The sequence below is a fragment of the Myodes glareolus genome, chromosome 8 (genome assembly GCF_982192425.1).
Source record: "Myodes glareolus chromosome 8, mMyoGla1.1, whole genome shotgun sequence".
NCBI lineage: Eukaryota > Metazoa > Chordata > Mammalia > Rodentia > Cricetidae > Myodes > Myodes glareolus.
In genome coordinates, this window is record NC_142033.1 from 109,180,686 (window position 1) to 109,233,645 (window position 52,960).

At 55.3% G+C, this 52,960-nt stretch overlaps 3 protein-coding genes across 7 annotated transcripts; 1 reads left to right on the top strand and 2 right to left on the bottom strand.

The window, feature by feature from the left end:
• Positions 1-6,092: 6,092 nt before the first annotated feature.
• Positions 6,093-16,633, top strand: Polrmt (RNA polymerase mitochondrial). Of its 4 annotated transcripts, none has more exons than XM_085692541.2 (21): positions 6,093-6,200; positions 6,740-6,838; positions 8,495-9,030; positions 10,495-10,625; positions 10,719-10,905; positions 11,466-11,618; positions 11,729-11,893; positions 12,307-12,477; positions 12,638-12,862; positions 13,081-13,869; positions 14,129-14,251; positions 14,465-14,611; positions 14,712-14,891; positions 15,031-15,117; positions 15,219-15,332; positions 15,420-15,472; positions 15,571-15,669; positions 16,038-16,110; positions 16,183-16,274; positions 16,363-16,433; positions 16,523-16,633. In XM_085692541.2, exons 1-21 carry the CDS (start codon positions 6,113-6,115, stop codon positions 16,570-16,572), a joined length of 3,633 nt encoding a protein of 1,210 aa, XP_085548667.2. In that variant the 5' UTR covers positions 6,093-6,112; the 3' UTR covers positions 16,573-16,633. The 4 variants fall into 4 exon arrangements, with proteins under 4 accessions (XP_085548667.2, XP_085548669.2, XP_085548668.2 ...); XM_085692543.2 differs by having other exon boundaries at positions 14,489-14,611; XM_085692542.2 differs by having other exon boundaries at positions 11,469-11,618.
• A 57-nt stretch (positions 16,634-16,690) lies between these two features.
• Positions 16,691-34,576, bottom strand: Hcn2 (hyperpolarization activated cyclic nucleotide gated potassium and sodium channel 2). Its single transcript, XM_087909432.1, has 8 exons — positions 33,989-34,576; positions 26,017-26,440; positions 24,613-24,774; positions 22,459-22,677; positions 20,985-21,131; positions 18,742-18,982; positions 18,452-18,616; positions 16,691-17,956 (listed from the first exon to the last, which is right to left on the bottom strand). The coding sequence occupies exons 1-8, from the start codon at positions 34,537-34,539 to the stop codon at positions 17,268-17,270; spliced, it is 2,598 nt and encodes an 865-aa protein (XP_087765558.1). The 5' UTR covers positions 34,540-34,576; the 3' UTR covers positions 16,691-17,267.
• A 4,487-nt stretch (positions 34,577-39,063) lies between these two features.
• On the bottom strand, positions 39,064-45,747 carry Bsg (basigin (Ok blood group)). Of its 2 annotated transcripts, XM_085692546.1 has the most exons (8): positions 45,591-45,672; positions 41,489-41,836; positions 40,867-41,026; positions 40,634-40,716; positions 40,409-40,548; positions 40,024-40,300; positions 39,699-39,723; positions 39,064-39,563 (listed from the first exon to the last, which is right to left on the bottom strand). In XM_085692546.1, exons 1-8 carry the CDS (start codon positions 45,655-45,657, stop codon positions 39,500-39,502), a joined length of 1,164 nt encoding a protein of 387 aa, XP_085548672.1. In that variant the 5' UTR covers positions 45,658-45,672; the 3' UTR covers positions 39,064-39,499. The 2 variants fall into 2 exon arrangements, with proteins under 2 accessions (XP_085548672.1, XP_048315442.2); XM_048459485.2 differs by lacking the exon at positions 41,489-41,836 and having other exon boundaries at positions 45,591-45,747.
• Between the last annotated feature and the right edge of the window lie 7,213 nt (positions 45,748-52,960).

A 52,960-nucleotide genomic window follows, 5' to 3' on the forward strand; every position in this document is an offset into this window, starting at 1 on the left:
ATTTCCAGGAGACACCCTTGGCATCCACGGTCACTCACCCACCTTCTGCCCAGTAGCCAGTGTCTCTGACAGTGGGTGCAGTGACCTTCAGATGCAGCCTAGAGTCACTGGTGTTGGGGAACCTTGAACCTCAATGCCAGTTCCCTCCCCCTGGCCCCAGGCAGCACCTTTAAATAGCACCAGGGTGAGGTTCACTGACAAGTTTGCCTTTTGGGGAGTCCTCTGGAAAGACAACCAGTCCTTCAGGATGCCAGGATTCCTTCTTGGTGGCTCAGTAGATCCCGTCTCTTCCTGAACCTGGGCAGGTCACACTGTGGGGTGGTGCCCAGGATAAGATGGACCAGCGTGTCCCATGTCTGGGCTCATCAGAGGCTCTCATATAGCACAAGGCCCCGTGACCTCTTCCTCATCACCCAAGCCTGTGTGCTTTCTCTGTGAGGCAGGCTGGCGAGGGGTGTCTGTCTGGGAGGTACACTGCGAAAGTCTAGACGATGCTGGGCAAGCAATGGCGCACACAGCACCAAATGCCACGTGTGACTTTTGTTCTGTGACTGAAATTCTAAGCTCCCCTTCTGAGATGAACACCTCGCAGCTCCTGGACGACACGCCCCTGGACATTTTTAGGTTCCCTGTGTGAGAGACTGAGACACACGCCTGGGAGGTGTCTGACTTGGTTTAATTTAAGAATAGCTCATTGAGATGTAATTTGCATACCACATAAATCACTCATTTAAAGTATAAACTGAGTTATTAGTGCATGAGTGTGGGGCAGCTCTCACCTGTCAAACTCTGGAATGTTCTGCCATCCCCACAAGAGTCACCTGACTTTACTGGCTTCCAGTACTCACAAGTCTATTTCCTGTCTCTGGGTTCTCCTGTTCTGGCCATTTCCTGTCATGGAGACCCACACTGTGTGGCCTTTTGGGTCTGGTTCTCTCACTGAATACCTTCCAGGCTGTGTCATGTGTGGGAACCTCACTCCTGTTCATGGGTGAGTAACATTCCAAGACAGTGATGGCCCATACTGTGTGTCGCCTGCCTGTTGAGACTGGATTATCTCTGCATTCCAGGTACTGTGAGTATTTTAAGTTTTGGTGTGGATGTTGGTCTTTATTTCTTTTGGTCACATACTTAGGAGGGGGAATCTCTGGATCATATGGTAACTGTATTTAATTAATTTTGTTTGTTGTCTCAGTCTGGCTTTTTAAAAAGATTTATTAATTTATTATGCATAATACATACTAAATTAATCAATCATTAATTTTAATGATCAATTAATTTAATAATGGTTGATAATTCATAACTTTATTAATTACTAATTAATGATTGATCAATCAAATTATTATTAATAATTTATTATGTATACAGTGTTCTGCCTGTATGTATGCCTGCTGTGAGCCACCATGTGGTTGCTGGGAATTGAACTCAGGACCTTTGGAAGAGCAAGCAGTGAGCCATCTTTCCAGCCCTCTTCAGTCTGGCTTTTAACTCAAAATGCTTCTCCTTCAGCCTCAGTGCTGGGATGGTGGAACACACCCCTCGCAGTCTGTCCTTCTTTCTTCTCTTTTCTTTTTCCCAAAACAGAGAGTCTCTGTGGCGCTGGCCGCCCTGGAGCTCACTCCAAACCAGGCTGGCCTGGAACTCACAAATCCGCCTGTCTCCGCCTCGCGAGTGCTGGGGCTTAAAGTCTGTGCCACCATCGCCCGGCTCTTTCTTGGTTTTTCGATGGATTACCTTTCATCTGCCCCAGAGGGGATGGTGCACGTGCCACGACTCAAACACAGAGGCTGTGGGGCCAGAGGGTCAGGGCGGAATCTCACTCTAGAGGTTCACTCGGGTTAGCCTTGAGCCCTGCTTGCTGAGTTCTCTGAGTACTAGGCAGGAGCCGATACTCTTGGCAGAAAACTAGTAGGACTCTTTTCTTGGCGGGTACTAGGGATTGAACCCAGGTCTTTTCCACATGCTAGGCTCTATCCCTAAGACCACGCCCCCAGCCCCTGACCACGCCCAGACCCCTGACCACGCCCCCAGCCCCTCACTGGAGAATTCTAGGCAGAGGCTCTAGCTATGAGTCACAGCCCCAAACATGTCTTTAGTTTCTTTATTAACATAAGATCTCAATAAGCCGCGAGGCTATCCTCAAACTCTCCATCTTCTTGAATGTCTGAGATCAGGCCACACTTCAAAATTCTTAGGTTTCATAAGAAAACTTGACCTCAAGTTCAGAATAATAACTCTCCTCCCCATTAACACGTTGACGGTTGACTATAGTGGAAAGAGACAGGACAACCTATATCACTGACCATAAATCACAGTGGGGGGGGTGAGGTGAACATGGGATGGCGGTGGGGTGGGGACTAAGGCTGTGACTCAGAGCCCTTGCCCAGAATTCCTCAGTGAGGGTCGTGGTCAGGGTGGAGCCCCGCCTAGAATCCCCAGTGAGGGGCTGGGGGCGTGGTCAGGGTGGAGCCCCGCCTAGAATCTCCCCGGTGAGGGACTTGGGTGTGGCTCAGCTGGAGCATCCTTCTCTAGAATCTGCTGACTAAGAACAAACTGTGAAAACTCTGATGTGGACAGTCTGGTGCTTCAGCAAATCAGAGAGGAACCTGAATAATAAGGGACGGGGAAGGGCTGCTCTTCCAGAGGTCCTGAGTTCAATTCCCAGCAACCACATGGTGGCTTACAACCATCTGTAATGATATCTGGCACCCTCTTCTGGCGTGCAGGTATACATGGAGGCAGAATGTTGTATTCATAATAAACAAATAAATTTAAAAAAAAAAATAAGGGACGGGGAAGAATCTGAGTCCCTGAGTCTTCCAGCCCACAAAGATGTGAGTAGCTGTGGGCGTCTTGGGGTTACAGGTCCTGCTGCTTCATCCCTGGGGACCAGGAAGGTGACCCCAGAAAGAAGTCAGGGTTGAGGTAACCATGCTCTGGGTACCATGGAGAATGAGCTGAGCTACAATCAGGAGGGCAATACTCAGTGCTAAAATTATTGTTAACTTGTGGTATTAGCAAGGCCAGGCATGCTTGGGTACCCTGGAACATGTAGAAGGGGAGGGGCCATGGGTTTCATTCTCAACTTGAGCGCAGGTGGCAACTTCAGTTTAAGCAGAGGAAATCTGTTGAGTCCCTACCCTGGAGGCCTCTCCAGGGGCTCAGACATTCTGCCCATGCCTTAGGGCCTTCGCATTGGCTGGCATTCCTCCCTTTCGTCCCTCTTGTCACATGAAATCTGGTCCTAGCTCAGGATGATCCTCTGTGGGCTTTAAGTGGGCATGCTTCTAGATTTGACTGCATGCCTACACCTAAGCGGGTTGATTACCTGGTGGCTACAACCAAATGGATGGAGAAGCTGGGATTGTCACTTCTGTGTCTAGCTCACTCATTTCCCTTTGAGATAGGGTTTCTCTGTCTAGCCACTGTGGCTGCCCTTGAGCTCATAGATCTGCCTCTTCTGCCTCCCAAGTACGGGTTTAGCTCACTCCTCTTGCTCTGTTCCTGTCTGTGGAGGTAAACCGAGGCTAGGATAAGGGGAAATATGAGACCTGGGCTTTCTCACATATCTGTCTGAGATCCGTTCTCTGCACATTTGAGTCCCATGATGAATGTCTCTGAACCTTCACAACTGAGGCGTAGAGGCTGAGAAGAAGAATCATTCCCTGTTCCTCTCCCTTTCTCTGAATAATTAATTAATTTATTTTTTATGTGCATTGGTTTTTACCTGTATTTATCTCTGTAACATGATGGAGGCTTACTTGTTTGTGTTTCTGTCCTGCCCGGCCCCTCAGCTGTTTAGTTCCAGATAAAAATCACACTGAGACCTCTATAAGTTATAAAGCTGATTGGCCCATTAGGTCTAGCCTCTTACTGGCTAACTCTCACATCTTTTTTTTTTTCTTTTTTTAAAGCTATAGCCAAGTTGTTAGCTCATTCTTTTTTTTTTTTTAGGTTTATTTATTTATTATATATACAACATTCTGCCTCCATGTATGCCCACATGCCAGAGGAGGGCGCCAGATCTCATTACAGATGGTTGTGAGCCACCATGTGGTTGCTGGGAATTGAACTCAGGACCTCTGGAAGAGCAGCCAGTGCTCTTAACCGCTGAGCCATCTCTCCAGCCCTAACTCTCACATCTTGATTAACCCTTTTTTCTGATCTATTTTAGCCATGTGGCTCAGTACCTTTTTCAGTGGGGCAGATCACATCCTGCTGCTTCGGTGATCTGGGCAGGAGTGGGAGAAATCAACTTCCTCCTCCCCAGAATTCTCCTGCTCTCTTTGCATCATTTCCACTTCCTGACTGGTTTCCCCGCCTACACCTCCTACCTGGCCAATCAGCGTTTACTTAAAACATGATTGACAGAATACAGACAATTCTCCCGCACCAATCTCTGTGCAATGATGTCAGGTTCCCTGAAAGTGGAGTTACAGTCAGTTGTGAGCTACCATGTGGGTGCTGGGAAATGAAGGTGAGTCCCCTGGAAGAGCAGTCAGTGTTCCAGCCATTGATCCGTCTCTCCAGCACCAAAGAGACTTTTTTCTTTCTTTTGTCATTTCAAGACAAGATTTTTCTGTGTAGCCCTGGCTGCCCTGGAATTTGCTCTGTAGTCTAGGATGACTCAAACTCAAGAAGTCTGCCTGCTTCTGCCCCCCAAGTGCTATGTATAACCACCCCCCTCTTTCTCTTCCTTTCCCTCTCTTGGTGTGTGTGTGTGTGTGTGTGTGTGTGTGTCTGTCTGTCTGTCTGTCTGTCTGTCTGTCTCATTGAGACAGAGTTTTATGTGCCCCAGGCTATTGCTTTGAATTTTAATCCTCCTGCCTCCACCTCCAGAGGGCTGGGATTAAAACCTCCTCACTATGTCTTTCTCTCCCTGCTGAGCTCTGAACAAGTAGTAGAGAGTGAGAAGGGGGAATTAGCTGTTCTCGGCAGCCCAGGACTCCTGTCATCTCAGGAGGATATTGTGCTTTAGAATTACTTCCAGACCAGCCTGGAAAATTTAGCAAGACCTTATCTATAAAATGCTGGGACGTGATGGTGCATACCTGTCACCCCAACACTCCTAAATCCTAAATTAGAGGCAGGAGGACCAGATATTCAAGGTCATCTTTGATTACCTAGGATGTTTGAAGCAAACCCGTGGTGCATCAGAAAATATATCCGGGGGGGGGGGGGTCAAGGGAATGGGGTCAGCTGTGGTTCAGAGGGCAGAGGGCTCGCCTCGTGTGCAGAGAGCAGCGCCAACACCAGATAAATCACCCAGAGTCAGGAGTTCAAGGTCAGCCTCTAGTCAGAGCTCCACAGGACTGAGTGAATGAATGAACCAATGAGTGAACAGGGAGGTGCTACTATTTACCCTTCTTTTTCATCTTTAAGGCTGTGGATTTCATTTGCATACACACACTCATACACGGAAACAAAGAAAAAAATAGGAGATTGTGCATGGTTGTGTATGCTATAATTCCATCACTGGGGATCTCTTTGAGTTCAAGACCCAAATATAACGAATTCCAGGAAGTCATGATTTTATATATATATATATATATATATATATATATATATACACACACACACATATATATACATACATACTATATATATTCTGTAATATGTAGATACACACATATATAAAACAGAAACAAGAACAGATAAAGCAGAAACCAAACAATCAAATAATACGGAAGTAAAAAGATAAACGGTGGCGGCGCACTGTGGAGGCAGAGGTAGGTGGATCTCCGACTTTGAGGTCAGCCAGGTCTACAGAGTGAGTTCCAGGACAGCCAGATCTACACAGAGAAACCCTGTTTCGAAAAACCAAAATAAAAATATAAATAGATAATTTTTTTTTAAAAAAAAAAGAGGAAGAAAAAACCAAATCAAAGAGGAAACTTGGATTATGAAAAAAAGATCCAATTATGAAAAGATCCAATCAGAAGAGTATTTCTGCGCGTGCTCTCTTGCCACCACACGGCGCGCTTACTCTTGGGAGTTGTAGTTCTACTTCGGCACCTCAGGAGGGGCCCACGCTGAGCCGCTTTCGGCACTCGCGGAACTACAACTCCCGGCTGGCTTTGCGCGCGCGTGCGTACTGCGGGCAGCGGGCGGCATGTCTGCGCTACGCTGGACCCGGGGCGCCGCTGGGCTCGGCAGGGCGTTGAGCTCCTCTGGGCGCCGCCGCCCGACCTCGGACGAAGGTAAAGCAGTGTCGGACCCAAAGCTATGATTTTTCGCCTCCTTGAAGTCCGGTCACCTCCAGCCTTTGCCCTTTGACCTATGGAGGAGTCTCTGGGAACACTCTTGAAGAGAATCCGCAGGATTGCCTTTTGACTCTTGCTCGCTTTTTGTAGCCCTCTAACCCATCGTTGGGGACTTACGGGTTGTGACTTTGACCTTTATCGCTACTTTTAGTTATGGGTCCTTGCTGGATCCTGCACCTCGACTCTCGTAGCTTTGGCCTGCTCTGCCCTTGAGCTTACATTTTCCTGGGTCTTGATTTATTTTGAGTGGTGTGGGGTTACTTTTTGAGACATGGTTCTTCCACGTGGCTCATGCTGGATGTTGGACTCGAATTCATGACCTACTGCTTCAGTCTCCTGAGTGTTGAGATCGCAAACCTGTACCTCCATGCCTGACTGCCGTTGTGGCTTAGGCTGGACTGCAGCTGGAGACCCTCCTACCTCAGCCTCCGGAGTGCTGGGGTGGTTAATGTGCGGTCTCACCCTCTGTGTTTCAGGGACCCTCAGTGGCCTCTGCAGCGCAAGAAGGAGCTCTGCTGCCAGTCCCCGTGAGCGAGATGCCCAGAAGGAGTGGGGTCATGCCGAGCTGCTGGAGGGTGAGTCGCATCCCAAGCCCTTGCATACCCCTGTACCCCTGTGCAGGGTTCACACGCTCGGCTCCTTACTTACAGTGGAGGCCTTGAGGGAATGGCTCCTCACCGTATCTGAGCACACCAAGACAGTATGTCAAATGTGGCCCAGAGTCCACAGCAAGTGGTGTGGTCCGAATGTCCTATACGTGGCCTGTTGAGTCCTCTTGTGTGCTGGGCTGATTCTGGGAGCTGTTGTTATTTTATTTCCTGGGTCCTAGATTTCTGCCTGGGACTTGGAAGACAGTTGAGGGCCCAAATTAAACCTGAATAAATGCCCGCGGTCCATTTGTTGGAATGGTCTTCTGCTAAGGTAGAGTCTCCAGTTTGTGTCCTGTACAGTCAAGGTGAAGTGGGAATCCAATTTGTTTGTTTGTTTTTCGAGACAAGGTTTCTCTGTGTAGCTCTGGCTGTCCTGGAACTTGCTCTGTAGACCAGGCTGATCCTGAACTCACAGAGATCCTCTTGCCTCTGTCTCCCGAGTGCTGGGATTAAAGGTGAGCAACACCACTCAGCTTTGGAACCCGGTTTTAAGGGTTAGGCAACCAAGTCTAGTGGACAGGATGTCCCAGGCCAGGCCAGGTTTCCCACCTGATCCGATGTCATGTCTGCATGGTAGCCACAGAAGGTAGAGGTTGAAGGACGGACACACACACATGTTAAGCTAGTGCACAGCCATGGTCCTGTTCCTTCGTCAGCAACTGTTGATTCCCGTCTCAACGCTCCCAGCAAACTTAAGATGGGATCTGTCATCTGACCAGAGGAGGGTATCAAAGACTTAGTGCATACTGTGTGTCTTTTCCCATGAGGTCTCTTTCTGTCGTGAACACAAGCACTCCCTGGGATCAGTCCCGCTGACGTCTCTCCTCCTGCCCCAGGGTCTTAGTACCATCTTGTCTCTGGGGTCCCTGCAGGTGCAGTCCATACCCCTTCATTTGTCAGGAGGCCTCACATAGGTGCACCCTCTGCCTTGTCAAGTATACTGAGGGCCAAGAGCATGTGGGTTGAGACGGGAGCTCACCCAGAACTTGGGTCCTCTCCTATCCACTCCCAGCCAGGCCCCTGACTCATGCTGACCTTGGGCTGTGAACCAGGGACTGGAGTTCTGGAAATGGCAGTCAGCTAGTCCTAGGAACACTTGTATTGAGGGCCTGGGGATGAGCCTGCTCTGTTTCTGCACTCACCACTAACTATGGCTTCCCCTGTGTGGTGTGTTCCTGGCCAGGCTTTGACCTTTTGGTCACCTCTGAAAGCTGTGTGTCAGGGACCCCTGTATGGTGCCATTAATTGCCTTTTGGAGAGAATGTGAACATTTGGTCAACTTACTTGGGGCACAGAGCTAGGGCTATTTGCTATGTCGCTCCCCAAGTGTATCAAGTATGTGCCTGAATCAGAAAAAGCACGTTCCAGCATGTGCGAAGGCCCTGAGGTGGAAACCCTCAAGACTGGGAGGAGTGGAGGAGGGAAAGCAGCAGGCTGTGGGGAGCAGGAGGTGACGAGAGGTTTGGAGGCAGAGGCGAGGCATAATTATCACCACGAGGAAGTTTGGGGTGACCCTGGGGCTAGACTCAGAGCATCCTGCGGTGCAGAAGATGGTCCCAAAACTTCCTCTGCTCTTTGCAGTGCTGGAGGCTCGGGTGCGGCAGCTGCAGGCGGAGAGCACGTCCCAGGTGATGGTGAAGAAGGTGCCAATGGACCGGCCCCTGAAGGGCCGCAGCAGCCGCTGGGCCCAGAAGCTGGAGGCTGAGAAGCGGGTGAAGCAGAAGAGCCAGGAGGGATTCCTTGACCAGCAGAAGCAGAGCCACACACTGCACACAGAGCCCCGGGTCTGGAGCAAGAAGCTGGCCAGCTACCTGCAGCAGAGCAAGAAGGGGGCACCCAAGAGCTCAGAGGAGGAGGAACAGCGGCTGACCTGGGCCCTGCAGTCCGCCCTGCTGAAGCTGAGTTCCTGCACCCCGGCCAGGACGAAGGCCACGGTGGTGGAGACAAACTTCTTGCTCCTCCAGCAGAAGTTTCTGGCTTTCTTTGAGTGCTGTGCCTGCACTGACAACATGCCCCTTGCCCACCACGTGCTGGTCACTCAGCACAGCAAGTGTGAGAGGCAGCAGCTGCTTACCTTGGACATGTATAACACCGTGATGCTCGGCTGGGCGCGAAAGGTGAGCCTGGTTCAAGTTCTTGGGCTTTTCAGGTAGAAAACTCTTCCCTTAAAAACCAACAACAACAAAAAGAAACAGAGGAGCACTCAGAGGCAGAGGCAGGCAGATCTCTGAGTTCAAGGCCAGCCTGGTCTGCAAAGTAAAAACCCTGTTCTCCTTCCCCACTGAAAATAAGAAACTGAGAAGGCCTGAAGTGTAATTCTGTGTGGGGCTTCTGAGCCTCCTGTCCCAGTGGCCCTGAACCTTGGGACATTCGGAGCTCCAGGGTCGGGAACTTGCTCTTTTTCATAAATTCCTGAGGTGGAAACTTGTGCTCTGAGTTCTGTTTCTTCCCCAGCACCTTGGCAGGGTCTAGGAGTTCAAAATGAGCCTGAGAAACACAGCGAGACCTTTTTTTCTTTCTTTCTTTCTTTCTCTCTCTCTCTCTCTCTCTCTCTCTCTCTCTCTCTTTCTCTCTCTCTCTTTCTTTCTTTTTTCCCAAGACAGGGTTTTTCTGTGTAGTTCTGACTGTCCTGGAACTCCCTGTATGGACCAGGCTGGCCTTGAACTCATAGAGATCCACCGCCTCTCTCTCCCTAGTGCTGAGATTAAAGGCGTGTGCCAGTACACCCGACCCTTTGTGTGTGTGTGTGTGGTTTATTTTTATTTTATGTACATCCATGTTTGGCCTGCATGTATATCTGTGTGAGGGTGTTAGAAGCCCTGCAACTTGAGTTACAGACAGATATGAGCTGCCATGTGGGTGCTGGGGATTGAACCCGGGTCCTCTGCAAGAGCAGCCAGTGCTCCTGACTCCTGAGCCTTCTCTCCAGCCCAGAGCACTGTTCTTAACCGCTGAGCCGTCTCTCCTGCTCTGAAAGAACTTATTTCAAAGAGAAAAACAAAACAAAATGAAAATGAGAAAAGGAACATAAGGCAGATGGGAGGCAGAGGCTCTGAATTTGGCCAGCCTGATCTGCATAGTTCCAGGCCAGCCAGCCAGCAAACAAACAAACAACAGCAAAAAGTAAGCCAGCATCGGGCTGGAGAGATGGCTCAGTGGTAAGAGCACTGGCTGCTCTTGCAGAGGACCTGGGTTTAATTCCCAGCAGCCACATGGCAGCTCACAGGTGTCTGTAACTCAGCTCCAGGGATCTGACCCCCTCACACAGATGTACATGCAAGCAAAACACCAATGTACATAAAACAAGAATAAATAAATCATTAATTTTTTTTAAAAAAGCCAGCAATAAAACACAGATTGGTAGGTCCTGGAGCTGGAGCTCAATGCTAGAGCACACACCTGGCCTGCAAGAGCCCTAAGTTCAATCTCCAATAATGCAGTGTTCCTCAGAAGGACACCCTGTGGTCTACCTATTGCTAGGTCCCCTCCTAAATCACTGATGTAGAGCAGGTTTCTAGGGATCTTAGAGAAGGAGGTCCAGGTGCCGTTGTTGGTCCTCACTGCCTCACTCCTTCCCCCAGGGCTCCTTCAAGGAGATGGTGTATGTGTTCATCATGCTGAAGGATGCTGGCCTTTCCCCCGACCTGTGGTCCTATGCTGCCGCACTCCTGTGCATGGGACGCAGGGACCAGGATGTCCACATCATCCAGAAGTGAGTCAGGAATGTGCTGGGTGGCCCTGTCCTCGGGCACGAGCTAGCCCCTTGAGCGCTCAGCCGACACCATCCCTTCCCCCGTTGCCTCAGGTGTCTGAAGCAGATGATGGAAGACGGCTTTCAGCCTCAGCAGCTCTTCACTGACCTGGCCCTGACAGGAGAGGAGCGGGCCGCGCTGCTGAGAGCAGTAGTCAAGGCTGAGCCTGCCTTCAGTCCACCGCCACAGGCGCCAAGTCCAGCCAACACGTCCACACTGCTCAGGGAGATCTATGCCAAGGTGAGCCCCAGGCATGAAGCTGCCGTGACCGTCTCATTTCCGTTCCTCTGCCTCGGGAAGACTTGCCTGCGGGCACAGGCTAGTTTGGTCCCTTCACAGATGAGCTTTCTCTGGGTTCTGTCCTGGACATTTTCTGTCATGGAGCCTCATACTGTGCGGCCTTTTGTGCCTGGCTCACTGATGACTATCCTCAAGGTCCCTCTATACTGTGGTGTCTGTTGGAGCCTTGTTCCTCTTCATGGCTAAGTAGTAGTCTAGTGTGTTGTAGGGTATCCTGTGTGTTCATCTGTCCATGGACGCTAGGCTGTTCTGAGTACACGTGTCAGTACATGTGTCAGGTGTCCGTGTTCCAGCTGTTGAGTACACGTGTCAGGTGTCTGTGTTCCAGCTGTTGAGTACACGTGTCAGGTGTCCAGCTGTTGAGTACACGTGTGTTCAGTTCCTAGTCCTCCAGATTATTTGAGTGGGCATGCTTTGGCAGAGGCAGTGAGGGGGCTTCTTGTCTGCGCAGGGTGGTCTGTCTCCCTGTGCCCCTGCCTCACTTGCCTGTCTGTGCCCAGCAGAATGGTCCCAAGTCCTACCCGAAACTGCACCTGCCCCTGGAGACCCTGCAGGACCTTTTCTCCCAGCAGCTCCATGTGGAGCTGAGTGCCAACGTCAGTGTCCAGTCGGTGGAGAAGGCCCCAGTAATGACCAAGGAGGTCATTGAGGCGGTAAGGGCTTCACCCTGAGGCCATCACACCCCGAGCTGTGACCCCAGTCCAGGTCCTGGGAGATCTTGGCAGGGAGCTCTAGCTCAGGTTGTGACGCTGCTCTCCCGTAGCGGAAGACCCTGAAGACGCTGCAGGGGCAGTGGGAAGTGGAGCTGCTGCGGGTCCTGCGGCAGACCAAGGCCACCATGGCCTGCCAGGCGCGGGAAGGCCAGCCCACCCTCTACCCGTTCCTGTGCCTGCTCAGTGAAGAAGAGTTTGTCAGCATGCTGCTGCAGGTGGGCCAGGGCTGGACGCCCGGGCCGGGGACAGGCGGCCGTGTCCAGGCAGCCAGGGCTGGACGCCTGCGCCGAGGACAGGCGGCCGTGTCCAGGCAGCCAGGGCTGGACGCCCGGGCAGGGGACAGGCGGCCGTGTCCAGGCAGCCAGGGCTGGACGCCCGGGCAGGGGACAGGCGGCCGTGTCCAGGCAGCCAGGGCTGGGGCGCCTGCGCCGAGGACAGGCGGCCGTGTCCAGGCAGCCAGGGCTGGGGCGCCTGCGCCGAGGACAGGCGGCCGTGTCCAGGCAGCCAGGGCTGGGGCGCCTGCGCCGAGGACAGGCGGCCGTGTCCAGGCAGCCAGGGCTGGGGCGCCTGCGCCGAGGACAGGCGGCCGTGTCCAGGCAGCCACAGCTTCGACTCTTGTTGCACCCAGGTTCTGCGGGTTCTGCCGGCACAGGGCGAGCCCCTCCTCCACCTGGCTCATGACCTGGGCCTTCGGGCCATTAATCGGCATTTGGTGAAGCAGAAGCAGGTCACTAACTACGTGGAGAAGCTGGGGCAGCGGTACTCGCAGTACCTCCGGCTGCTGGCTTCTGACACGCAGGTGAAGGGGGCAGACTTCCTGCTCATCCCACTCACTACATGCTCGGGGCACGGCCTCCTTCACCACACTCCTCAGGCAGCCTCCCCAACTACGTCAGTCCATCCGAGCCTCTGCTCCCTGTTTAGAAAACATGGGCAGCCCTGACCAGCTCTTCCTGCAGGTGGAGGCGCCCTTCCTTCCTCGGGAGTACTGGGAGATGCTGGGCCCACCGGAGACCCCGCCGCCGCAGCCCTGGTCCCTGTCAGTGCTGCTGCAGCTGGGAAAGCAGCTGGCCGAGTTGCTGGTGCAGGCCGTGCAGATGCCACGCAGCCTGGCTGCCCCGCAGGGCTCTTGCCGCCTCATCCCGGTGCTCTACCACGTGTATTCCTTCCGAAGCTACCGCCAGGTGAGTGGGCCGCCGCCGGGTCCGAATGAGGACTTGTGAGGGGCCTAAGGACACAGGGCAACATGGCTGTGCCATTCCGTGGGGCTCTGACAATCCTGGGCAATGCTGCTCTCTCATCCCTATCAGTGCTGAGATGTGTGTGGAGAGCTGGGTGGGGGTGGGGGGCTGTGGTGGCAGAGTGCTCGTGCTCAGCCCCTTGTGTCGGCTGTCTTCCCCAGGTTGGCATCCTCAAGCCTCACCCTGCCTTCACTCAGCTGCTAGAGACGGCAGCAGAACCCACACTAACCTTCGAGACCACAGAAGTGCCTATGCTGTGCCCACCGTTGCCCTGGACGTCACCGCATGCCGGGCCCTACCTTCTGAGCTCTACCAAACTGATGCGTGCCACGGAGGGCACCACGCAGCACCAGCATCTCCTGGAGCGCTGCGCTCCTGCCCAACTGCATGGTGCCCTGGACGCGCTCACGCAGCTGGGGAACTGCGCCTGGCGTGTCAATGGGCGCCTGCTAGACTTGGTGCTGCAGATCTTTAGGGACAAGGGCTGTGCGCGCCTGGGTGTTCCTCCTCCACGCTCAGAGGCACCACAGCCAGCTCGGCAGCACCTGCCACCCGGCTCCTCGCCTGTGCACAAGGCGGAGCTGCGGAAGGAGCTGTCACGCTGCCTCAAAGCTGCTCGGGAGATGCACAGCCTGCGCAGCGAAGCCCTGTATCGGCTGTCGCTGGCACAGCACCTGCGCGATCGTGTCTTCTGGCTGCCACACAACATGGACTTCCGCGGCCGCACCTACCCCTGCCCACCGCACTTCAACCACCTGGGCAGCGATTTGGCACGTGCGCTGTTAGAGTTTGCCGAAGGCCGGCCGCTGGGGCTGCGTGGCCTCGACTGGCTCAAAATCCACCTGGTCAACCTGACTGGCCTCAAGAAGCGTGACTCGCTGAGCATGCGCCTGGCTTTCGCGGACCAGGTTATGGAGGAGATCTTGGATTCTGCAGACAACCCCATGACGGTGGGGAATTGCGTGCTCTTCTCCCTACCTGCCTCCTCCCTTTCTCTGTTCCTCCCTGCCTGTTGTGCACTCCGATCTCTCAACCCCTGCTGCCCACTGTGTCCCTGTCAGCGTGCCCAGTAGCAGCTGACGGCTGTCCCATGAGTGGCCCTCCTCATTCCCCCAACACACACATACACACACACTTGCCTGGTGTCACCTGAGCTGCCCTGGCCAGCTTTTGCTGACCCTTGAGTCCCATGGGTCTTATGCTCCACAGGGCCGGAAATGGTGGATGGAAGCTGATGAGCCCTGGCAGACCCTGGCCTGCTGCATGGAGATAGCACAAGCAGTCAGGTCCCCAGACCCCACTGCCTACATCTCCCACCTACCAGTTCACCAGGTGAGCATGTGAGTGGCTGCCCACTGGGACCTGGCCCAAGGTGCCCTAGGACCTGGTACTTGCAGTGGGGTCTCATCTTTAACTGGGATTGCCCTGTGGAACTAGCCTCGTGATGCAGTGGCTTTACTTTGTAAGGGAGGCGGGTCCCCAGTCTCCCTAAGACCTCTTTTTTTGCACCGGATGCGGGATAATACCTGTATTACTTGGGCTCAGCTCATGGGCACCCCTTGTGGCCAGGATGGCTCCTGCAATGGTTTGCAGCATTACGCGGCTCTGGGTCGGGACAGCGCAGGTGCAGCCTCCGTCAACCTAACGCCCTCGGACCTGCCCCAAGATGTGTACAGGGAAGTGGCAACGCAGGTGGGTGCCAGGGCCCCTGTCCTTTCTTGCTGATGTCTGAATGGAATCCCTAGTGGGGAGGTGGTGTGACGGGGCTTCCTTGCTTCCTGACCCCATCCAGGTGGAGGAGTTCCGCCAGCAGGATGCCAAGGAGGGCCTACGGGTGGCCCAGGTGCTGAAGGGCTTCATCACCCGCAAGGTGGTGAAGCAGACTGTGATGACCGTGGTGTATGGGGTCACACGCTATGGTGGGCGCCTACAGATAGAGAAGCGTCTGCGCGAACTCAGCGACTTCCCCCAGGTGTGCAGCCTGCCGGGTCCCCACCCCAGTGCTCCCTTCAGCACTGGGTCCTGGGTTCTGGCTCTGGGCCAAGGAGAGAGGCAGCCTGCTAGCCCCACCCACCCACCTGCCATTCACATCCACCCTCCCGCCCCCACAGGAGTTTGTCTGGGAAGCGTCACACTACCTCGTGCGCTTGGTCTTCAAAAGCCTACAAGAGATGTTCTCCAGCACCCGGGCCATACAGGTGAGTTGCCGCACAACTCTCCCTGGGGTGCGGGGTGGGGGTGGGACCGACCCCCACCCTGTGGCTTGCCCATCTGACCAGGTGTTCTGTCTCACCCTCAGCACTGGCTGACTGAGAGCGCCAACCTCATCTCTCACGCGGGCTGGCCTGTGGAGTGGGTCACACCCCTGGGTATCCCCATCATACAGCCCTATCACCGCGAGGCCAAGGTCCAGGTACTCGGAAAGGCCCCTCCCCTCCCCTCCTCTCCTCTCCCCTCTTCCTGCCCAGGACTGGACTTAACCCCCAACCCTGGCCTGCAGGTAAAAGGTGGCATCCAGACCATCACCGTTACCAGCTCGATGAACATCAGTCAGTGAGTCCCAGATGCAGGGAGGGGAGAGGAGGGAAGGGGAGGAACAGGGAGAGAGACAGGCCAGGAGGGTGCCAGGCCTAGCACTTCTGGGTTCACAGGAAGCCCAACACTCTGAAGCAGAAGAATGGCTTCCCACCCAACTTCATCCACTCCCTGGACTCCTCCCACATGATGCTGACTGCTCTGCACTGCTACAGGTGTGTCCAGGGTACGCATGGGCACTCCACCTGTGACGTTTAGCTGTCTTTCTGGGGCTATGGTGACAGGACAGGACAGTGATGATGAGGTCGCGTGTGGTGGGTAGACACTGCCTGTGAAGGGCAGGAGGGGGTGGCGGTCTGCTGTGGAGTCCCTGCCTTGTGCCCAGGACCTGCCACTGGGCTGAGCTGGGATTCGGACGGGCAGGTGCTGGGGGTGGGGTGGTTCAGTTGACTACCCTGTTGGAGGGTGTGTGAGGTTAGTGTCTTCCTGAACATCTACTGCTTAGCGCGTGTGCTGGGGACCCAGTATGAGGCTGGGGTAGTGGGCAGGCAGCAGCCGCCTCACTCGGACTCTCCCTGGCCAGGAAGGGCCTGACCTTCGTCTCCGTGCACGACTGCTTCTGGACACATGCCGCTGACATCCCGGTGATGAACGAGGTATTTCCAGCCCCTACTCTCAGGGACCCCACAAGTCTGTACCATGGGTGACTCAGAGCTGTCACCCCTCAGGTGTGTCGCGAGCAGTTTGTGCGCCTACATAGCCAGCCAATCCTGGAGGACCTGGCTAAGTTCCTGGAGAAGCGTTTCTGCTCTGCCTCCAGGTAAGCGACCCCTCTTCCTGCGGCCTGGTCCCTCCCTGCCTGCCGCCTGCTCCCCTACTCATGTCTACAACCCTGTTTGCACCACCAGGTCCCTGAAACCATCGGAACTTGCCCTGGTCACCAAGCTGCAGGAGACACTACGGTCCTTGCCAGAGACAGGTAAGGGTTTTAAAAGGGGCTTGCGCACTGGCCCTTCGAGGCATGTCCAATTGACCTAGCCTCCACTCTTTGCTCTTTTGGCTCCGCAGGTAACTTCGATCTGGGGCAGGTGATGAGATCCACTTACTTCTTCAGCTGACCCACCCCGTACCATCCCTAGACTTGTGCATAGTGTAAATAAATGAGTCTGTGTCCGCTCATGACAGCCGCCACTTTCTGGCGTCGCACAAACCCACCAAAGCAAGCAGACGCGGCGCTGGGCGCCAATGCTGTCGTTTATTGCGCGGAATGGGGTGTGGGTTAATGGGGCGTGGGGGCCGCTGCTGCCTCGGCTCGTCAGTACATTCATGGCGACGGCGGGGACACAGCCTTGCCCCCACACCGGCTTGGCCGTGAAGCCCGCCCCTGGGTGCCTGAGGGAGGTCACTCGGACGCGTGGGCAGGGGCCAGGCTGGTTATTGCATGAGCTTGCCGGGCTGGGGCAGCGGGAAGCCGGCGGGCCGAGTATTGCACTTGATCCATATCCTTCCTAGGCAGCCACCGCAAATGCGGGGCATAGCCAGGTCCTTGGCCAGAGCCGCCCCGTCCCCGTCCCAGATTGGGGCTGAGGCACCAAGGTGATCGCGCCCCTCCCTCTCCCGTGCGCGGCCGCCGCTGGGGCAGGGGCAATGGGGTGGGCGCAGGGCGATGTGGGGGGGTGGGCAGCCGGGCGCAAGGCCGCCCGCCGCCTAAGCTACCTAAGTCCCTCTATGGCTTCTGCACGGGCGGGCGGCGCGAGGCATGGCTTTGGTGTGGATGATGGCCCCGCCCAGCCCGCGGGGCGGCGCGCAAGGGTCACAAGTTGGAAGAGAGGCGCGAGCGCGCAGAGTCCAGCGGGTCCAGGCCACCGGCAGCGCCGGGTGAGGCTGAGTCCCTGCGGTCCGGGCTGGGTGCGGCGGTCCGGGCGGTGGGCGCGGGCGCGGGTCCTAGGCGTGGCGTGGAGCTGCTGGCCGGGCGCGTGGAGGCCGCGGGACTGGGCGCGGGTGCACCGTGAGGCAGCGAGGGCTGCGAGGCGGACAGCGGGCGCGAGGCTCGGCTCAGACGGCGCGCGGGCAGTGCAGGCCCCACGCGGGTGGCTGGGGAACCGGGTGCACCGTAGGGCGAGGTCCGCGGTGCCCGGGGACTGGAGGGCGCGGCCGGGGGACTGGCCGTAGGCGGCCCTGGTGAGGCTGCAGGAGGCGGAGGCCCTGGGGGTGCGCGGCGCATGAGGCGTGGGGAGCCGAGTGCCAGGGGCCCCACGAGCGGGCGCGCCACCTGCGGGCAGAAGCTCATGGCCACGGCCTGCTGCAGCGTGGCAATGGCTGAGGTGACCTGCGGCGGTGGTGGTGGTGGGAAGAGCCCCACACGCTGACCCAGCTCTGCCTGCTGCACCATCTCACGGTCATACTTGACAATCTCCTGGATGATGGCATTCTCCTGGTTGTTGAACACGCCCGAGCTGAGGTCGTGCTGAACCTTGTGCAGCAAAATGGAGTTCTTCTTGCCTGCGGGCAAGGCAGAGGTCAGCCACTAGCCTGGCCACCTGCCTCTGCAGGCATGTTCTCAGTACCCACTCTATTACTTGTGTAGATTCCACGTATTGCGTGCCTCTCCTGTGGCAAGTGCATGCTAATTGCCTGTGGCATACAGCAAGTGTATCCATCACACTCTAGAGTCCCCGTCGTGTGCGGGTGTGTCTGAGCCCTTGCTGTGTGCCCTCTGATTCGGGCCACTGTCCTAACACCTGGTTCTTCCTGTCAGCAAGAGCTCCCACCTCTCCCTGCCTTCCATGCCTGACACAGATGTTGCCAGCGAACCTAGAACTTTGCTAATGTGCCTGGTTTATTGAGCCAGAGCTGTTTCCACCAGGCCTCTGTTTCTGGCTCTTCTCGCCTTTTCACCCCAGGGCCTTTGCCTTCTATGTTCGCTCAGCACCCTGTCCCTTCTGTAAGCCATGCCTTTACCTCCCGGGATCCCTCTCTGGCAGTCTAGTAGCTCACCGATACGGTCCAGGCGGTCAATGGCCACAGTCTCAAAGGCACGCCGCATCATGGGGTACTCCTCCAGCACCTCGTTGAAATTATCTACACTTAGTGAGTAGAGGCGGCAGTAGGTGTCAGCCCGCACACTGGCTGTGCGCCGGCCCCTTGTGAGCAAGCAGATTTCTGCAGAGACAAGAGTGAGAGCCTCATGGGCTGCACTGTGTACAGCTGCCCACCCAGTCCATACTCCCTGGGCTGGAGCTGTCCGCCGTCCTGTCCCATCCAGATCTCTGCCTTGCCTTACTCACCCCCGAAATAGGAGCCATCGGACAACTTCATTTCCTTGTTGCCCTTGGTGAGCACGCTCACCACCCCGTGCTGAATGAAGTACATCTTCTTGCCGATGGTGCCCTCTCGGATGATGTAGTCACCGGGCTGGAAGACCTCGAACTTGAGCTTCGTCAGCATGGCGGTGACAAAGTTGGGGTCTGCGTTGGCAAACAGCGGCATGGAAGCCACCAGCTTCCGGCAGTTGAAGTTCACAATCTCCTGTGGGCAGGAGGGAGGGCAGCTAAGTGATGGACTGGCTTGGTAACTCAGACCCTCAGTCTCCTCTGTGCTAGACAGTGGCCCCTCGGCTCCTATCCAACTTCCTAGGCAGGGTCAGGAGACAGGCTCAAGACACACAATAAAGTCCCAAGTCCCCACACCACCATGGGATGGGTGACAGACCCTGGACTGGGAAAGTCCAACTTTGCAGGTCTCTTTGTAGATAACAGGACCACAAAAATACCCAAAAGGATCAAAGGAGGGACAGAGTTCAGTGGGCAGAGCTCTTCCGGGCCATGGCATGAACCAGGTCATGCAGGCCTGTCATCCCAGCATGCTGGAGTGGACGCAGGAGGGTCAGGAGTTCAAGGTTAGCATCACCTACATAAGAAGCTACGTGAGACCCTGTCTCTCAGAAACAGTAAAAGACTTCTGAAGGAAAAGGAGGCCACACCGTATGTGTCCTCGGGCCCTTGGTTATATACAAAATGTCATTCCAGCCAGGACGCTTCAGGTCTGTGCTTTTTATACAGCTGGATGTAGTCAAGGGCATTGCCAAGAACCCAGCAAGCAACTCATGGAGACTAGCCTTCATGATTCACTACAGGGCCAGGACTGTGAGCTGAGGCCCTGCCAAGGAGGGAGTCAGCGGGACATATGAAAAAGGGACCACAGCACTCGGGAGGCTGAGGCAGGAGGATTGCCATGAATTTGAGGTCACCTTGTGCTGAAGAGCGAAACCTGGTCTCAGAAATGGAAAAGAGGGCCGTACTGTGGCGGCGCTCTCCTTTAATCCCAGAATTTGGGAGGCAACAGCAGGTGGCCAGAGTTTGAGGCCAGTCTGGTCTACAGAGCGAGTTCCAGGACAGCCAGAGTTACACAGAGAAACCCTGTCTTGGGGGAGGAGAGAGGTTTCCTGTGGGCTGCTGCTCTAGGGTTGGGAGTGAATGTGGGTGCCCTACAAAGCCACGGACTTCGTGCACTCCGTGGCCTGTGAGCTAGGCTCTCTACAAAGGACAGGTGAGCAGGCTGCCTCCTGATGTGGGCCCTCCGGGGGCCTCTGCCCTGGCTGTACCCTCCCCTTGGGACCTTCAGACACGTGTAAAAAGCTGAGGCTGCTGTGTGCCCAGGCCTGCGGAGACAGAGACAGGATCCTTGGGGCAAGCCTGCCTAGCTGAGTCGCTCAACTCCAGGCCAGTGAGAGACCCTGTCTGATGGTCCCACGGGCATCATTCAAGTTGTCTTCTGGCTTCCATGTACATATGTGTGCACTGCGTACACATGGACATATGCATGTATGCATTTAAAAAGGAGATAGGGGGGCTGGAGAGATGTCTCAGCGGTTAAGAGCATCCATTGACTGTTCTTCCAAAGGTTCTGAGTTCAATTCCCAGCAACCACATGGTGGCTCACAACCATCTGTAATGAGATCTGGTGCCCTCTTTTGGCCTGCAGACACACAGACAGAATATTGTATACATAATAATATAATTGTATACATAATAAATAAATATTTTTTTTTAAAGAAGGAGATAGGGCTCAAGAGGTTTCTTAGTGGTTAGGAGCGTTTGCTGCTGAGGACTGCAAGATGGCTCAGTGGTCAGGAACACTGGCTGCTCTTCCAGAGGACCTGGATTCAATTCCCAGCAAACACATGGTAGCTCACAACTGTCTGTAACTCCAGTTCCGGGGGATTCAATGTTCTCTTCTGGTCTCCACAGGTACCACGTGCAAGCAAAGCATCCACATGCATGAAATAAGTAAGGGCCCAGGTGACAGGAGAGGCAAGACCTTCTCCAGGGTCTGGGATGGAACATGGCTGCACAGATGTGTATGTTTTATGTTCTGCACCTAGTAGACTGTAGCTTGGTGTTTGAAGCTGGCAGGACTGCGGGTGTTGGCCAGGGGCACCCACAACATATGTCAGACCTGATCCCACATACCCTGTCAGTGTCCATGGGACCCTGGGTACAGGTGCGTGTGTGGGCTGCTGCCACCTCACCTCACGCAGTGGCCCGTTGAGCTCCCCGAGGATGCTCTCCTCATCAAACATCTTCCCCTGGTACCGGTGTTCATAGTAATCGTGGATTTTTTGGCGGAAATCAGCAGGCAGCTTGTGGAAGGACATGTATTGTTCTACTTGCTTGTACTGAAGGGAGGAGAGCAGGATCAGTGTTTGCCCCAGAGACAGGCCCAGCCCGGTGCCACCCAGCTCGGGGACCCATCACCCTGTCTAGCCCAACCCAGGGAGATGACAAGCCCAGCAACACCAAAGACAAATGATGTGTTTTGTTTGGAGATGGGGTTTCATGTAGCCCAGGCTAGCCTCAAGTGCCGGGGTGACAGATGTCGCCGCCACCACAGGCCGACAATGCTGGGGTGGAACTCGGGTCTTCACAGACACTAGCGCAGCGCTGTGGTCACAGAGCCCCTGCCCAGGCCGCGTGTTTTGTTATGTGAGGAAGGTCGGCCTCCTGACTGGTGAGATGACAACCTGAGACACCCCTGCACCGCTGCGCCACCCCGGCCGTCTTTACTCTCTACTGAGCCAGTCTCGCTCCTTTGCCCTCGCTGTCCTCCTACATCTGCCTCCGTCTAGACTGGTATTTAACCTTTAACCCCCATCACTAGCAGGAGGGTCAGGAGTTCAAGGTCATCCTCTGTTTTAGACCTGAGTTTGAGACCACCATGAGCTATGTGATACCATAGCTCTCAAAATGTCTGTTGTGTGGGCGCCTTAGGGTGTCTGGCTCCTATTTCTGAGTCGCGGTTATCTACAGTGTCAACATCAGTATTCATGTTGACTTCCATCCCAAGTCCTGCCACCAGGACCTGGGGGACAACACAGAGTCAGTTCCTCCCTAGCAGGGCTGGGGTGTGGGTGCCAGGCTGTCCCCAGCACAGTACCCCCAGGGCTGCTCCAGCCCCATTTCTAAGCCACAGCTGTCCTTATCTCAGCAGACCCCGTGACGGCGGGTGGGTGGCAGCACCAGCTCATGTTTGGGTGCGAGACGGAGGCTTCCGGACACAGGCACCTGGCACAGAGCCCGGGTGACCCGGCTGGCACTGTCGGGGGTGGGGAATTAAGCCCCATTGCAGAGTGTGAAGCTGCAGGTGGTTGAAGGCAGGGCTCCTGCCCTTTTGGCTGTCATATGCTCCAAAGCAGCTGCCCCTAGGACCAACCTGGAGGATACACTCTTTGTTCAGAGGACAGACAGAAATGGCTGGTAACTACTACTCTCTCCAAAGGTTCACCCTGCTGACCAGCCACCCCCAGTCACTGACACCCCAAAACACTCAGAAATGGGCCCCAGGGACTGGGCTCCTGTCCCTTCCGCTCACCTACCCAACCTGGCACCTTTAACTCTGAGCACTTACAGAAGCTCTTAGAATCAGGCACTGCTCCTACCCTTCCCTCCTCCCCGCCCAGACTCAGGGCAAGCATCCCCCTCTATCCATGGCCTCCCCGCTCTGACCTTCTCCTGGTACTGGCGCCGGGATGAGTCCAGAGACTGGATGAGGGCAGTGGCGTGCCCGATGAACATGGCATAGCAGGTGGCCCCCACGATCATGCTGAGCATGGTCAGCCAGATGTCGGTCATGCTCTCAGGCGCCTGCCGCCCATACCCGATGCACAGCATGTGGCTCATGGCCTTGAAGAGCGCGAAGGAGTAGAGCTCGCTCCACGAGTGGTTCTGCAGCAAAGGCAGTGCAGACGGTCGGGGGAGGCCCTGAACCCACCTGCCCACCCTCCTGTGGGCGCCCCCGATCAGAAATAACCAAGGCAGTCGCAGGCAAAGGACACGGCAGCGACATGTTGGGGTCTCAGTGAGGCACTAGCAGGGACAGGCCTGACAGCACCTCCCACTTCACTCTGGAGAAACTAAGCGACAAAAGGGCCGCAGTCCGGCAAAGGCAGCTTCAAGTGCCCATTTCAGAGTCCTGGAATAACACCCGAGGGGCAAGGAGGGGAGAAGTCCACCCCTGGATGTCCCCAGTTGACCCGGCCGGAGAAGGGGGGGCACTGGGCCCGTCCAGGAAATGGAACCGCTTGTGCAGGCAGCAGTGGGACAATGGGTTCCTCAGCCGGGGCAGCTGTGCCAGGCTCTTAGGAGGGGCGTTTGTGGGTTCTCCCGACCCGGCTTCTGACTCCATTGATGCCTGCCTGCTGTGTCCTGACTGACACACACCAACCTTCAGTGTGTCCCTGCCCTGGGGTGCGACACTTGCTGCAGGTTCCAGGGATACAACCTAAGGCCGCTGGGACCGGATGCAAGTGTTCATCACTGAGCCAAGTCCTCTCACCTCACTGGGGATTCTATGGAGACTCCACCCTGACCAGGACCACAGCCCCTCACTGGGGGGTTCTAGGCGGGGCTGCATCCTGACCACGCCCACAGCCCCCCTCGCTGGGGGTTATGGGCGGGGCTCCACCGTGACCACGCCCACAGCCCCTCACTGGGGGATTCTAGTGGGGGCTCTACTGCTGAGCCACCCCCAGCCCTCTTTTTACTTTTATTTTGAGAAAGTCTTGCTAACCTTGAACTTGCTATCATCCTACATCTGCCTCTCTTAGGAACTGGGCTGTACAGTCTCTTTTTAAATGTGATACAAACGTGGGGACAATGGGTATCTGGAGTTGTTACTTCTTAGGGCTGATGGTAACTTTCCCCTTGGTTTCACTTTAAACATATTGACATGAAGACATAAGGAGAAGTGACTGGCACACTGCCATCCCAGCGTGCTGGAGGTGATCCGCAGCTACCTAACCAGCCTGGTTACAGAATGTAAGAGGTCGGACTGGAGAGGCGGCTCCGCAGTTAAGAGCACCGGCTGCTCTTCCAGAGGACCTGAGTCCAATCCTCAGAACTCACAAGGCAGCTCACAACCCTTTGTAACTCCAGCTCCAGGAGATCCGATGCCCTCTTCTGGCCTCTGAGGGCACTGCGCTTATGTGCATATACCCACACACATACACATGATTTTAAAAATAACAAATAAACCTAATGGGAATTCCAGCAGGAGAGGCTGGAGAGAAGACTCGGCTGTTTAGAACACTTGTTGCTCTTCAAGAGGACCCCAGTCCAGTTCTCAGCACCCAAATCCATACCCCGGGGATCTGACACCCTCTTCTGACCTCCACAGGCACACATACATACATGCAGGCAAGCACACACATAAAATGAAATAAGTATAAAATAAAAACTTAAAAAAAACTTTTTTGGGGGGGGGGTGTGAGGGAATTTCGAGACAGGGTTTCTCTGTGTTGCTCGGACTGTCTCTGTAGACCAGGCCTGCCTCTGCCTCCCGAGTGCTGGGATTAAAGGCGTGTACCGCCATTGCCAACTAAGCAAAACATTTTTAAAAGTAAGATCACTGAGCAGTGTGTCCGTGTGGCATTGAAGAATGGCATCAGACGCCAGGGCAGGTGGGCTGAGGGATCCCGGGGACACTGGCAGGTATCAGGCACAGGGGCAAGTGTGCATAAGGCCTTCTATATCAAGGGGCACTAGAGGTCATCAGGTGGGAGCTGCTTTGCCCGTAGAGGACCCTAGATGGTGGGCACAAGGGTAGGGTGGAGCGGCGCTGTCCCTGGAGGCGTGGAGGGGGCTCCACCAGGAAGCACTCACCACCATCTTGTTGATGGACACCCAGCAGTCGCTGGGGAAGTCCTGCAGCATGGGCACCAGGAACTGCAGGCAGCCATCCCAGTGGCAGAGCAGGAGCATCATGCTGATCAGGTTACAGATGCGCATCACCGCGCTGGCCAGGTCGTAGGTCATGTGGAAAATCTGAGAGGGCACACGACCATGAGAATCCTGCACCCCTTTTTCAGGGCCAGGGAAATTCTCTGTACCCTTCCCCAACCACTTTTTTTTTTTCTGAATTCCACCCAGAGTACCTTACCCATGACCTCTCTGGAACATCCTACCCCATCCTGTCCAAGTTCTGTCCCCACCTGCCAGCCCCGCTAAATTTCTCCCAGTGGTCACAGGGGCAGGAATGGGTCAGAGTGAGGGATCTTGAATTTGGGAGTTGGGTAACTGAAGACGTCTGAGCCTCTTTCCCCCACGTCTTACAGAGTACAGGGAGGGGCATGGAACAACGTGTCCTGAAGGTCCTGGCCCTGCAACTCCATGAGGAGTCCATGGTGGTCCCCAAGACTGTCTGTCCTCCAGCCCTGCTCCTGAGCCTACAGCCACAATGTGAGACGCTGCCTGTCCCCCACCCTCCATCTAACAATGTGTACCCGGACCCCACCCCTCTGCAAACCTTGCTCATCTTCCCAGGACCCAACCCTGGGCCTTCCATCACAGGCAAACCTCGCTTCCCTTATGGCTCCAACAGTAAGGGTCCTGCCCAGTGCCCTTGGCAGCTCCTGGTGAGGTTCCTGGTGAGACTCAGGGCCCAACGCTACACCTTTGACTCTGCCATAAGATGCCCACTTTCATTCCCTATAGAAACCTTAGCCCTGGTTCTTCTAATGGTCCTCAGCCTTGGCCACATCCACAGCCCCAGACCCTACACTCCCAGGATTGGCATCCATGTGGGCCCCACACGCACAGCTCTGGCCCTGCCCAAGCATGGGTTCTCTCCCTGCAGCTTTGACTCAGCTATACCCCAAAGTCCCAGCCCTGCAGCCCTAGTCTGTTTCTTGTGAGTTCCCCCACCCTTCCCTGTCTCTCAAGTCAAAGCTGCACCCCAAGTCAAAGCTCTGGCCCGAAAGTCATGACCACACCCACACCAAGGTCCCAACCTCAGATGATTGGCTCGACTCACAGAATCGACCCACCCAAGCCCGAGGTCCCACCCCCACTCCCAAGACCCCACACCTAAGGACCATCTCTAACCCCTAGACTTAGTTTCCAAGGCCCTGCACCCTTTGCGGGGTCCACAGTTGACGCCCACCCACCCCCCAAGGCCCGCATCCCTGGCTCCACAGCTCTGATGGCTCTGACTTCAGTTGTAGCCCCAGTCCTGCCCGAGACACGTCTCTGGGGTCCCACCCATCCTTGGTCCTCTCCGCCCCTCACCTCCTCCCACTGGTGGATGTAGCGGATCAGCCTGGACAGCCGCAGCAGCCGGAGCAGGCTGAGGATCTTGGTGAAGCGAACGATGCGTAGTGCCCGGGCCGTCTTATAGACCTCGGAGTCGATGCCTTTCTCCACGATGAGGAAGATGTAGTCCACCGGGATGGACGACACGAAGTCTACCACGAACCACGTGCGCAGGTACTTTTTCTTTATCTTCTCGGGGTCCAGGATGATCTCCGTGTTGTCCTCAATCACAATGCCAGTACGGAAGTTCAGCACCAGGTCCATGAGGAAGAAAGTGTCCGAGACCACGTTGAAGACAATCCACGGCGCAGTGGTCTCATCCTTGAAGAACGTGATGCCCACTGGGATGATGATGAGGTTTCCCACCATGAACAACAGCATGGTGAAGTCCCAGTAGAACCTGGGGACAGGCAGGATGCTCACGACGCCCGGCCTTGGCAGGCGTGCCCTCTTCCCCAGCCCAGCTGCTTTCCGGGACCCCAACCCTGAGGTAGGCAATGAGCCCCAACCTTGAGGTGGTCTCTGGGACCCCAACCCTGAGGTGGGCTCTGGGACCCCAACCCTGAGGTGGGCCTCCTGAACTCCAATCTTAATGTGGTCTTTGGAACCCCAGTCCTAATGTGATCTCTGGGACCCCAACCCTGAGGTAGACTCTGGGACCCCAACCCTGAGGTAGGCAATGGGCCCCAACCTTGAGGTAGACTCTGGGACCCCAACCCTGAGGTTGACTCTGGGACCCCAACCTTGAGGTGGGCTCTGGGACCCCAACCCTGAGGTAGACTCTGGGACCCCAGCCCTAATGTGGTCTCTGGGACCCCAACCCTTAGGTAGTCTCTGGGACCCCAACCCTAAAGTGGGTCCCCACCAAAACTAAGGTAGTCTCTGGGATCCCAATCTAAGGAGGTCTCTTTCTCTCTGGGACCCCCAACTCTAAGGTGAGTCTCCAACACCGCAATCCTAAAGTTGTCTCCGGGACCCCAGATTATAACACAGCCTCCAGGACTCCAGGTCTTGCTGTGTGGCAAGGACTGGGCTTCCTCAAAGAAGCCTCCTAACCCCAGGCAGCAGGGTCCCTCTCTCTGGCCCACTCTGACCTTGCCTTGGACGCACCTCCAGTCTGCAGAGAAGGCTCAAAATAGACTAAACACTTCACATGACCAAAGAGGGACAATGAGCCTGGCGCAAATCTGGTCTTCAGAAAGGATGGGAGCCGGTAGGTGGCACACTGCTGGGCATGGGTGGGAGGCTAAGAGCTAGGTAGGGACACAGGGTAGTGACCAGCCACTCTCTTCTCCGGCTGGTGCTGCAGGGCTCACACCATGGTGGGGTCACAGCTCCTGGAGGGTGCAGCTGGTCACCTTGGAGAGCTAGGCGTGTGGGCACAGCTGTTGTCTCAGCACTCCAGAGGAGGCGGGAGGATCAAGAGCTCTAGAAATAGGCCGGGTATGGGGGTGCACACCTACAATCTCAACACCAGGAGGAAGATGCAGGAGGATCTCTGGGAGTTCCAGGCCAGCAGGGCTGCAGTCTCAGGGGTCTCCTCACACCTAGATTGTGTGAGCCCCCTTGGATCCCTAGAGGTCTGTCACTACCTCTTGGAATTTGGGCTTCCCATAGGCACGGTGCCCACTGTTTCTAGAGCACACAGGCTGGGTCAATTCGCCCAAGTCAGCTCAGAGGAGAGGCGTGCATCTGGGGTGCGGTATCTGGAGCCGCTGGCTCAGAGCTGGCCTGAGAGCTGGCTCCTTCTGCCGGTTATAAACACCGTGCCCAGCGGGTGACTCCACTTCAGAGAACCGAGCTCAAGGAAACAGTCCAAAAAAGAGAGAGAAAAAATTCAAGAGTGATTTGTACTGGGGCACTCTGGGCAGCTCAGATCGCGAGAGCCAAGGACGGGACAACACCCAGAGTCTTTCAGCACAGCCTAGCGCTGGCTCCTGCCGTGCACTAGTGACCTTGGGCTTCTCTGCCCCTTGGGGACCATAGCCTCTTCTCGCCTCAGCCCTTAGTGGGAGGATTTTGGGGCTGTATTCATGTGCGATGCCCCTCACAAGCCCTCTTGGTGGGAACAAGACCTCCGAAGCTGAGGGGTAACATCAGCTGTGGGGGAGGGGTCTATCAGATCTGGCGAGCACGAAATAACAGATTTGAAGAATTCTTCCTTTTAAATTATGTGTATGTTTGTGTGTCTGGGGTAGGGTAATCTTGCACACGGTGCAGAAGAGGGTGTCTAAGTCCCCAGGAGCCAACTCACTGAGTGGGAAAAATCAAAGCCCACTTCTCCTCAAGAGCCCTGAAGCCCATAGCTCAGTCATAACCAACGCTTTAGGGTGGGGCCCGGATCTGGACAGTAGTGCTGGCTCAGACCCTGCTGTCAGTGGACAGCTCTGAACCGCTGTCCCCAGGATCTGTCATACAGCTTGGCCCCAACCTCTCCCCTTCTGGATTGAGGATGCCTTCTCTTTGGAGGAGCCATTGAGTAAAACAATTGAAAATGGGCACGCAACAGTCACCAGGAACCAGAAACCACCATTAGTGGGTACAGTGACCTTCTGTGGCGGGGGGAAAGCTAGCTGGAAACAACTTAGGGTGGGCCACGAAACCACCAGGGAGACCTAGAAACCACTTGTGGGGCACTTTCAACGGTCATGGGAAGGAGCCTTAGAAACTATTCGAGGCTCCTGAAACAGTCTGAAGACACAACAGACCACAGCAGGTGTCTCTTTCTAGGCTGCAGTCACGCAATACTTCCCTTCCCTTCCTGGGGTGGTCAGGGCCGGGCATACTTCCCATGGAGGCCCAGTGGGAAATAGGGCCCAGGCCTGAGACTGCCCTCTGCACCCAGCCACTCCATCCTGGAGCCTCCCTCAGCCACTGCATCTCCAGGTCACAAGGTCAGCCTGTTTTCCCCCAGTGCCTGAGGAGAGGGACCTACCAGGTCCTTGTGGTCCTGGTAGGGTGGGGCCCACTCGCTCTAACCAAAGTGTCCCCAGCCTTCATCCTCCGCAGTAAACCTGGTCCCCACAGATAGAGTCAGAACGGGTCAGAAGTCCCACACCAAGGGGAGCAGGCCAGGCACATGGTGATCCCGGGACTCTGGCGGTCCCCTCCCCCACCCTCCTTCACCAGTCCCAAGCCATGACTGTTGGAAGGGACAGGACTGGGAAGGCGGGCCATCCAGACACAGTTCAGACTTCTCCCCCAGGCTGTGCTTCCTTGGCTAGCGTCCCCACCTCTCCACCCCATCCACAGCAAGGACTCGGGGACCTCTGGGCACAGGACAGTCCTCTGACACTTGGGAAGTTGAAGAACAGGAGGATCAAGAGTTCAAAGACTTCCTTAGCTACGTAGTGAGCTAGGGGCCAGCTTGGACTACATGAGACCATCTCACAGAACCAAACAAATTCCCTAATAAACAACAATGAGTCCTGATGACTGCCTGATTCTGGGAGGACACTCAGGACCACGCTGGGACCTCCCCGGCTCAGGGGTCAGAGGACAGATCCAGTGGGAGACAATGGGAAAGAATCTCTTTTGCTGATCCTTAGCCAAGCCCTCTCCAACCCATAGGTAGATTCTGGATGGTTGACACCAAATGAACTCTCTTCTCCCTCAGCTCCAGCAAGGAAACTGAGGCCCGTCGATCATGGGCTAACAGAGAGAAGCCCCTTCCATTCACAGCTGGGCACTGCTGGGTGGGTCACAGCCCCCACCGGCACAGTCAGGATCTTATCGCTGATAAAGCCCTCAAAGCCAAGGTCAGCCCTCCATAGACCAACCAGGACGGCCCCAGCTCTCCAGGCAGATCTGAGATAGCGCCAGAGTCGTCTGGTCTGGGATCACAGATCCAAGCAAAGCTAGAGGGATTAGAGGCTGGAGGTCAGGGATTACGGGCCAAGCTCGGACAGAGGATCAGGGCCTGAGCCCACTGAGTCCCCAGAGCAGGTGACAGGATTAGGGCTGAAAACCACGGTGGGAGACAGCTGGAGTCCCAGGTGCGGACATTTGTAAATGTGCCGGATGCCAGGGTGTGAGGGATGGGCCTAGTATCAGTGTTCAAGAAGGTTGCTCGGAGGAGGCGGCTGTCAAGGGCTGATGGTATGGGGGAGAGGTGGTGCCTGGGCAGAGTAGTACAAAGGCTCCGAGACCACCATGGGCTTCCCAGGTGGAGGCAGAGGGACCTGGAGAAATGGAATCTGCAGAGGGCTGAGAGATCCCGCCCTGGGCAAGGAGACTCAACTCAAAAATGATGGGGGATGGAGGGGTCATCGAATGCGGTGCTCCATTGTGTGTTGGAGGGTGTCTTAAGGGCAGGCCAAGGAAAGGGGTCTCTCCAAATACTAACGTGATAGCCTCAGGGTAGAAACAGAGGGGGCTTTGACCATCCTGACCTCAATCCCTCCCCCCAAAGACTTCTTTCACGACACTGAGAGTTTGGGGATCCCAATACTTCCATCTGGGAGGCAGGTGCATGCCCAAACCCCACATCCTAGATGATAAATCGATGATAATGCGATTTATTCTAGGGCCTTGGTACAGAGCCCATTTCTAGGGATTTACATGCAGGGAGCAACATCCTGCCCTCACGCTGAGCCCTGGCCACCTAGTGGGGGGACATGGCAGTCTCAGAAGCAGTGTCTTCAGGTCTGGATTGGGATCTCCCCTCTTTCTTCCCCAGGTCCACCCAGTCTCAGCATGTGTGTCCAGACCCGGAACACTTCCCAACCCTCCAACTTGCTTCTCCACAGAAGCTTCTCATGGCCAGGATGGATGCTCAGGAGAACCAGATGAGACAGAGCGAGGTGGCAACTGCCTGTGCTCCTAGCACCTGAGAGCATGAAGCAGGAGGATGGCCGGAAGTGAGAGGTTGGCCGGCCTACAGAATGAGACCTCAAGTGGGTAGCAGTAGCGCAGGCTCACAATTCCAGCAGCACAGAACACAGAAGCCGGGCTGTGTGGCGCATTCCTGCCACCCAGCACTCAAGGAGATTAGAAGTTCAAGGTCATCGTGGGGGCAGTGAGATAGCTCACTGGATAAAAGCCTCAGCCACCAAAACCTGACAGACTGGGTTCAGTCCCCGGGACCCACGTGGTGAAGGAGAGAAATGACTCCCACAGGTTGTCCTCCGCAGAACACACGGGCACCATGGTGCCCACACACAATGAATACATGTAATAAGAATTGAAACAATAATAATTTTTGCTGTCTGGGCATGGCTTGAACAATGATCTATTAAAAAAAAAAAAAGGTAAGATCCTTCTAGACACCCGCTCCCTTCCCCCACACCACAACCTTCTCACATCTTGGGAAATTGAGGCAAAGCAACCTAAAGTGGTCCCTAGGCACCCTGCAGTCCTAGGGGATTCTGGATAGAATTCTGCTAAAAACTTGGTTCCCCTAGGTCCCTGTGGACTGCATGGTGCAGGCATCTGGTGCCCAAAGGGACTCACAGCCCACAGCCCTGCCTCTCTCTATGCCTTCAGTGACTCCTCCTTCCCTCCTGCCTGGGTAGGGAGAACCAGCTCCTAGTCACTAACCAATAAAGTCCCAACTGGATGTCAGGCCTGCCAGCCAAGTCACAGGACAGAATCACTGGGGAGCCAAGTCAGAGCCAGAGGAGATGCTTAGCTGCTCAGCCCCTGGAGAGAGACAGGAGGTCCTCACACACACACACACACACACACACACACACACACACACAGACACACACACACACAGACACACACACACACACGCCACACACACACACGCCACACACACACAGACACACACACACACACAGACACACACCACCACCACACACACACACACACACACACACAGACACACACACACACACAGACACACACACACACACAGACACACACACACACACAGACACACACACACACACACAAACACACGTCCTACCAGGCCACCACCAGAGCACAACAATAGCCATAACTGAATGGCTTTCCTCTCCCAGGCTTGGGATAGGATCTTCCTTTTTTTGTGCTTGTTAAATCAATACAGCTGGGCCTAGTGGCGCACACCTGTCATCTCGGAAAACGGAGGCAAGAAGACTAAATTCAAGTCTACAGAACAACTGAAGGGAACCCTGTCTCAGGACAAAAAGCAGAAAGTGAGCAGAGGGCACGCATGGGTCATCAGGAGAGTGCTAGCCTGGGGTCAACACCCATGTGGTGCTCCCAACAGCCCCTACAGGCTCTGGAAACCTGTCTTGGTCAACACTGACCAGAAGGTTCTAGAAGGGGCACGAGTCCTCAGGCATACGGTCTCTGCCCCTGTTTGCTCATCCCCTACTTCACAATCTGGTTGTCCAGGCAAGATGTGTGGTCTGTGAACCTGTCAAGGCTTAGAGCAGTGACAGTACAGGGTCCTCCAGGCATCTATGCCCACAGGGCCTCAAGCCAACCACATCTCATCACTGCAGCTAAGAACCCAAGCCTAAGGGCTGGCCTTATGTCCCTCAGCTAAAACCTGGACATGAAGGTGATGCTGGAGTGAGAGGGCCCCACAGCCTGCCCCGCCCCAGACTGCCTTTCTCTGACTGGCTAGCTGGCACTAGACTCCATTCATATTGGCTAACCAGGAAGTCATTGCAAGCCCACCCTCTCTTGTGCCATTTCACAGGTGGGAACACAGCAAACACCCAGGGTCCAATTCTCAAGCCTGGAAGTCTGTGAGCAATGCTGGGTCTGGCACTCACGCTAGGGCATGCAGGAATAACTCCTGTTGACCAGAATGTGCCTCCCCAACCTCTGGGACTCTTCCCCGAACTCAGGTTCCTGGTAAAGGTGGCATTCTAGTCTCAGGGAGGTAGTTCCTGGGCCTCTGTTTGCTCTATTATCAAGCACTAGAGATAAAGAGGAATGACAGAAAGGGGGCGTCACGACTGAACTACCCTTATTCAAGAGTCAATGTCTCCGGAGACTCAGGCCTGGGGGAGAAGGGACCTGGATGCCAGACTAGCAGGAGCCGCAGCAGGCCCCAGAGCTGTCCGTGGTCCTGAAACTCCCGGCTACAATTTTCCAAGATAGCAGAGCACCTTGTCCACAAATTTGCCTCCCGTCTGTCACCGAAGACAGGGACATCCTCCTGTATTCCCTGCATGCAGCTCTCCCTACGGCTCGCGGGTGTACACCCACCCGGGACACACATGCGCGGGCGTGCACAGCCAGTATCCCAACAGGTACTTCTAGAGACCCACCAGCCACACCCCTAGGGACACGCCTCCTCTTAATTGGTCAGCACGCGCCCCCCAGAACCCCTGCGGGCATCATTTCGCAAGCTCGCGCGGAAAGGAGAAACACGCAAACACTCGGGTCGTGGCTCTGCGCCAGCGCCTGCCACTGCACGCAGCAGCCAACTCAGGCCACGTCTATATCCACACACCCAGGACGTGTGGGGACTCGGGACGCACCCGCCCCAGGCGCAAGCGGAGACCGTGGGAACCCGCGGCAGTCCGCTTGATAATCCCCTCCCCGCGGCCTCCAGGGCGCGTCCTTCCCATGTGCCCTCTCTCCCTTCCTTCCTTTTCCTATTCTTTTCCTTCCTCCTCTTCTTCCTTTCTCCTTTCTATCCATCCTTCCATCCCTGCTCCTGCTCCGCGGCCTCCGAGTGCCTATGTTCCCCTCTATTCGTCCTCTTCGCCCCTCAGAGCTCAGACCCTGGCCCTGCAGCCACCGCGCGCGCCCACCGCAACGAGGGCGCGAGGGAGGGGGCGCGCCGGGGACCCCCTCACTCCAGGCCTCCAAAAGGGCGGAGCCTCTGCACAGCAGAGTCCCTCGGGGGCGGGTCCCGGGCGCGCCCGAGGTCACCGAGAGGGTACTCCCCCCACCCCGGCCCTGTGCCCCGAACTGCCACCACCCCGAGGTCACCATCCGGGACGCGGCGCCCCGCCCTCTCCCGGGCGCGCCAAGGACGGGCCCCTCCCGGAGGCGGCACCTGAAGTCGCTGTAGGGGTGGATAATCCAGGCCCCCGCCGACTTCACGCGCTCCTGCTCGCGTTCTACGGCCTTCTGGCTGCCGAACATCCGCAGGGAGAACTTGTTGACGCCGGGCTGCAGGAGCGCCCCGAATTGGCGCTGCAAGAAGCTGGCCTGGCTGCCGCGCGGCTCACCCGCCGGGCCCGCCTCCTCGCTGCCCGCCTCCTCGGCCTCCGTGGGCCCCGAGGCCGCCCCACGGCATGAGAACGACACCTTGGGGCCGCGCGCGGGGCCCTCGGGGCTGCACTGCGGATCCCCGCGCCCGCACTCGCCATTCGCGCCGCCCTTGGCCGCGCTGGGGGTGCAGGAGCTGTCGCGGCTGCAGAGCCGGGCGCGCGGGCCGGGCTCGTCCACCGGCTCCGGGTGTGAGGGGGTCGAGGGGTTCGGGGGTGGCGCGGGCGGTGGCTGAGGCTGAGGGGGCGCGGGTGGCGGCGGCGGTGGCGGCGGCCCCGGCGCGGGGGTCGTGCCCGGACTGTCACCGGGCCGCCCGCCGCCCCCGCGCGCATCCATGGCGAGGCGGCGCCGGGCAGTGAGGAGCGCAGCGGCCGCCGCCACCGCCGGCCGAGCCCGAGGGAGGGCGGAGTCGGGGGCGGAGCCTCTGCGCGCGGGGGAGGGGCGGGGGCGGGAGCCCCGCCTCCACCTGCGCTACCCTCACCCCCTCACGGGGATGGATGGGGGAAACTGAGGCTAGGGTTAGCAGGCAGAGTCAAGGTCAGTCAGGCACCCCCGAGACCTTGGAAATGCGCTCAGACTTGGTTTCCCAGGGGAAACTGAGGCCAAGGACGCACCCAAGGTCACCAAGCACAGCCCGCCGGCCCCTGCCTCCGCGTGCGCTGCAGCCCAGGCCCTGGTCCACTCTGGGGCTCCCTCCGCGGTCTCTAGGACACCACGGACGGGGCAACCGCTGGACGCTAACCCCTTTCTCGGCTCAAGGGGCCAGATTCCATAATAAAAGTGTGCTCCCGGAGGCCACCTGGCTCTGTTGCTTTCCCCATCTTCGCTACAGAAACCTATGAATATGTGTGGGAAGAAGTGAGATCATTCTAGGATCTAAGTTCAGTCCTTCTCCAAGCTCTGCTTGTGGGGAAACCGAGGCACAGGAAAGCAGCAAAAGCATAATAACTAGAACCTCCTGTGGCTGCTTGCGACCTCATTCCCAAAAGGTGCCTGTCAGTGTAGTAAATGCTCCCAGGGGATCCAGGCTCAGCACTGCCTCTGCACTCCCCCCGCCCCGCCCCTCTCTATCCACTTTACTCAGGCCTCAGCTACATTCTACCCTCCAGCTCTGGGGAGACATTGGCTCCTGGAGGGTCCTAAGCTGTGACCTGAGCCAGGTGACACCAGATCTGGCTCTAGATGTCCACCAGCTTCACAGAATGGGGAGGACTGTATAATGGGGGGGGGGGGCAATGGGGAAGCAATACAGGGGAAGGATAGCTGGGAATTGGTGGGAAGACAATTTTCACGCAGTGGACTCTTGGGGCCTTCTTGTGCACCCTCTGGGCTCCCTAGATTCTCCTGTCCTTCCCCAATCCCGTTTCCCTTGACCTGCCTGAGTTCATCTATAAATCCCCTGACCCCTCTTAGACTCTTCTGATGCTTCTGGGTCCCCTCCAGACTTCTTTAGATCTTCTTAGTCCTTCCTAGGTTCTCCTGAACCCTCTGGTCCTTTATGGTTCCTCAAAGTCCCTCCAGCCTTTACCATTTCTTGCCTGAATGTCATAGGATGGAGATGTGCCTTGTGCTGCTTACAGTAGGTGTTCATGGTGGCAGGGGTGAGCCCTGCCAGCTGCATGTCCTCATCTGACACAGATGGGCTGCCCCGACCCTGAGGTCTCCAGAGACGCCCCTGCCACCCCTCTGGCCTCTACTTTTGAACATCAGAGTCGACAGTGCCAGGCTGTGGCCCGCCCCAGGGCATATGCCTGTTCCAGATGGAGGGGGATCTTTTATGTTCACCCTGGGAAGATGTCAGCTGGGCAGGTCGCCAGAGCCCCAGGGCTTGTGGCCGAATGCAGGGGAGGAGGCAGCTCAGCAGCAGGCTGTCAGAGGCCCTGCTATACTAGGAGATGGCTCTGCCAGTTCAGGGGTCACAGAGAGTGCTAGGACTCAGGGATCTTGGCCTGTATCTGCACTTGGGGGTCTTGTTGATCTGCTGTGAATCTGCAATGAATGGGAGCTAGACCTGGCTGCTGGTTCTCCCCACACCCATCCTCACACCTGCCCAAGGGGTACCTGGCTCAGGGCCATAATCTCATGTGTGTGTGCAAATGCGTGTGTGTACAAGCCAGAGGTCAATCTTCATTCCTCAGGAGGTGTTCACCTTTTTCAACTATCTAGCTACTTTGTTTTTTGATATATTTATTTTATTTTATGTACATGCATGTATGTGTACCACATGCGAGCAGGGGCCTTAATGGAGCCAGAAGACGGTGTTGGCTCCCTTGGAACTGATGTTACTTGGAACTATGGATTGTTTGCCACCACATGGTTGCTGGGAACCAAACCCAGGGTCCCCCGCAAGAATAATAAATGCTCTTAAAGCATTCAGCCTTCTTTACTCTAGTTTCTCTGCAAATTGTTTTATGCCAGGTATAGTGGCCCTTGTTTGTAACACCAGCCCTTGATAGGCAAGTAGATCTCTGAATTTGAGGCCAACCTGATCTACATGGTGAATTGCAAACCAATTAGCGCCACTTGGTGAGACCCTGCCAATCAATCAATGTCTGAGTGTAGTTGTGCACACCTTTAATTTCATCTCAACCCCATAAGCCCCCCCCCCCCCGCATACACACTACTAGCTCATCACCTTTTGGAAAACAAGTTGATGACCCTAGGAATCTGATCATTTGTTCCGAGGGTTTCTGTCAGCCTTCTCTCATCGCGCTCATCCTCAACCCCTCTGCCCACCCTCCAAGCAGTAACCAGTCATTTCCTATTTAGGACTCCTGGTTGTTTTGAATGGAGACAGAACTAGGCCAGGGAAGGGGTGGGACTGTAGGGAAGCTGGTCCCAGCAGCAATCAGCAACCAAAGTCGAACTCCTTGGCTGGCAGGATCTGGATAGTGGGTTTTCAGGCCTGAAGGGCAAGGCTCAGGAAAGGTTTGACTCTCCAGGTTCTGATCCACACAGCCTGAGAGTCCATTGCACATCTCCCTGGGGTCTGATTCCCCAGCAACTGCATATTAAATGGGAGAGGGGTACTCTGTGTTTTACTTTGGCCTCCTCCTGATCCTCAGTCTACTTCCAGAGGGCTGAGACGACAGGCATGCACTGCCACGCCAGCCTTGCCGAGGTGCTCCTCCTGCAGACACCACGGATGTGGAGTCGCTGGTTCATAAGGAGGCCTCATTTCTGATGGACTTCATGGAGTAACAACCTTTACCTCAGTTCCGCTACCCTGCTTGACCTCCCTTGATATTCCTTCCTTTGGGTTCCTCCACATGATGTAGTCCAGGCAGGGCAGTCTGGCTCCTGCCCCACCAGCATTGAATCCTTATAGGCTACGGTTGGGCAGAAGAGGTGAACCAGGAACTGGAGAGGAATTGGCAGCCCCGTCTGCCTGGAGAAGTGAGCAACCAGCTGCTGGTCCCTGTGGGGTCCAGCTGTCAATAAGCCTTTGTTTTCCCAAGGCCTGGGCACCGTCTCTGCCTGCCAGTTGGGGACTGGTATCCTTGTGACCCTGTGGTTTCCAGGAAGGACCCCAGAGGCCAACTTGAGATTATTGTGAATGTTTGACAGATCATCCTGTGCCCGTCTCCTCTGAACCTGAGCCTGCACTATTCCGGGCCGAGGGACGCTAAGTTTTAGTTGTTTGGACAAGAACCTGGATGATGTGGGGTATGTCCCCTGGAATACTGCTTTGAAGGTGAGCCCTCAGTAAGCTTCATTTTCTAAACTCTCACTGTGCCGTTTTTTTCTGGATCTAAGTTCCACAGGCTTAGGGCCCCAGGGGAAGAGAGCACAAGGAGAGGGGTTGCACCTGCAGTTGGGGGCTTGTTTCAGAAAGAACCCCAGGCACACCATAGGCAAGCAGTGCTGAGTGGATATTCTGGGCTTCTAATGTCCATTTGCACAGGCAGAGCGGACTCTGCCCTGGGGAGGTAGTATCCTGTTTTCCTAAGGGACACACTGCAGACATCCCAGCTATCTTTATTTGAATGGTTCCAGGGACACGGCGCAGCGCCCTCTGGTGGCTGAAAGGCAGACATCCAGTTCCAATTTTATCTGTGGTTCTCTGAAAGGCCTACCAGTCCCCAAGAAACCCAGCTTTCCCTGAAGGCCACTACTCTAGGTCGCACTCTGCTGGGACCAAAGCTGGCTGCAGGGTCCCATCTCTCTGGAGCCAAACTACACAATAACACCCTACATACACACCTGTACTGACCCCTGCCCAAAACTTAGGTGTGAAAGCCAGCTTGGTTTGAAACTACCTGTCCATCCTGTGGATCCAGCAAGTACCCAGGACCCGCCCATCTCCCACAACCCATCACTTCTTAGAAAGTGGGTGTCCAACAGCTGGATCAGTACTAGGCCAGAGGGCAGCACAGGATGCCAGTGTAGTCAACAGCACCCTCAAGAGGCCAGCTTTTCTCAGATACCCTAGGGCAGTGTGGCTCTCACCTCTGTGCAAGTGAAAGGCCCTTTCACAGGGGCGGTGTATCAGATAGCCACACTTTGATTCAAAACAGTAGCAAAATCACTTAAGAAGAAGCAATGAGGTGCTGGAGAGATGGCTCAGCGGTTAAGAGCACTGACTGCTCTCCCAGAGGTCCTGAGTTCACTTCCCAGTAACCACGTGGTGGCTCACAACCACCTATGAGAGATGGTGCCCTCTTCTGGCCTGCAGGCAGGATACTATATAAATAATGAAAATTTTATGGCTGAGGTCACCACGAGGCACTGCCCTAGGAACGACACCCTTCACCGTCTACATTCTAAGCACTGATCAACCACATCCCTCTCCAGTCCCTGATGGCAACCCTCTCTCCCATTATGATGGGCTCTTGGAAGCCCACATAGTGAACACACACATGGCGGGGTAGGTCTTTATTTGTGGGGTCCCAGCAGGCCCAGCCATGCTGTCCATGGTGGGGATGGGCTGTCCCATACAGGGACCAGGTAGTCTCCCTCCACCAAGAAGTCAGAGCTTACCCTGTCTCTCCCTCATGGCCAAGGGCAAGGCCCCATCCCCCACTACACAGGGCTATAGTGACACGCTTAAAAAGTCAAAAACAAAAAAACCCCTAAGGAACAGATTCTCTACATAGAAACCTTGTTTAGTTTAAACTAGAAACAGGGGTGCTGTGGGCGGCTTGCTTCTTCCAGGTGGGCTTTCTGCAAGGTGAGGCTCTCTTCACCCAGGCTGGGGTGGGTAGGCTCGGGTTGGGACAAGATGGGACACAAGAGTGGAGGTAGACACTGGCTGGGGTCAGGTCCCAGGTGCCCCCACCCCCGCCTGCTCTGCCACTCAGGTGGCGTTCCTCTGGCGTACACTCTTGTCCTTGTCGTTCATGTGATGCCCGCTGCCCTTCCTGAGGAAACAAAAACAGAGCTCAGCACTGAGGGGCACAGGGCTGGCCTCAGCCCCACTGTTCCAACAGTGGGCACCCCCCCACCATTTTTCCAGCCAGCAGCAGCTCCCCAAGCACACAGTAAGCTGGACTTACAGTGGAGCAGCACCAGGGTCGTCCTCTGTGACGAGCAGCACATGAAAGAGAGAGGACAGGCGTCAGCATCCACGCAGCTCTTCCAGCTGCCGTCCTCCCTCCCTGGCTTCAACAGAAGTGCCCTAGACTGCCACCCTCAAAGTGATCAACATATGGCGAGGCCAACACGTCCCAAACCCCAGGCTCGCCATGCAACCCACAACGGACACTAGCTTGTGGCCAGATGACGGAGGGGAGAGGAGGGGGAGCTATGAGCAGATCACCTTCTCCCCAGGCTGACAGCAAGAAGTGCCCCAACCATTCATCAAGACCCAGGGATGCTCACCGTCCAGGGTTTGGTCTGGCTTCCGTCGCTTCTCATAAATGAAGATGATGGTGACCAACACCAGGACCTCGGCCACGATGCCCAGGAAGGGCCAGAGGGCGGCCAGGCGACTCCGCACACGCAGCGTTATCCTCTCCTGAGCGCTGCCCTGGGCGTTGGTGGCGTTACACACGTAGGTGCCAGGGTCGCTGTTGATGTCGAGGCTGGTGATGGTCAGCTCTGACTTCTCCTCTGTGGATATCACAACGTACTTGCTCTCGGAGCCATTGGTGATCAGCTGGGGAAGAAGGGCTCGTCAAGGTCTGCCACAGCCTTTCCCGCATGGCCCCCACGGCCTCACATCCCTCACAGCCCCATAGTGGAGCACTGTCTACACAGCCCTCACCTGGTCCCCAGAGTCAGAGGTCTTAAACCAGGTCCACTCGGTGACAGGAGGGTGGGACGACTCAGACTTGCAGACCAGCCTCACGCTCTCTCCCTCACTGGAATGCTCCGACTTCTTTCCCACCTTGATCCGGGGAGGCCCTGTGAGGATGAGGCGAGAGCCTGGTGCCCAAGTTTGCTGACTGCCCCTGGCCATGCACAGCTACCTCTTGGCTACCCAGCTTACCCTCCACATGGATGTCACCCCTGCCCACGGGCTCAGGAAGAAAGATGCAGGAATATTCCCCAGAGCGGTCATCTGTGTCCACCCTGTGGGAGGCAGAATGGTTGAGGTTAAGGAGCCCACAAGTATGGTGGCTCCCTCCCAACACAGGCTCTGTACAGTTCACTGGGCCTTGGCCTCTCACATTACACAGCAAGGCCACGTGGAGCCCTAGCACCCGAGAAGCATGGACTCACATGTACTGCATCTTCATGTCAGTCAGCGTATCCTCCTGCAGCACCTTGCCATTTCTCATCCAGCGGTGGCCAACGATGTCAACGATACTGCTGCTGTTCAAAGCGCAGGTAAGGTATGTCTTGGAGCCGTCATTATGGACAGAGGTTACGATGGTGCCCGCTGAGAAGCCACAGGAACAAGTCAGCTGAGGATCTAAGGGGCTCAGCCCTACACAGTGGATGACACTCTGCAGTCCCCGACCCCGCCTGCTGCCCCCAGCTATGCGTTTCAGGGGCAGCACTGGGCCCAGCGCCCATGTAACAAAACCGTGTGGGTACCTCACGTTTCCTTCACTCAGAACTGGAAACCAGTCCCCAGCAGGTTCTGGGGAGCCTGCCACCTGACTCGACCCCTCAAGTTTGCAGCAGTCAGAGTGAACACTTAGGCAGCAGACCCCACCCCAACTAGACAAACACCAGGAGGGCAGGTGCAGAGACAACAGGATGGGAGCCCAGGATCCTCCTACAGCAAGGTGACAGGGATGTCCCCAGGTAGGGTAGAGTAGCACCTGGTTCTACCGAGAGGGAGTCAGGGTTGAGCGGCACATGGGGTGAACAGGGAACAGGTGTCCTGGCCACTCACGTTCAAGGACCACCACGCTCGCTTGGGCACGGACCCATTTGACCCTGGGTGGCCGGGTCAGGTGGTTGCGGTCAGGGTCACTGCTGGCCCGGCACTCGTAGGTGCCTGTATCCTCTGCGGTGAGCCCATCCACAAACAGTGTGCTGGCCGCATGCTGGCGGTAGGTGGCATGGATGTGAATGCGGTCCAGCCAGGCGCCATCCCAGAGCTGGGAGCAGCTGTCGTTAGGATCATTCCCTTCAAACCACCACTGGATCTCAGGGACGGGGCTGCCCACGGCCTCACAGTGCAGGACCACACTGCCTCCCGCCCACTGCTCCTGGGACAGTGGCGCCTTGAGGAAGCCAGCTATGGGAAAGCGTTAGCACCCGTTACTACAAGGGAGGGAAGACAGGGAGGAAGGACAACCACCAGGGCCTACCACATGGCCTGGTCTGCGGCAAACTCAGCAAACACCATCTCCTTTCAGCTTGTGGGGAGAAGGAAGAAGTTAGGTGGAAAAACACAACACAAATGGCTGGACAAAGGTGGTTGCCACTAAGACTAAAGTCCTGAGTTCAACTCTCAAGACTCATGTGGTAGAAGGGCTTGTGTGCAATCGACAGATACACAAATGTAATGTTAAAAAGAAAAACAGAAGACAGGAGCCAGGTGTTGTGGTTCACCTGTAACTCCCCCACATGGGAGGTGTAGGCAGGAGGGCTGCCAGGAGTTTGAGACCAGAGGGACAAAAAAGTTGTCTCCAAAACGAGAAAGTAAGACAGGACAAAGGGACCCAGGACACTCAGACCTGTATGTCTGCCTCAAACACATGTCCCAGGGGAAGGCAGGTCCTTGCATGCCTACATAAGGCATGGATGTGGATGTGTCTGAAGGTACAAGCATACGGGTTTAGGCCCTGAGGCCCTGTATTGGGAGGTGGCCCCAAGGCACACACAGTTAGCAGTGACGGTGAGGCGGGCTTCCTAATAACCTACATTCCAGAGCTGAGATCTCCCAGAGCTCTGGGCGAGTAGGTGTGGCAAGAATCAGGGTAGGAGAGGCCAAAGCCTGGCCCTTTCCCTTGGTTCCCTTCCCTGCCCACTGCTCCAGGATGTCTGTATCAATATCAGCTTACCTAGGGCTGCCAGTCAGGAAAGACAGGTGCCCCCAGGACCACAGCCCCAGCAGGGTTTCTGAAGAGACACTGAGAATCGTCCATCAGAAACATGGCTGCCATGTTCCAGGGACCAGCTGAATGGCCACAAGGTAGGCCATTAGGACCCACTAGGGAGACCACGATCTAGTCTCAGGGATGCAGGAAGGCCTGTGGCATTCCTGGCATCTGTCACCGACCCCCACAGTGTCTAGACACAGGTGAGGGTAGCCCTCTGGAAAGGTACCATCTACGCTACTTAGGCATGACCAATAACTCTGATCCCAACCTTAGGAGCCTCCACAAGGGCCTTTGAGAAGTCAAGCTGGAAGTCTGGCCACGTGACCTGCAGCCCGCAGCTTTCAGCCGTTACCTCTGTCTAAAAACAGCACCATCCTCCCTGCCCACTCACAGCAGGGTGGGAGCAGGGCCAGACTGGGCCATGGGTAAACAAGCCAGCACTCCAGGGTGCAGGAAGGGGGCACTGCTCTGGAGGGCAGCCCACACCTAGTGTCCTGCTACCCAGGGCTGACCCGGACTGGAGGCTCGTCACCCGAGGTGGTCACTGGGAAAGCAGGTGTACTCCGGGCTGTGTGGAACTGTAAAAGGCCCCAGTGTCCAACCCAGCCTCAGACAATCAGAAAAACAAAACAGGAATGCCCACGCCACACAGGCCCTCTAGGTGAAGCCCTGCCCCATGTGCAGCAGACAGTAAAAATGGCACATTGCTGCCTGACCTGAGCCCTGCCCAGGCTGTTTGACTGTGGGGCTGTTCCCAGGAAGGGCTGGAATCTGCCCGCAAGCTACACTTTGTGCTTGGCTCCTGGGCATTGCAAAGGTCTGCTTAACCCCTGGCAGGAAGCCACTGGACCTGTGCCCAGGCAGGGTGGGGGACTCCAGCTAGGCTCCCCATCCGGGACAGGGCAGTTTATCAGCTGTATCCACCTTGCCGGGGACAGCTATCTGCACCCGAGAGCCAGCCTCATGGGGCACCCCAAGATGTTTTGATGACAAGGAAGAGGGACTAGGAAAAGCAGGTCAGGATTAACCCAGGGCACTGCTGCCAGGCACAGCCCCCTCCCAAATCCATTGCTGTTGGGGATGGCAGCCATGTGCCCCAATTTTCTGGCAGAGCTCTGTCTGGAATAGGCAGGAGAGCAGCTTGTGTGCTCCAGGCCTGCCACACTGCCTTCCACGATCAACCTTGCTGTGACCTTGAACACCAGCCTTCCCTACCTTAGGGCCTCAGTTTCCCTTTTGAGCCCCAACCAGGCAAAAACCTAAGACTAGAATGGGCCAGATTCCAGGGTAGGAGCCAACTGAGTGTGTGGGGCCTCAGCCACCGGCAATCTTGTCCAGAATGATGATTCAACAGTCCCCAGGCCTGTGAAGCACGGTCATTCACAAGCTGCACTCCAGGGGAGTCCTCCTGGCCAAGGACCAGGGATAGTGAACAGCCAGCCTGGACGCTCACTCCAGTGAGGACAGGGACAGCTGGGAACACCTGAGGAGACCTACGAGACTTCCACTCTCAGGAGCTCCCCACCAAGATAACAACGCCAGGGGCACAGACTCTACTCCAAGCCTGGGGTACAACATCTCCAGGCACCTTTGTACCCCAAGAATACAGGCTCAACTCTCAACCCCTTTCAAATCCACATCCTCCAAGACTCGAGGGAACTACTTACAGGCAAAGCTGTCCCCCCACCCCACAGCCAACTTACTCTCTTTCTTCCAGACTCCCCAGGAAGTGTCCTGTACTCAGGAAGTAGACACAGCAATGTGGCACCTTCCTCCGTTCCATCCCCCTACACTGTCCCCAAGACCTCCCCCCAGGTTGTCTCCCTAACCTTTCCCCCTGGGTGAAGATACCAAGTGTTTGGTTTTCATTATCCTCACATCACCACAGCCACAGAGACACTGCCTCCCCAATTCCCAGTCACTTCACTGCCACCCACAGGTCCAAACTTGGAGACATCACTTCCAGGCACTTCTGTACCCCAAATCTTCTGGATTACCTCCCTGCCCGGCCCCCCAAGCTTGGATACACTGAAATGGTAGCTCCTTCCACCCTAGTCTCCCAGCCCCATGGGCCCCCCCAAACCTTTCAGGAAAGGCTTCCTCTCATCTACCCTGATCCTCCCCAAAGAGGCAGATCTAACTCCCAAATTAGGGACTGTCACTCCTACCCTGTTCCTTGAGCAGGGACACCAAGATTACACTCCCAGGTCCCCCAAACTTGGGATCATTTCCTGACATGTTCCCTCGGTGGGGACCACGGTGGTAGCTTCCTCAGTCCCCAGGATAACTTCCCAGCCCTGTCTTTCAAGTGGGAGGACTATCAGTGTGGGAGGTCCTCAATCTCCAGGGTCACCTCCCAGCTCAGTCAGCCCTGCTGCCCAGGTGTTAACAGAGATAGCTCTGTCCATGACCACTCAACCTCAGAGGTGTTGTCCCAGGCAACACCTTATTGTCCCTCAGGGTCACCTCTTTCCCAACTCCCCCAAACCGAGGTCAATTATAATAGCTACTGTACCTCCAAACCCCCAGGGTCACCTCCCAACCCTGTTCCGGGAGTGGGGACAGTACGGCAGTTCCTTCCACCCCCAGTTGTCCCAAATCTGGGGTCATTTCCACTCCTGTACTCCAAAACCTCTGGATTACCTCCCAGCCCATGCCAGGTGGGGACTACCGCAAGGTGGCGGTTCCCTCTACGGGTCCCCCCAACCTTAGAATGTCTCCCCAGAGCTCCAAAGACCCCTAACCTCAGATTTATCCCTCCAGGGCCGCATCCCCAGGATCACCTCCCTCCACCCTGTCGCCCAGCCCAGGTTGGGGGCCAACTCGAGGGTCACCCACAACCAGTTATTTCTCGAGTCGGGAACCAAGGCTGTGGCTCCCTACACCACCGGGTCGCCCCAAATCTGCGGCTCATCCTAGGTTCCTGACCCGAGTCCCAGGTCTTACCCGCCGCGGAGGCACCTTGGCCGCCCAGGAGCGCAAAGCCTAGCGCCAGCAGCAACGCCGCCGCCATGTCGCCTCCTCCAAGCGCGACCCCGCTGCGGCTCTATAAGAAGGACGGGAGGGCGGGACGCGCGCACGCGCGCAGACACGCAAGCACGCACGCACGCACGCACGCGGCGTCGCAGGTAGGGGCGTCCGGCGCTCAGCGAGTAGGCACGTACTCAGCGGCGGCCGCTCGGTGGGGGTGGGGGCGCTGGCTCGTTACCACGCAGGACACGCCCACGACGGGGTGGGGCCTGGGGCCTGGGCGGCCTCTGGTGGATGTAAGTTTTCTCTCTTTTTTTTCTCCTTGTTTTTCCTTTTTTTCTCACTTGTCTTTTGAGACAGGGGCTCTCCACATGCCTTTGGCTGTTCTGAAACTCACTTTGTAGACCAGGCTGTCTTCGAACTCACAGAGATCCGTCTGCCTCTGCCTTCTCAGTGCTGGAATGAAAGGCGTGCGCCACCACCGCCCACTCTTCTTTTCATTAAAAAAAAAAAAAAAATTGTAGTTGAGCTGGGCAGTGGTGGCGCACGCATTTAATTCCAACAGTTGGGAGGCAGAGGCAGACGGATCTCTGAGTTTGAGGCCAGCCTGGTCTACAGAGTGAGTTCTAAGAGCCAGGGTGCTTCCACAGAGACACCTTATATCAGAACAAAACAAAAACCAACTATGGGTCTAATTTGCCCCAGAGTCTGGAGTCTGAGGCCAGAGGATCGCTTACATTGGAGTTCAAGATCAGCAAGGCAACACATACCCAGCTCTCCCCCAAAATAAAAGGGGAAGGTGGGAGTAACCAGGGGTTTGGTAACAGCCTCAGGGGTCAGCAGCTCCTTTGAGTGTGTGCACACTCTGCCAGGAGCTTCTGAAATGTCCAGGAAGGACATATCACGGACAGGGTGATGGCCAGTACAGGAGCCTTGTGTTAGAGGGCCCGGAACTCCATGGTAAAACACTTTGGGCCTTGGGACCCACTTACACTCAGCCTCAGCTGCCTCTCGGAGGTTTGGGGGCCTCAGAACTGCTCAGAATCCCCAAAGCCTTCATGGAGAAAGCCTTCCAAGTTACGTGCAGAACTAGGGCCAGGGCAGGGGAGCTGCCAGCTGGCATCAAAGGGCCAAGTGTGGAATTCCTAACCCCCTACACGTCCAGGCCTCTGGGAAACTTAAGGTTGGCCAGGAAGCCTGGGCCTGTGTTTACACAGTGGGGCTCAGCCCCCTCCCAGACTTTTCTGTATCCTCTCTGACCCTTGGCAGCCTGCAGCCTCCTGAAGTCCTTTTGTCTGACTTTGTCCTAGCCACCTGACCTCCTAACTCCAGCTTCTAGAGCAGCCTGGGTCAGCAGATAAAATGTGGAAAGCCTTCAGGAATGGTGCTGCATACCTGACATTCCTTCCAGCCCAGGAGAAGCCAGAGAATCAGGAGTTCAGGGGTTTGGGTACACCGGCAGTTTGAGGTCACCCTGGGCTGCATGAGATGTGTCAAAAACAAAAATCAAACCAAACAAAAACAAAAAAGCACCCCTGAGGAAAAGGGAAGGAGGGATGGAGAGACCGCACAGCTCTTGAAAATCTCCCGCACCCACAAGGCAGCCTACAGCCATCTGTAACCCCAGCTCCATGGGACCTGATGCCTGCTTCTGGCTGCCTCAGACCAAAAGGCACACAAATGGTTGGTGCACAAACATGCGTACAGGGAAAACACCTGTGCACATAAAATGAAATGAAATTTAAAAAAAGAAGAAAACAACTAAACACAAACTAACTAATCCATGAAACTGAATGTCATAATTTTAAAACTTTTTTTAGGGTCCTTTTCATCCAGTGTTTGGAACTTACATATATTGAGAATTATCTGTTGTGTATTTAAAACTCGGGATTTGTTGTTGTTGCTTTGTTTGTTTTGTTTTGTTTTTCGAGACAGAGTTTCTCTGTGTAGCTCTGGCTGGCCTGGTATTAGCTCTGTAGACCAGGCTGGCCTGGAACTCAGAGATCCTGTGCTTCTCTGCCGAGTGCTGGGATAAAAAGTGTGTGCTACCGCCAGGTGTGGGTGGCGCATGCCTTTAATCCCAGCACTCGGGAGGCAGAGGCAGGCAGATCTTTATGAGTTCGAGGCCAGCCTGGTCTACAGAGCTAGTTCCAGGACAGGCTCCAAAGCCACAGAGAAACCCTGTCTCGAACCCCCCCACCCAAAAAAAAGTGTGTGCCATCACCACTTGGCTAAAGCTCAGGATATTTTTCATTTCATTTATTTATTTTACTGTACTGGAGATCACACACACACACACACACACACACACACACCAGACACCAGACACCAGACACTCACTCCCACAGCCTCTGAACATCTGACTAGAGATGCCCAGGGGAATCCAGGTAGAGCCAGGGGAAGAGGGTCAAGCCTCCATAAAGCCTGTCCCTGAGTCTGGGAGAGGAAGGAAGGACCCTCCCAGGCACTATCTACACAGACCAGGGTCTGGAACTCTGGCTGCAGATGAGAGACCACAGCAATTCTTTCTGATTTGCCCACCTGCGGAGGACTCTTTGAGGAGCGGATGGGAAGTAGGAACACCAGGAACTAGCCCAGCCTATAGACACGCTTTCCACTTGCTTGCGCTCTGGGTGGGGGTGTGGGGGGATGGGAGGGCAGGGGGGTGGGGGGCAGCTCTCTGACTCTCCCACCCCCTTGATCTACTCAGATATAACTGTAATATATACATTTGTTGTTTTGTTTGGCAGTTTTTATTTTTAACTTTGTTTTTTTCAAGACAGGGTTTCTCTGTTAGCAGTTTTGACTTTGTAGACTAGGTTGGCTTTGAACTTACTGAGATCCACCTGCCTTTGCCTCCTGAGTACTGGATTTAAAGGCCTGTGTCAGCCAGGTGATGGTGGTGCACACCTTTAATCCCAGCACTTGGGAGGCAGAGGCAGGCGAATCTCTGTGAGTTCAAAGCCAACCTGGTCTACATGAGTGAGTTCCAGGACAGGCTCCAAAGCTACAGAGAAACCCTGTCTTGAAAAAACAAATAAATAAATAAAATAAAGGCACGTGTCACCACACCTGGTTAATTTTTTTAACTTTTATAAGAATGTTTAAGCTTTAAAATTTTTTTTTTGGACGGGGGGCGGGGAGCAGTTTCGAGACAGGGTTTCTCTCTGTAGCCCTGGCTGTCCTGGAACTCACTCTGTAGACCAGACTGGCCTTGAACTCACAGAGATCCTCCTGCTTCTTTCACCCAAGTGCTGGGATTAAAGGCGTGCATCACCACTGCCTGGTTTAAATTATTTTTATTATTATGTATTCATGTATAAATGAGATTCATTTAGTTTTATTTTGTGTGTGCTTGTCTGCATAAATGTGTGTGCCCCATATGGGTGCAGTTACCAGTGCAGCCAGAAGAAGGTACTGAATCGCCTAGAATTGAAGTTACAGAGATTTGTGAGCCACTTTGTGGGTTCTGGGAATAGAAAACCCCTTCTCTCCAAATGACATGTGGTGGTTTGACTGACATGTCCCCATACCCTCAGGTCTGGTTTGGGAAGGTTTAGGAGGTGCAGCCTTGCTGGAGGAAGTATATCACCATGGGTGAGTGGGTGCTGAGAGGAAATTCTCACCCCATTTTCAGTTCACGCTTCTGTTTGGGGTTCACTGTGTGAGCTCTCAGCTTCTGTTCCTTCCACCATGCTGGCCACCACTGGCTGTGCTGCCCCTCCACAGTGGACTCTAACCCCCCGGAACTGTTAGCCCAAATCAACTGTCTTCCATAAATTGCCTTGGTCTTGGTGTTTTATCACAGCGACAGAAATGCAGTCCATACAGCAGGCATGCGCACCATGCTGGTTGCACACAGGCTCTGAATCCTGAGGGCCAGGCCTTCTGTGTTCTGTGATCGTTGCTCACAGCCTGTGTGTGGTTCTGGGATAGCTGGTAGCAGTGGCAGGGTAATCTTCCCCTTGGCTCTTCATAGTGTGATGTCTCTGGAATCCTGCCTCTGCCTCCTGAGTACTGGGTTTTAAAGGCGTATGTCAGCCGGGTGGTGGTGGTGGCGGCACAAGCCTTTAATCCCAGCACTTGCGAGGCAGAGGCAGGTGAATTTCTGTGAGGCTCCAAAGCTACAGAGAAACCCTGCCTCGAAAAAACAAAACAAAACAAAAAAGTAAATAAATAAAATAAAGGCAAGTGCCACCACATGCCGTGCCTCACGGGCCTAGTCCCAGTCACCTCAGGCTCTGAGCCTGGCTGCCGTGTCCCTCCCCACCCCACCCCGCTGCATGTTGGGATCTGAGGGGTCCGTCTGATGTCCAGTGCTGTCCTGGGGGAATCACCCTAGCACTGGAAACTGAAGGAGGAGGGTCATTGCGAGCTCCAGCAAGGGCACACGTCTTGCCTCCGGTGTGGGGAGGGAGAGAAAGAAAGGCGAGAAAAACCACATGAGTCTGCACTACTCTACTCGGGTAGGGCAAGCACTCTGGTCTCCATGTTCTTTCTTGTTCGCAGAGGGGCCTGGCTCTTCATAAGCCCCTGGCCTCCCTGCTCTTCTTGGGGTTGTGTGGGACAGCTGAGAAGGCTTCCATAGCACCAGTAAACATCTTGCCTGTCACATACAGGCCAGGTCCCTCTGATCTGTGTCCAGTTGGAGCTGCCCCAGAACCCTGCTAAGGGACTGAGGGCCGAGAGGAAGTGCAGCAGGCTGTGAGCATGCAGGCTGGTGGCTGAGATCCAGCTGGCCACTGCCTTACCAAGCTTGCTAGAGGTATAGTCAGGGACAAAGGCCACCACATCCTTGGGAAGGGCCATGAGGGTTTATGGGTAAAAGCTTCAATGATTTTTTTTTTTAAAGTTTTTCAAGACAGGGTTTCTCTGATGTGGAATTCCCCTCTGTGTGCTGTGAATATCATTGGTGAATAAAGAATCTGCCTTGGCCTGTTGATAGGGCAGAACTTAGGTAGGTGGGAGGGGGGGAACTTGGGAGAAAGGAGGCAGAGTGAGAGAGAAGCCGTGGAGCCTCCACTGGAGACAGACATGCTGAAACGTTGCTGGTAGGCCACGACCTCGTGGTGATGCACAGGTTAATGGAGTTAGGTTAAACTAAGATGTAAGAGTTAGCCAATAAGAAGCTAGAGCTAATGGGCCAAGCAGTGATTTTATTAATATAGTTTCTTTGTGATTATTTTGGGGCTAAGCAGCCGGGAACCAACTAAGGGCCTCCTCCAACATTTCTCTGTGTAGCCCTGGCTGTCCTGGAACCTCTCTGTAGACCAGGGCTAACCTCAAACTCACAGAGCTCTGCCTGCCTCTGCCTGTGCCCCACCTCCAGTTCAGCCTCAAGGATGTTAATCAGCAGGAGAAAACTTAGAGTGAGCTGGGTCGGCTGGGAAACTGGCAAAATCCCTGTTGGACAAACATGAGGGTGTGAGTTCAGGTCTGCAGAGGATAGGCAGATCTCTGGGAATGACTGGACAGCCAGGTTACCCAATTCAGTGAGTCCCAGGTCTCAGTAAGAGGCCTCTGGAGGTGGATCTCTGTGAGTTCAAGGTCATTACAGAGAGAGTTGCAGCGCAGCCAGGACTACACAGAGAAACTGTTTCAGAAAACAAAACAAGGGTCGGGCACACCTTTAATCCCAGCACTCCACTCGGGAGGCAGAGGCAGGCAGATCTCTGTGAGCTCAAGTCCAGCCTGGTCCACAGAGTGAGTTCTGGACAGGCTCCATAGCTACTGAGAAACCGTGTTTCAAAAAACAAAAAACAACAAACAAAAAAACCGACAAAATTAAAACAACTTTTGTTGATACCCAAGGTTAATTTGTGCACACACAACCCAAGGTTTCAGGGCTGTTTGTGAATGACCAGAGGGAGCACAAATGTCCGTGGAGGGTGAGCTCAGCCGGGCTTGGCGGCTCACACTCTTGACTCCCTAAACTCTGAAGGCTGAGGCACAGCATTACCAAGGATTTTCAAGGTCACCCTGGGACAGAGTAATATGTTGTCTCAGAAATGACCAAGAGTGGGGTGTGGGGTGCGCTCCTTAAATCCAGGTGCTAGGGAGGCAGAGGCAGGAGCTGTTTCTGTGAGTTTGAGGCCAGGTGGGTCTCCATAGGGAATTACAGGATAGCCAGGGCTACAGAGACCCTGTCACAAAAAAATCAAAACAAACAAATAGATAAAAAGAAAAATAAACAGAAAGAGAAAGCTAGAGGGAGTTAATTAGTCAAGTGCTGGCCTAAACCAGTCATCCAAAGTGCAGGAACAGGTGGCACATGCCTGTTGCTGGGGAGGTGGAGGCAGGATAACAGGGTCTCCGCGTGTAGCTCAGGTAAGCCTCAAATCCCTAAGCCTCAGGCCTCTACCTCCCTCTTCTTTTTTTTATTAGATTTTTTTTTTAAATACCAATCCAAATTCCCACTCCCTTCCCTCCTCCCATCCCCTCCACACACCCTCCCACCCTCCCTTTTCTTCTAAGATTTACTTTTATTTTGGGGAGGGGCTTCAGAGGACAGAAGGAGGTGTCTGAGCCCCTGGAAGCTGAGTCACAAGTGGTCAGTGAGCCATCATGTGGGTGCTCGGTTTCAAACCCAAGTCCTTTGCAAGAGCAGCCATCTTTCCAGTTCCCCCTACATTCCCCCCTACCCGCCGCGCTCTGGCTGTATAGCCCAGCCTGTCTGAGGGCTGGGATTCTAGGTGTGCCGGCACCTCCCCAGCTTTGTTTTCCCAGCCATTCACCTACAAAACCAAGTTAATCTGCTGATACCTTTGAAACCTATTTTACGGAGCCAGGGCCACCCAGAGTCCAGAAGCCAGGTAAGGCAGGAGGGATGTTCCCTGGGGCGTGGCAGAGAACAAGGCTGAGTCAATCCAGCATTTTGGGACAAAGTGCAGGGTGGAAAATAATTCGTCCAAAGGCGTTTGAGCTTCATGGCTGTAATTCCACCCTCTGACTTCTGGCTGGCCTTTCTCAGACTTCCTGTTCTTGCAAAGCTGTTTTGTGAAAGAAACGAGGGGAATAGTTAAGCAAAGCACGCTCCCCCAGCACTGAGGTCAGGCGGGTGTGAGTGGCAGCAGCGACAATATGTGCGTAAGCCCGGCACCCAGGCCTGCAAGAGGTCGTCAGGAGGTCATTCTCAGTTACATTAGACTAGGCAGTTTTAGGCCAGCCCAGGCTGCGCGGCTCTCTCTCTCAAGGGGAAAAAAGAATATTCTGGGAGCAGGCTGTAGAGAGAGCTTACCCCCACTTTTGAGACAGGGTGTCATATGGCTCAGGTTGACTTTGACATGGAGGCAATCCTCCTGCCTCAGCCCCCAACTGCAGAAATGACAGGTGAGGGCTGAGTGACA

What these genes read in the sequence shown, in the direction of transcription:
- Polrmt (XM_085692541.2), top strand. Translation starts at nt 6,113, where the DNA reads ATGTCTGCGCTACGCTGGACCCGGGGCGCCGCTGGGCTCGGCAGGGCG. An exon ending in TCAGGGAGATCTATGCCAAG is followed by an intron (nt 10,906 to 11,465) that starts GTGAGCCCCAGG and finishes GTCTGTGCCCAG; the next exon opens with CAGAATGGTCCCAAGTCCTA. An exon ending in CGTTTCTGCTCTGCCTCCAG is followed by an intron (nt 16,275 to 16,362) that starts GTAAGCGACCCC and finishes TTGCACCACCAG; the next exon opens with GTCCCTGAAACCATCGGAAC.
- Hcn2 (XM_087909432.1), bottom strand. Translation starts at nt 34,539, where the DNA reads ATGGATGCGCGCGGGGGCGGCGGGCGGCCCGGTGACAGTCCGGGCACG. An exon ending in CACCCCTACAGCGACTTCAG is followed by an intron (nt 26,441 to 33,988) that starts GTGCCGCCTCCG and finishes GCCTGTCCCCAG; the next exon opens with GTTCTACTGGGACTTCACCA. An exon ending in ACATCCACCAGTGGGAGGAG is followed by an intron (nt 24,775 to 26,016) that starts GTGAGGGGCGGA and finishes GTGCCCTCTCAG; the next exon opens with ATTTTCCACATGACCTACGA.
- Bsg (XM_085692546.1), bottom strand. Translation starts at nt 45,657, where the DNA reads ATGGCGGCGGCGTTGCTGCTGGCGCTAGGCTTTGCGCTCCTGGGCGGC. An exon ending in GGGTGACATCCATGTGGAGG is followed by an intron (nt 40,549 to 40,633) that starts GTAAGCTGGGTA and finishes TCATCCTCACAG; the next exon opens with GGCCTCCCCGGATCAAGGTG. An exon ending in CCTCTGACTCTGGGGACCAG is followed by an intron (nt 40,301 to 40,408) that starts GTGAGGGCTGTG and finishes CTTCTTCCCCAG; the next exon opens with CTGATCACCAATGGCTCCGA.